This window comes from Triticum aestivum, chromosome 4A, assembly GCF_018294505.1.
Source record: "Triticum aestivum cultivar Chinese Spring chromosome 4A, IWGSC CS RefSeq v2.1, whole genome shotgun sequence".
In the NCBI taxonomy this organism is placed as follows: Eukaryota; Viridiplantae; Streptophyta; class Magnoliopsida; order Poales; family Poaceae; genus Triticum; species Triticum aestivum.
The window spans coordinates 595,300,106-595,372,194 of NC_057803.1; the positions used below are offsets into that span (position 1 = coordinate 595,300,106).

Genomic DNA, 72,089 nt, shown 5'->3' on the forward strand with positions numbered 1-72,089 from the left:
ACATGGCTCAGCTCAAGGCACAAAGCCAGGATTGAAAATCAAAAGGCCAGCAGGTAGGCAGCCTATGCCAAAGGCCAGAGCCTCAACTCAGATTCCTGAAAAGCCTGCAACCATAGAGCCAGTTGCTGCTGAAGGAAAGAAAAGGAAGGAAAGGGTCAAGAAGACCGTAGCCAGAGTGCTTGGAAAGGCTTCCATCATGGAAGAAGAGGAAGAAGAAGAGGTTGCTGCACCAGCACCTAAGGCACCTAAGCTTATGGGTGATGCTATAAGATCAGGGGCTGCTGCATCCAAGCCCAAAGAAGCACCCAAAGCTGCCTCCAAGCCCAAGACAGCACCAAAGAGAAATACGAGGAGCATACCTGCAACTGAGAAGAACAAGGCCCCGGTGCCTGAAGCTGCTGAAGAAGATGATGAAGAGCATGTTCTGAGAAAGCTCAAGCCCAAGATCCCAGACCACAATGATGCTCATCCTGTGGCTGAGGACATGAAGCTCAGAAGAGACTCAGGGCTAAGGAAGTGGAGAGAAGCAGATCCGTATGCTTTAAGGAGAAGAACTGCTGTTGATTACAGGTTTCACACTAAGGAACAGCAGGACTTCTATGAGACAGTTTTGTTGGACAAGAAGCCCATAGTTTGTGACATGAGATGGGTTGATTGGGAGTACATCAAGGACAATGAAGAGCACTATCCTGGAGTGCAAGACAACTTCAATGCTTGTGGAGTAGCAGACTTTGTTGGGCAGAAGCTCACAAAGTGGAACGAGGAACTTATTATGCAATTCTACTCCACGGCACACTTCTATCCAGATGGTAGGATAACTTGGATGTCTGAAGGTACGAGGTACCAATCTACAGTTGCTGAATGGGCTCAGCTGATCAATGCCCCAGAAGATCAGGAAGATGACTTGGATGTCTATGCCAAGAAAAAGATGGATCATAACTCAATGGCAAATATGTACAAGGAGATTCCAGTAGATGATCTTGACACTCACCAGCTTGGGTCCGTAAAATACTTGTTGTCAGGACTGCCTACGATCAACTGGATCCTTAGGCACACACTCTTGCCCAAGTCTGGAGATCACAGAATGATCAGAGGTCACGCCATTAACTTTCTACATATATTTGATGTGCCTCAGAAATTCAAGGTCATGAGCCTCATAGTAGAAACTATCAAGAGGACTGCAGCAGATCAGAAGAGGAGCTGTGGTTATGCCCCTCAGATTCAGGAGTTAATCAACTCAAAAATGGACACAGGCACATACTTGTTGGACAAGGAACACTTGCCTATTCATCCAGATTTCAAGGACAGTCAAGTGGTGATGAATGAGAATGAACCATCATCAGCTCAAGCTCAAGCAAAGAAGGAGAAGGCAAGGAAGGAGAAAGCTGCCAAGATGCCAACTCAAGAGGAGGCATCTAAGTATTTCTTGAAAACCAAATAAGAGCAGCTTGGTTACTTGATTGCATCCACACTGAGGATTGAGCAAGGACTGGCCACCCTCACTGAGAATCAGCAGAGCTTAGAGAGGATCATGAAACAAAAGTTCTATGACTTGGTTGTCAAAGTAACAGAGATTCAGTCTGCAGTGGAACAACTTCAGGATGACATGCAGGAGAGGAGAGGCAAGACTACAACTGATGCATTTGCCAGAGTGCCAAGAGCTCAGAGATCACATGCAGTGCCAGTTGCTGACACCAGAGCCACCACTTCTGCACCAGCTACAGCCTCAGTTCCACCAGCTCCAGCGTCCACTTCAGCCTCGACTCCGACCACGTCTATAGAAGGCTTCGTCCTTGGAGTGCTCCGGACTCCACCACCACCTGAAGATCAAGCCTGAGTGTCGACTTAGCACTATGCATTTTCTAGGAACTTTTTGGTAACTTGTTGCCAAAAGGGGAGAAAATGTATAGATCATAGGCTTCGAGAGAGAGTGTTGCTTTTATTCTCTCTTGTTTTATTTGGTGGTTTTTCGAACTTTGTTTGCTTTTGTGTGAGATACTATGTCATTGCTCGTGAGACATTGATGATCATGTGTTTGATCATAAGCTACACATAATGTTTGCTTAATATTATCATCTTATCTATCTTATGTGATCATTCACTATTCTTGGTGATGAGTGCATGTATTTCATTCTTATCATTTTAAGCGCTCCACCAAGATGTATGTGACATGGAAGAGTAACCCATGACTCTAACTCTTTGTGCATTTGCAGTCCAAAGCAAATTTTAAATATGCACAAATTTAGTGAAAGCTCTTACTTGTCACATACTTCTCAAAGCGACGATATATTTCATGCTTATTATCATTTGTCGAAGCCTTGATCTATATGTTGTCATCAATTACCAAAAAGGGGGAGATTGAAAGTGCAACCATCCCTAGGTGGTTTTGGTAATTCATAACAACATATAGCTCATTGAGCTAATGCTATTCCAAGATGACTATTTCAGGAAAGCTCAATGATTGGCATGGCATGGATGTGAAAGTGGAACCCTCAAAATGCTAAGGACAAAGGATTGGCTCGAGCTCAAAATCTCAAGACTCTTTATTTTATATTTTAGTGATCCAAGATCACATTGAGTCTTTAGGAAAAGCCAATACTATCAAGGAGGGATTAGGTGTTGCTTAATGAGCCTCTTGCTTCATGTGCTTAGTGATATGCTCCAAAATCCTCAACTACTTTCCCACTTCCACATATGACCTAAACCCTAAGCCAAACTCAGTCCTACCGATTCTTTCTATCCGGCGCCACCGAGTTTTACTTGTCATAAGCCACTGCCAAACCCTAGCAATTCGGTTCTACCGATAGGGATCTCGGTCTCACCGAGATGGGATTGCAAACTCTCTGTTTCCTTTTCGTAACTTTTCGGTCTCACCGAAAGAGCGAATCGGTCCCACCGAGATTGCAATGTAAACTCTATGTTTCCCTTTTGTAACTTTTCGGTCTCACCGAAAGAGCAAATCGGTCCCACCGAGTTTACCTGACCAACTCTCTGGTTAGCTTATTACCAAACTCGGTCTCACCGAGTTTGTGTAATCGGTCTCACCGAGATTACGTTATGCCCAAACCCTAACCATATCGGTCCTACCAAGTTGCATGTCAGTCCCACCGAAAATCTCTAACGGTCACTAGGTTTACATTTTCGGTCCGACCGAGTTTGTTGATTCGGTCCCACCGAGATTGGAAAACTGTGTGTAACGGTTGGATTTTGTGTGGAGGCTATATATACCCCTCCACCTCCTCTTCATTCGTGGAGAGAGCCATCAGAACACATACACAATTCCAACTCATATGTTCTGAGAGAGAACCACCTACTCATGTGTTGAGACCAAGATATTCCATTCCTACCATATGAATCTTGATATCTAGCCTTCCCCAAGTTGCTTTCCACTCAAACCTTCTTTCCACCAGATCCAAATCCTATGAGAGAGAGTTGAGTGTTGGGGAGACTATCATTTGAAGCACAAGAGCAAGGAGTTCATTACCTACACACCATTTGTTACTTCTTGGAGAGTGGTGCCTCCTAGATTGGCTAGGTGTCACTTGGGAGCCTCCGACAAGATTGTGGAGTTGAACCAAGGAGTTTGTAAGGGCAAGGAGATCGCCTACTTCGTGAAGATCTACTGCTAGTGAGGCAAGTCCTTCGTGGGCGATGGCCATGGTGGGATAGACAAGGTTGCTTCTTCGTGGACCCTTTGTGGGTGGTTGCTTCTTCGTGGACCCTTCGTGGGTGGAGCCCTCCGTGGACTCGCGCAACCGTTACCCTTCGTGGGTGGAGCCCTCTACCCTTCGTGGGTTGAAGTCTCCATCAACGTGGATGTAGGATAGCACCACCTATCCGAACCACGGGAAATACATCCGTGTCTCCAATTGCGTTTGAATTCTCCAAACCCTTCCCTTTACATTCTTGCAATTTGCATGCTTTACTTTCCGCTGCCAATATACTCTTTGCATGCTTGCTTGAATTGTGTGATGATTGCTTGACTTGTCCTACAATAGCTAAAATCTGCCAAGAACTAAAATTGGGAAAAGGTTAAGTTTTTATTTGGTCAAGTAGTCTAATCACCCCCCTCTAGACATAATTTCGATCCTACAAAAAGGCAGGGAACAAAAATAAAGTTGGGTTGCCTCCCAACAAGCGCTATCGTTTAACGCCCCTAGCTAGGCATGATAATTTCAACGATGCTCACATAAAAGATAAGAATTGTAATATAAAGAGAGCATCATAAATAATATGACTAGCACATTTAAGTCTAACATACTTCCTATGCATAGGGATTTTGTGAGCAAACAACTTGTGGGAACAAGAATCAACTTGCATAGGAAGGTAAAACAAGCATAACTTAAAAACTTTAAGCACATAGAGAGGAAACTTGATATTATTGCAATTCCTACAAGCATATGTTCCTCCCTCATAATAATTTTCAGTAGCATCATGAATGAATTCAACAATATAACCAGCACCTAAAGCATTCTTTTCATGATCTACAAGCATAGAAAATTTATTACTCTCCACATAGGCAAAATTCTTCTCATTCGGAATAGTGGGAGTATCATAGGAAAGTCGAATACTATAAATTGTTTCCATATTAAAAGAGTAATGTTCAGAGAAGGGGTAATCATAATCATGACAAGTTTTATAAATATAATCATCACTACTTTTTATAGCATAAGTTTCATCACAATAATCATCATAAGTAGCAACTTTGTTCTCATCATAATCACTTTGCATATCAAAACATGGGAGGCTAAAAATATCATCATTATTAAACATAGAATCCCCAAGCTTGGGACAGACATTAATTGCAGCAAATATATTCTCAATTATGTCATCCTCATCAAACATAGCTTCCCCAAGCTTGGGCCTTTTCGTATCATAAGCATAATCACTCTCATCATTAATAGCATGGATAGCACCAATAGTATAGCAATTATTATATTCTTCCAAGCATGTGCCAAAAAGATTTTCAAGATCATAAGAAGTATCATTATCTTCCCAATCATAATCATCACAACAAGCAATAGGCATAACGAGATCATCATCAAGTGTATCATCTTCATTTTCATGAGGCACAACAATAATAGGAGCAACTTTATTTGGGAGAGATACCTTTTTACCACTCTTCCTTTTTCTTTTCTTCTTCTTTACCACATCGTGTGTGGGTTCAATCCTCTTTTTGGAGCTCCTTATTAATGAGATTGGTTGAATAGGAGGCTCCTCCTCGTTGCCCGATTCATCATAAGAGATAATAGGAGGATATTAGGAAGTCTCTTCCCTTTCATTAGTATTCTTTTCATCTTCTATTCGTTTCCTTTTCTTTATTTAGTTGGCAATATAAGGATTTTCAATGCAATTCACTGCACAATACATATAAATATTCTCTAGATCAAAATCGAGAACTCTATCAAGATTAAACTTTGGAATACCCTCAGTTATACGTTTCATTTCTTCATAACCCAAAAGAAGGCTAAGCTCTTTATGATGCTCAAGGGTAATCAAATTATCACAATGTTTGGATACGACTTGATCATGAAACAAATAGCATTGGAGCTTTAAATGACCATGTTCATTGCAAAGTTCACAAGGGGCACGAAAAATATTGAATCTTTCAGCACATTTCATCTAGACTTTCTTGCAACAATCTAGTTTCTAAGTACTTATGCCTCTTGCAATATCTATCTTCCCTATTTGGTGTGTACTTGCAAACCCAATGCACTCCACAAAAATTGACATGTTTATAGGAGGTATTTTCATCATAACTAGTGCAATCATCATTAGCATCATGGATATTCAAGGAGTTCATACTAACAACATTGCAATCATGCTCATCATTCAAAGATTTAGTGCCAAACATTTTATAGACTTCTTCTTCTAGCACTTGAGCACGATTTTCCTTTCCATCATTCTCACGAAAAATATTAAAAAGATGAAGCGTATGAGGCAAACTCAATTCTATTTTTTTGTAATTTTCTTTTATAAACTAAATTAGTGCTAAAACAAGAAACTAAAAGGTTCGATTGCAAGATCTAAAGATATACCTTCAAGCGCTAACCACTCCGGCAACGGCGCCAGAAAAGAGCTTGATGTCTACTACACAACCTTCTTCTTGTAGACGTTATTGGGCCTCCAAGTGCGGAGGTTTGTAGGACAGTAGCAAATTTCCCTCAAGTGGATGACCTAAGGTTTATCAATCCGTGGGAGGCGTAGGATGAAGATGGTCTCTCTCAAGCAACCCTGCAACCAAATAACAAAGAGTCTCTTGTGTCCCCAACACACCCAATACAATGGTAAATTGTATAGGTGCACTAGTTCGACGAAGAGATGGTGATACAAGTGCAATATGGATAGTAGATAATGGTTTTGTAATATGAAAATATAAAAATAGCAAGGTAAAGAGTGGTAAAATTGGATACATAAGAAATTTTAAATTTTAAATTTAAATGACCATGTTCATTGCAAAGTTCACAAGTATGGTGAAGAAATTTTAAATTTTCAACACAAACATCTAGCATTTCTTGCAACCATTTAGTTTCCAAATACTTATGCCTCTTACAAAATCTATTTTCCCTATTTGGTGTGTACTTGCAAACTCTAGGCACTCCACAAAAATTGACATGCTTATAAGAGACATTTTCATTATGACTAGTGCAATCATCATTCATACTATGGATATTCAAGGAGTTCATACTAACAACATTGCAATCATGCTCATCATTCAAAGATTTAGTGCCAAATATTTTATAGACTTCTTCTTCTAGCACTTGAGCACGATTTTCCTTTCCATCATTCTCACGAAAAATATTAAAAAGATGAAGCGTATGAGGCAAACTCAATTCTATTTTCTTTGTAATTTTCTTTTATAAACTAAACTAGTGCTAAAACAAGAAACTAAAAGATTCGATTGCAAGATCTAAAGATATACCTTCAAGCGCTAACCACTCCGGCAACGGCGCCAGAAAAGAGCTTGATGTCTACTACAGAACCTTCTTCTTGTAGACGTTATTGGGACTCCAAGTGCAGAGGTTTGTAGGACAGTAGCAAATTTCCCTCAAGTGGATGACCTAAGGTTTATCAATCTGTGGGAGGCGTAGGATGAAGATGGTCTCTCTCAAGCAACCCTGCAACCAAATAACAAAGAGTCTCTTGTGTCCCCAACACACCCAATACAATGATAAATTGTATAGGTGCACTAGTTCGACAAAGAGATGGTGATACAAGTGCAATATGGATAATAGATAATGGTTTTGTAATATGAAAATATAAAAACAGCAAGGTAACAAGTGGTAAAAGTCAGCGTAAACGATATTGTAATGCGTTGAAACAAGGCCTAGGGTTCATACTTTCACTAGTGCAAGTTCTCTCAACAATAATAACATAATTGGATCATATATCTATCCATCAACATGCAACAAAGAGTCACTCCAAAGTCACTAATAGCGGAGAACAAACGAAGAGATTATGGTAGGGTACGAAACCACCTCAAAGTTATCCTTTCTGATCGATCTATTCAAGAGTTTGTAGTAACCTTACTAGAGGGGAAGCGACGTCTACTTCCTTCGAACCAAAGATGAAGAAAGAAGAATGCAAAATCAAGAATCCGCAGATAAACAATGAATGCATGGAGAAGATATTAGTCCAACTAGTGGGAGCAGTTATGAAAGTTGAAAATCTTCTAAAATGCATACTTGTGGTTCTTGTTTTCTTTGGTCTTACTATTCTAGTAAAGATTTGGTGATGTCTTATGTATCCAATGTTGTTGAAAAAGCAAAGAAATGCATTATGTTGGATCAAATTAAGGTGCAAATTTAGGTTTTCCGAGGCGGGAGGAGCTGCGCCGGATCAACCCTGTAAAGCCGACCCGTAAAAGAGCATATTCCGCTAATATCCCTTTTTACGGGTCCGTTATGCGGAGTGTGCAACTGCGGCCATCCGCGCCGCCCGCAAAGCGTTTTTCCGCAAACTGCAAACACGTTTTGCGGACCGGTCGGATGCGGGATCTGCTAGAGTTGCTCTTAGATCACTATTTTAGTTATCAATGATCTTATATTAATTTACAGATGGAGTAGTTAGCACGAGAGTTGGTAAATAGGATGGGGTGTTTCATGCTTGAGAGGCGACTAATGCACAGGCGCTATTATAACTGTGCTACTGATAAATTGTTGCAAGAAAGTTATCTCTTAGGTGTAGTTGAATTAACAACTCAACTGCTAAGGCTTATAAATATTTTTTTAGCTTCCTTTATGTCGAATCAATAAATTTGGATGAAATATTACCCTCGAAAACTGTCATGGCCCCCTTATACTTATGGATCATCAAGACTATATTCCCGCGCTGTTGCCGGGGAGTATAGCTCTATTTATTAAGTTCACTTGGAAGTCAATTATCTGATGTAATTTATCTTTACTATGAAGAAACTCAATTTCGTTTTGAATTCTATTTTTCCTTCAAAAGCAAACTTTCCCTAAATGCCAAATGGAATATTTTTGAATAGGTATACATTTTGTTTGGTCCTTTTGAACAAATATTTTCTGCCACATATTTTGAACGCCTAGATTAAATATTGTATTAAATTTCAATTTGTCTTAAAACCCATATATGCTCTAAATCTAGTATGGAATATTAACAAAAAGTCAAATGTTTTATTGGTAATTTATTTTTCTGCTCAAGTAAATACAAAGTCCTTCTAAATAGTTTCCCTTTTGGATTTTTGAATATATTCCAAGAACCAATCCAATTTAATCTTTTTTGGAAACTTATCATAGGCTTAAATATTGTTTGGGTCTTATTAAAAATACTTTTCAGCCCAAATAAATCTTTTAACTTGTCACCGCATTTTGGGATTCAAAATTGTTTCCTAAACCTTTTAGGGTTCATTCTATTTTCCCAAATTTCAAACTAGGGTTTCAAATATTGTTTGAGGTTTATGGAATTTATTCCAACCCAATGAAGGCATCTTTGTGTGTGCTCAATTTGGATTATATAGTTACTCACTAAACTTCTACTTAGGTTTCTTTATAATCCCAAATTTTAATTGAGTCACTTTTTCAAACAATTCAAGCAATCAATAATCAATTCTAGCTAAAGTAATCATTGTCAAACGACATCAAATGCGTAATATAATGTATGCAATGAAAATCCATACATATCTTTGGTTACTCGTGTTAGCAGTGAGTTGATACGTCCAAAACGTATCTACTTTTCTAACCACTTTTGCTTGCCCCAGTTAAATAATCTTTCTTGGACTAGTTATTATTATTACTAATGGTGTTGTTTACATGTGCACTTGACAACAATTCACCAAAAAAGTAAAATGATATTTTTGGGAGTTTTGGAGCAAAAGAGGAAGACCACCCGAAAGATGTCACAAGGACCGATGAGGGATTCCACCCCCACACGTGGGATTGTGGTATGGCTGCATGGGGCCATATGCATCCATGGCTACCATCTTCCAGCTATAAGACCGAACCTTTAGAGGTACAGAGTCTCTTGGAACCTCTTGCTTCCTCTTATGCTACAATTGTCAGAGGCGAGAAGGCAGCAATTTCTGAGAGCGGATGCTCGTCAGCGCACTAAGTAGCCTAGCATGTCTCCGGTGGTCCTTATGGATCTCGAGGATGTGGCAAGGTTTGCTTTCATGTTGGTAGGTGGGGAGTTGAATCTCAATGTTAGTGGAGTTTAGTGTCCATGTGAAGATGGAGATGTAGTAGCGGCGTTTTCTCGTCGAAGTAATGTTCTTCCCATTCTCTCCCCATTCCAATGGTGTCCTTCTCGATGATAACATGGATGAAACGACGATAATGACGGTGATTTTTAGAAAAGGGGCGTGCGGGAGGAGCATGTACTCAACTTCAAAGGTTCAATGTCGGGACATCAATTCTTAAACCGGCGTCGGCACGGGGGCATGACGCTCTCTATGGGGACTATTTTGGCCCTTGATGCACTATTTCAACTGGTATTTGCAATGTCGATACCGGATGCACCACCCATTGTCCTTGCACATCATGAAAGGTATGAGGGTATATGATGGTTACTTAAAGATGAAGAAGGATACCACTGGCTACATTGTCCATGTTGCCCTTACAAGGCTAATTTAAGCTTGTTGGTGTTGGTTGCCAGCATTGTTGAGAAAATCATTAACTGGTAGCTGCTGAGTTGGCTGGCATGTAGGGGATTAATAGACTAATCGTCCATTTAATCAATTAATCGACCGATTTATGAAATTATCGGCTACTTAGTGACGCTACGAGTAGGTTTAATCGGCAAGTTAACTGGTTATTTGGACGAATTCATGAACATGGGTTACCGGTGCAGCCTACAAACGCCTTATCCTTCTCATATGGTGTGTTAGCTGTGTTTGTTTTTCTTAAACAAGGATGAAATGTATGTGTTTGAAAATTCAGAATGAAATTCCTTGAATCGCGACTTCGTACAAAAAAAAAACAAATGCATGGAATTTGAGAATGAATGGTATCACGTGTTGAAAGGCCCAATATATTTTTCTTTCTTTGCACAACCCTCATTTCGACGTAATCCGTCCTAAAAATTTGCAGACATGTGTATATCTGTATTTTTTTTAGAGCTTTTCGAACTGTAAAAAAATATGAATTTTGAATTTTGCAAATGGAGGCAGGCCTGCACGGAGCTCCTCGGCCAAAAGCAATTTTCGGTTTTCCTACACACTGGTGTAGACAGAGATACTAAGCAGGCCAATAAAGGCTCAAAGCAAAACAGTAATAAACCCAGAGAACAGCATCAGCTCCAGCCAGCCAAGGCTGTGCTGTGCTTTGCTTTGCGTCTTTGGCCCGCATCGGGCTTGGAGCTGAAGAGCAAAGGCTACACAGTGCTCCTCTCCTAGAAGGCAAAGCAAAGCGCAGCAGCCAGCAGTAGCCGAAGAGCAGCAGCAGCGGAGGCCCCCAAACCCAAAGCTCGCCAAAGCTTTCGCTTTATTCCCTTCATATTGGCCTCCGTGCCTCCCTCCCCCCACACTCCTCTGCTACTGCCGCTGCTCCCTCGCCTCGCCTCGCTCTGTCCGTCCCCTCCTCCTGCTCGCCTCCCCCTCCTTGAACCCACAGACCGCGCAGCGCAGCGCAGAGCAGAGCGCCGTCCGTCCTCTCCCGCCTCCCCCTCCACGACCCTCCAGCGCCGCCGGCGCCCGCGAGCTCACTCCTCGCATTGCGCGCGACGTGGGCGGCCGGGTCGCCTCCGTGTCCTCCGCCGAGTTCCTTGGATTCACTTTCTTTCCCCCAGGTGCCGGCCAGCCCCTCCCCCATTTATTTCCGCTGCCCCTGCCGGCCCCCGGGCGTTCCCGCACGGCCGGGCCATTAACTCCCGCCCGCTCGCCCGCCACCGGCATTGATCCGACCGGGCGTCGTGAGCTGGGCGTCTGGTGGGTTGTAATTGCAGGAGCTTTCTCTTTACAGGCTCGTGTCGCCGGCCTCTTTTGGGGCTCTCTTTAATCCTGAATCTTGCCGTCTCTGCTTCCGTTCTTGATCTCGTCCCCCCACCCCCAAATACGCCATTCCTTGGCCCTTCTTTTCCCCACCAATCGCCTCTCGAGGGATTCTCGCCCCTTTTGTCTGAGCCGCCGAGCAATTCTTGGCAATTCCTGCTTCTCCTTCCCAGCGCGGAATCTTCCGAACAAGGGGTGAAAAAAGGGGAGGGAGAGGAAGAATCCGCCCTCCTCCCTTTTGCTTTAGGATATCTATAAACTGTTCGTTCTTAGTGGGGCTACTAGAAAAGGGGGCGAAATTGGGAGGGGATTGGGGGGAGGAGCCATCCCATCCCACCCCTGGACCTGCTGCATGAGGAAGCATTGAGACAATGAGAGATGAGACTCCAACCAAGAACAGGGTAAGTGACCACACATCAATCAACAGCTACTAATAGTATTATCTTCACAATTATCCTGTGTCCAGTCTCTGATCTTGCTTTGGCTCTGATTGGTGTGGGGGAAAAGCTGTCCTGGTCCAAGACCATCGTTAGGAAGTGGTTCAACATCAAATCAAAAGCCAAGGACTTCCATTCGGATTATGGAGTCGAACAAGGTACTAACTACATGCTGTTAACCTCAGGCTTTTTTCCCTCGGTGTTCTGGCTGCTGGATATGAATTTCCTGTTGTTTCCAGGAGCAAGTTTGACCTCCTGCTTCCTACTCCTATGTAGTGTAGTAATTTTTTTTTGGTTATTGTTGCAGAAACAACCAAACACATGCTTGAGACCTCAGTAAAAATGCAGATTGTTTTCACTGTCCTTGTGCTAAAATTTTGCTCTGACTATTTCAGTGGGGATGCAGTGGAGGACCAGCTTCTCAGAGAGGGATGTGTGCAAGACCAAGAAGAGCAGAACAGGTACTACATTTTGCTTGCGTCCTCAGTCCTCACAGTAACTATCACTGCATTTTCAGATTTTTCACCCCTTTCCATGGGTGCAAAATTGACCGGTCAACATGGTGTCCTATGCCCAACTGACCAAATTAACTCTACCTGTCCTCCTTAGAGAGGCTGCCCAGGAAGAACTCGGATCGGGACTGTCGAGCAGGAAACGGAATCGACCGCGCCTACATCACAAACACGCAGGACTACAGGTATATAATGCTTCTGTACAACAAGATCGATTCGCCGATCATTGCGAAAGCGAAGTCAGTCTGATGTGACAATCCATGTAACCGTGTGCTTAGGGTGTTCGCTGGTACATGGAATGTGGGAGGAAGGTCACCATCCAGTCATCTGAATCTGGAGGACTGGCTCCATACTTCTCCTGCTGCTGATATATACGTCATCGGGTATAACTCTAAACTCATGCATTTACTTGAGCAAATATTCGTTTTTTGATATATAGAGCATAAACATCCTGAAAAATGGTCCAAATGAATAATGAGAATGTTGTTGTCCTATCAGGTTTCAGGAAATTGTTCCTTTGAATGCTGGCAACGTCCTCTTGACCGAAGACAATGGTCCAGCGAAAAAATGGGTCTCTCTTGTGAGAAAGACGCTAAATAATCTGGATCTCCAGGGCTCTGCCGGGTACAACTACCACACCCCGTCGCCGGCTCCGGAACCTATCGCGGAGCTTAATGTCGATTTCGAGAGATCGTCAAGAAGACAAAAGAACTCTTCGTTCTTCCACCGGCGTTCGTTTCAGTCCTTGGGTCGAAGCTCAAGAATTGACATGATGGATCCACACTCCCTAGTGGACCGACGGTTCAGTGTTTGTGACCGGATTAGCTTTGGGAGCAGGCCAAGCGATGTTGACACCAGTATGAGGTGTGGTGGGTCCTCTGATGATGAGAATATGGACGAGGAATCACCTGGTGGCACCTTCTTCTCACCAATGCCATTTGGATATGGTGCTCCACTATCAACAGATGACAACAACAGACGGTTGGTAAACTCTAAGTAAGTATTCTTGACAATGAATATATATTCTTTGCGCCTGTAGCATAACTTAGTTGTTGCTGAGACTAAGTTGCTAGATGACACAGTTTCCACTGGAAAGTAGGAACTACTAATATTTCATCGATACATCTTACAAGCTTCATATTCATTCATCACTTGGAATGGCTAAAGTTCTCTGAACTGAAACTCAGATTTTCTATGACACAGCAGGTATTGCTTAGTTGCTAGCAAGCAAATGGTTGGGGTTTTCCTCATGATTTGGGTGCGGAGTGACATAAGGGAGCATGTGAAGAACTTGAAGGTGTCATGTGTTGGTAGAGGCTTGATGGGATATCTTGGAAATAAGGTACTGTTTGCCATTTATTGCTCAGCTTTTCTAGGTGTGCAGTAGTCAATCTTAAGTTCGTTGTGTGCATTTATTTTTTCCTGGCACTTTTCTTGGCTTTACATAGTTTTATATATGACCCATTCCCTCTTTTTTTTCTTAGGGATCGATATCAATCAGCATGTCTCTGCATCAGACAAGCTTCTGCTTTGTTTGCACACACTTAACATCAGGTCAGAAGGATGGCGATGAACTTAGAAGGAATGCGGACGTGGTGGAAATATTGAGAAAAACCAGATTCCCACATGCTCATGGTGCACGCGACGAGAAGTCGCCAGAGGCAATTCTTGACCATGAGTATGTAGTACTTCCAGCTCGGCTGTACCCAAGTAGAATAAAATTGCACAAATGGAAGACCAATATCTTATATAGTGTCTCATATATTTTGTTTCTTTCAGTCGAATAATATGGGTCGGGGATCTGAATTACCGGATAGCTCTTTCCTATCGCTCCGTGAAGGCTTTGGTCGAGATGCACAACTGGAAACAATTGTTGGAAAAGGATCAGGTAAGCCATTCTGGTCAGAGGTTCGGAACTGATAACATATCATATACCTCTTGAAGCAACTTGCGCAGCTCTGGCGATCACATTCTTGGCCTTGTTTCTTACCTGAAAATTTTCTGCAACAGCTTCGTATAGAGCAAAGGTTTGGTCGGGTATTCGCCGGCTGGAAAGAAGGGAGGATTTATTTTCCACCCACGTACAAGTACTCATACAACTCCGACAGATACGCGGGCGACGATATGCATCCAAATGAGAAGCGGAGGACGCCCGCATGGTAAAAATTCACAAAACAAAACTTATCGATGCATTATTACATCCAAGCATACCTTCTTCCCCTTTTACATCATGACTTTCCCCTCAACGAAAACATTTTTCTTTTCCTGAAGGTGCGATCGGATTTTATGGCATGGCAGAGGCCTAAACCAACTATGTTACGTCCGCGGCGAGTCTAGATTCTCAGACCACAGGCCTGTATACAGCATTTTCACGGCAGAGGTTAAACTGCCGAGCCAGGCCCAATTCGGCAGCTTCACCCGGTCCAGCTCCCTAATGGGGGTGGATGAACTGCCATACCCAACTTATCCACGCAGTTACACAGATATCAACTTTTACTGATTGTGCATCCCCATGGAGCCAAGGTTTGTATTCTACTACTAGTACCAGTATATTCACTGCACTGTCTCATTGTTTAAGCTGGCTGCTCTGTCAGCTTCACTGAATTCCATGTGAAGGCATTGTTGTACTCATCATCATCATAGCTTCCCTGCAGACATTCTTTCTTCGGTGCCAGAGTAGGGGCAGTAGCTTCATTCCTCCCAAGATTCCAGCAACTGTAATATTTCCAGGCAACAGGTGATTCTGAACTGCTCTGCCCTTCCCCCACTCCAGTTCTTGTGCCTCCTCATGGTTAGTGCTGTGATAGCATATGCAGAGGGTATGCATTTTTTATTTATTATACCACCATGAGTGCAAAAGTTTGCTTGAGCTAACACCTCAGCTCTCACCGTCGTGCAGATTGCAGATACTCAAGAAGATGCCATCTAATTCTAGATTTTTAGGTATGTGATATACTTGAGTAGATCGTCGTTTTCGAGAGACAGTTTAAAACGGGACCACTAATAAGACCTTCCCACACTTGTCTACAGGAAGATTTGCACCGTCCGTCCGTTCTGCACAGTTTTGATTGATTCTAACCGTCATCCCTGGGCGGGCACACATTTCATTTCCAAACCAGAATCCAGAATGCAGGACTGCTCTGGTCGTGATTTAAGCTAGTAGATAGGGTAGGAGTCACTGACAGCCGAAGCTAATTTTGTGGCGTGCCGTTTGGATTTCCTTTTTCCGGAGTGGTTTGTGATTCGGAAGGGAATGCTTGTTTTTCTTTTTCTTTTCTTTTTTTCTCATATTTGCTTGGTCTCCTGATGTAACAAGAGCCACTTGGCTCGGCTCGGCTCGGCCCAGCCCAGTCATTTTAGTCAAAATAGAAAAAGAAACAGCCACCATTTGTACAGCATTATCATCATCATACCATCTGAAGCTTGAGCGGTTGAGCCGTTGTGCTGTGCCTATGATGGATTTACTATGTTTATAGTGCTTACTACTGGAGTGTCCCTCCCCATGCTTGGCAAGAAATGATCACCGGGCAGCAGAGGCTTGCGCGCAAAGCAATGCTCCCTCCCTCCCAGGACAAAAGAAGAGAAAGTTTCACCCACAAGCCGCCTCTGCCTCTCGCTGCCTGCTGCTGCGCCCTGCAATATTGTTTTGTTTTCTTGTAGCTTTGGCAAGGCCAAGGGAGGGGTGAAAGTGAAACCTAGAGCGAGGGGCAGAGGCTGCTGGCTGCGTGGGCGGCAGGCCGGGGGACACGAAAGCGGTGGGGGCGCGCCAAAAGGGCCGAGGGGCGCTCCCTTCCCTGTCCGTCTACTCAGATGGAGTGCAGGCGCGAGCACTCGGGTGCTACCGGTCAATCGCTCGTAGGAGTGGTACTACGACGCCATTGCCATGGCCATGTCTGCTGTGTCTTTTGCTTTCTCATCAAAAGGATGGAAACAAAAAGAGACCCTCGCTCGCTCCGTCCAAAACTACTGTATATCCAGGGTCCAAAGTGGAAGTGCACTAGAGAAGAGCATCTCGTCTCAGCGGACAGGACGCACCACCTGTGTCGTTTTTACCACGGTATCTCTTTTGCTTTTGTGTTACGCCTCGCCGGGCTGTAAACCCTAGGCTCATCTCCCTTCCGTCCACGGCTGGCCGCGAGAGTTTATACTACTACACTGCTACACTTCAGGCATGCTGCTTGCTTCTTGCAGGGCAATGAGCAGTTGTCAGGGTGAATAAATCAGCGGCTACACGAATCGTATGGAGCCACGGTCGCCATGGACATGGAGCGAAGCCAGGGAGCGCATGGCAAGGACTCAGGCCAAAGATGGCACCCACAGTCACGGGCAGCAACTGGCACCTGGCCGGACCGGCGCCGCACGCCACCGGCGTCCTCCTACACTAGACGGTTCTACTATTTTTTGGACGATGGACATAGGCTTTCGGCGCTCGCTTGGGGTGAGCGGCACAGCAGCGGCGGCCGAGAAAGGAAGGTCCGTGCATGCGTATACAAAATAGCGTGTCCGTCCGTGTGCGTATGACATCCGCATGGGAGGAGGAGACCATGGCACTCCCGCTGTCCCCATTTGTACGTCTCACACGGCCCAACCAGCTCCCTTCCCTGGATCTCGACAAAAATCCCATGCATGTCGACCAAAATATAAGATCGATAACGCTAAACATACAAAAAGTTACACACAATTACACGCTAACTAGGCTTCTTTCGTTCTAACTAACCTCGTGATTTGCAATTACTAGCGCTCACAAGAAAGTGGCGACGGCGACGTATAATCGCCTCGCCTCGCCGGGAAGCTTTCGTTAAGAGGGAGAACAAATGGCGGGATGCCGGCCACTCACGTCTCGTGTAGCCCCATGATCTGTCTGGTGCTGCGTAACATGGACAAGGGATCTGGATCAGACCTCGCGTCCCCATCATGTGTGCACGAGTGGAGTCCCGCGGTCGCATTAAGGGCGCGCGGCTCTGTGTCCAAATCAAGCGCTAATCCATCGATCGTGCTGGAACACAATTAGCATCACGCTCTGTCACGGGCTCATTCCCATCGACGAGGACGACAGAACGGAATCCCCGTCCACGCGTCCGTCCGGCGGAACAAGGAGGGAATAAATCCGTGGATTTTTCAATCAAGCTTAAAAGCGTTCTTGAATCCTTTTTCTTCCGCGTCTCCTCTCTAAATTATATTCTTCCAGGCTCTGATTTACGGAGTTGTGGGTAGGGTCCTCTTCCTCTGTTGCATTGCATTTGCATGCGCTTCTTTTCACGTAGAACGCCGTCGGGTTGAGTTTATCTCCACTTGTTGTTGTGGTTGCAAAATCAATCTCCACTTGTTGTTGTGGCATGCCCGGTTGCCCCCGCCTGCCGAGGGTTCCCGGGACAGGGGCTGCCAGACGGTGGCATCGCTGCCCCAACCCAACCTTACGGATCAGCGGTCCTGCACAATCCATTACCGTGTCTATTACTCCTGCTCCTGTTGTGGGCAGGCCCAGTGATCTTGCCGGCCGGCCGCCGGTTGTATTGTACGTACCGACGGAACCGAGCTCCTGGTCACAGAGTCTAGTGGCCGATCAGTCTGCTGTTGCCACTCTGTGATATGATATCGGTCGGGGATATCTTTTCCTCGTCAGGGAACCTGCACACGTTGGACGACCCCATCGATCCCGAGAGCCGGTGCTGCAAACAAGTTGGGCATCCGTGTCCCTGCGCTGCTTGCTGGAGGTGCCACTTACTTAGAACACTGTACGTCCACAACTTCATGTCGTCTACTCGTTGCTGTCCACTGCCCTGCCATCTCTGCCTCTCTTTTCTTTGTCTTCTCCGCGCACAGACACGGAGAAAAAGGAACAATTCCCAGCTTGCATTGGTCTTATTTCTTCACCGTACGTGTTGATTGAAAAGACTAAACTAATGTGCAAAGTAGCGCAGTATACACGAAATGCATCTTCCTTTAGCGGGACAAGAGGGCGGCCACCCCGGCGATTCATGGGCCTGTCTCCGCCGACGCCGAGCCGTCGAGCCCATCTCGTCTATTATTCCGTGACACGTACGTACACGGCCCTCCTCTCGCCGGCCGCCGGTCAAACCAAGACGCCGCAACCGCCGTCCTCCTAGTGCACCGCGCCCGCCCACTCACCCGCCCGTCGTCGTTCCGTCGCCGCCGGCACACCAGAATATACGCGCATGCGCAGTTCGGTGCACGGCGACCCATCAAAATTTTGTAGAGGCCACGAACGATCGAATGATCAGCTCTTTCTCGAGAGTAGCAGTGGGGGCTCAACAAGCTAGCCACTCAACCCCAAAACAAGGGGACCATAGGGACCCAACGCGCGCACATGCACATATACATATTGTAACAGCGTTTGGTATTGGAAGATTGATAGATCGAGCTGGGGCTACAGCAGCGTTGCAACAGCACGGACACACACGCACGCATCACCTGTATTATGTGTGTTGTAGTGAAGCTCCCACTCACCCCAAGAGGAGGAGGTGGGTGCCTTTTGTGGGGTTCATGAGTGTGTGTGCATTTAGGAACACCTTGGCTTGGACCATGCATGCATGGACAACCATCCTATTGGAGATGTCTTGGCAGTTGGCACCTCCTCAAGTGATTTGTTTCGTCCGTGCATTGCATGCATGATGCGTCAACCGGATCGGCCTCGATCGGTTGCACCAGGTTGTGGAATATACTCTTTGTGACAGGATTTGTGTGTGACATATGCACCGCCCATGCACTAATAGGAAGAAAGGAATTCGATCACTCGAGTGGTAGGAGCATCACTTGGGTGGTTCATATATTTGCAAGTGGGACTTCGTTCAGGTGTCATCTGGTCAAACTGTGGGCTCCTTCTGGTTGGCACTTGCTTTCCGTTTCTGGTGCGGAGTAAGCTTCAACATTGCTCGTCACTTTCTTAAGACTATTTGTTCTTTCATCATTGCTCGTCTGGTTAACCATTAATTGTGCAGCATGAACTCTCTGCTCCTAATTGTCTATATATTCTAGGAGAGCCACGCACTAGCTAGGCTGAGTTGTTTTGAGAAACCTGACCGACTCATCTACGCATGCATCTCCATGCTTGCATAGAGAATCTTGTCCAACACAAGGGTGACAAGTATGGGCAACTTGTTGTGTTGTGCTGCAAACAAGATTGATAGGTGTAGGGCCAGCAACTAAAGGAAAGCTCTGTCGTGCCACCCAGCATCGATCATAAGCAAGATGATTGTGAGGAGTGGAGGAGAGTGTGAGAGAGATTATCTTCCTGATTTGAAGCTTCGAATGTTTGAACAAGGATTATCCGTATTAGTGATGGAACCGAAATGGAACCCCCCTTCAACATGACTACAGCTTAATTTGTTTCCCTTGGAAAACAAATAGTACTGCAATAAAGCAGCACCAATTAATATGGATCGGGCGGAGTAGTTCCTCTTGGCCATTCTTATGTTGTCCCATGTCTTAATTATTTCCTATAAACAATTTGGCTATTTAGCTTGCAAAAGGCGTCATATACTCATGCTTGTGGGGTAAAGCACAGGAAGCTAGGGGCAGAGCGGCGCAAATCTGTTCGTGCTTTAAATAAACTTCTCGTAATCTAATCATTAAAAGTGTAAAAGGCATCAGGTCCATATCCTATTAGTCGCATAGCAGCGCAATTAGCTAGTAGTGTTGGTTTTCTTTTCTAGGCTTCCACTCGATACAGAACACTACTGGCTACTAATCCTCGCGGATGAGCTTGGCAAAGTGAAAACTTTCTTCAAAATCCAGAACAGATATGCTATATCATACGTGGTTTCCATATTGATGATATGGTAAGCATTACTACATTGGGCACCACCAATTGCTTAATAAGAGGTCTCCGCGTCAACAATAGCTTCCTTAAAAAGCATAAATTGTAAAGCATGTGTGATGTAGTATTTCACTTGATTAATCTTATATTGTCCCAGCTAGATAGAGCCTAGCTTACACAATCTGCACTCCATTTTTAGAAGCGACCATACCATTTTCATTTAAGAAAATGAAAGATTGATTGCTTCCTGGCTCTGCATCATACACACGTCCTATTTCTTTTTTGCAACAATGGGTAATATTTTAATATCAAGACAATGACGCACGCAATCAAAATAATAAAATAAAAATAAAGACAACCAACGCGACTAATCTTGTCGTAAACGCTCACGTTCACAACTGGGTAATACACAAAAGCATATAACCTTACATAAAAAAGAATGTATTTTTCTTGTGAAACCCTAGTCATCTTGGCTCAACCAAATAGCCTAAAAAGACCGCATTGGCACCAATCCTCTATTCCTAGCTACAAACCACTACCTATTTGTTCTTGCCATGCAACTATGCCATATTTTTCATAGCCATACAATCATGTCACATAAGCAAGCCTTGCATTTAAGTCATGAATACTTTTTTTTTGCATTAGTCTATACATGCAACACTGCCACATCATCAATTCACACATCTTAGTCGACGTAAGAAATTTCTTTCATTAGCTTTTGTATACTGATGGACAATACATGTGTTAGGCGATTGCAACATACCTATGTAGTTCAACCTTCATATTTTTGTTAGAAATAATATTCTTTTGACTGCAACTGATTTTTTTCCTCTTTTAGATACTTGTATGTTTTTTTAATGTTTTTAAGTTCACATTGGCTTTCCATTAAAATAGTTAATTTTTAACAACTATTTATACATTTTTTAACAAGGTACCCGCGGCAACACGCGGAGCATCATCTAGTATGAATAAATGAGCGGAGCGAGTTATGGACCTCTAAAGACATGTACCCCTAAAAAGTGACATGCTCCACATCAAAGCATTATATTTCAGCATGTCGGCACAAGCTCGGCGCTTTTCTCTGCAAGGTTCGTAGCCTAGTTTAGAGTTGTCTGCTCGCTTGTGTGGGTGGCCGTCTGGTTAGCATGGACCGGCATAGATTTTTGACGTCTGTTGTGGTGAGGGCTTCATTGGTGGTTGTCTACAGTGAAGTCGGAGTCGTTGGCTCATGGAGGAGTTATAACAATGACGCTTGATGACAATCTTGATGGTGCTTTCTTCTTGACGGTGTGTGTGTGTGTGTGTGTACGTGTGGGTAAGCAGGTTGCTCGTGGTTGCCCCGTGTGGCCATTGTGGTGGTTTTTGCCCGCTTTTTCACTATGTAACTACTTCCTAATTAATGGATGAGGTAAAACTTTTACCATAGTTAAAAAAAATACTGCCAAGCAATCATTGCAGTTGCGTATAACAAAACAAACATAAAATTTACCTGTTCGATCATGCATATAGTCATAGTCATCCCAAAACTTAAGAAAAACTCTGGGACCCTCATCTATTATTGAGTTTAGTTTTGATCTCAAAATTCCGAATGATGCAAGTTTGACTATTTTGCGACAATTTTTTTCATCTATTCATCATACATCATGACAGTACAAATTACAGAAAAAGAACCCAAAGTTACATTCATATCCATAGACCACCTAGCAATTACTACAAGCAGTGTAGAGCGGATAACGCGTCACCGTCATCACCCCTCTCTCATTAAGTCGGGCAAACCATAGTATACAATAAGAAAGTTATCGTGCGAAGGCCCAAAAGAACCAGCGCACTGGAATAACAACCATCGGGCGGAAACAACCTTATTTCATTTTAAGAGGTGCCTCCTCTTCGCCTTAGTATACTTAGCCAGTCACAGTGCATTCCATGGCGTTGATGGAACTGGCCCAAGAACATGAGCAGCTAGCACACTGCTTAATTAGCAGACTATTCGCATCAGCTCCAGCACGCACGTCAAGTCAAGCACAATGCATGTTCTTCCATGTCGAGACCATCATCACCCGCATGCACCCCGTGGATGGAGCTCGCCGTGTCGAGGGACAAGCGCGCGTCCCTGCACCACCACCACTACCACATCACACTGTCTGATCGACGGGAAACCGACCGGCCACATCGATCGTCCTGCCCTGCGCACAACGTTGCATTCCATCTTGGGTCCATGTGGATGTGGTCTTCGTTGTTGATCTCTTATCTGATATGCCCCCACGAACTTGCAGAAAAGTTTTTTCTGTAAGCACATGATGGTTCATTACATCCCAGGTACTCCACGACCACGACGGGCAATGATATGTAGACGCATAGTCATCATTAGGATGTGCCAGAATCTCGGCCGTCGAATAGGATCGTCGCGAAAACGGGTGATCAGGGACAGCCATCCGATGACCGATTGATGGCACCGGCCGGTATGACCTTCAAGTTGAAGCCTGGCCAGCACCATGATGTGGATGGATGGCTTGATTTCGATTAGAGTGGACGGGTTAATCCAAGGTGGAAAAGCCTCGACTTGTCAGATTTGGCACTGTGATCGAACAATATAGATCGATGGTGATCGAGCAGTGGCTCTTGATGTAGTACGTGTCTATTTCTTTTCAATCTCTCCTCGTCCTTGCTTGTGCTGTGACTTGTGGTAAAGCTAGGTTGCCTCTACTGGGAGTTGAAAAATATCAGTGTTACTGTCACGTATGGAAATGAATATCCATGCACGTTTCACTTTTGCAAAGGTGGAAATGGAATAATACCGTTGTCACTGTCGCCAACATGTTGGTGCACGGTGAATAGATTGCTCCGAATCTCAACGTAGGCCTAACCTAAACAATGCAAAGGGTTAACCAGGACCGTTTGTGTCAGTTTGCATGCAGAAGGTGAAGCCCCAACTGCTACCGTTAAAATGTGCAGAGCAGCAGCAGGTTCAGACGGGTGCCTCGTCCTCTGGCACTGCTATCGATCGATAAGTCTCTGACAGAGCATGGCTGTATGCACAATAGTTTAAGCCAGTAATCGGACGCAGCCACATGGATTACTAACTGATATTCCTGCGTTTTGACAGGCGAAAGTAACACATGCTACTGTGTATCCAAGGTCAAACCATCCATGGTGTATATGCGCCCGCCCTACCCTACCCTTCTTCTCTCAAGTCCTTTTCTACTAGGAGCAGCAGTTTTAGTTTATCCCTACCAGTGCGTCGGTCGTAGAGACACTGATCGAGCCGAGCGCATGCATGCATCGCTGCCGCCGGTCCCGCCCGTGGCCGGAGTCTCGTCCAGAGTGGAGCTGTTGCTGGTGGTGTAGGCACGGCAGGGGCACGGCCCGTGATGACGACGGGAGAGGAGTGAGGGCTCGCAGAGCCAAAAGCTACCGCCAACTTTTGGGGTGAGGAGCGTTGCCCGAGGCCGGAGCGACATGATTGGCGAGCGAGCCTAGCAGCGGCTGGCGCGCAAAAGGCGCACTGATGATGGCGATCTCGCCGGCCGGTTTTGGTCAGCTCGGCTCCGCGGCGTGCGCCGGGCATGGCATCTGCGCGCCCAGACCGAGGCCGAGGATCATCGATGGAGCTCGAGCAGCTGGCTGGCTTGCTGGCTGGCTTATGAGTGAGGCGAGATCGATGGGACACGCCATGCGGGTACGTACGTACCTACGTAAGGGACGCATGATGGCATGATGGCATGTCATGTGCCGTCCGGTCTTCGCCCGGGGCCGTGTGGATGCGTGCCCTGACTGGCTGGGTTGGCTGCCGGATGACGGGATATTGGGGGAGTCATGATGGTTTGTGGGATGAGTGATGTACTGTGTGTGGTGTGTTCTTCCACCCGACTTCTTGAGATCAGTTGAGTCGCTGGTGCCAGCATGCGCTCAGGGAAATGCACCAATGCCTGTCGATCTGCTGGCCTGGCCTGCTTGCTCGCTTCTTGTTTTTCTTTGTAATCATGTCGTCATGGTGCCTTTGAGCGCTACACTATAGCAGAAGAACCTAGGACTAGTGCCATTTGAAAGGGACACGGTAATGTATCGCTTAGAGCGACCCCGAGCGCAGCTTCCAGCACAGCGCTGCTAAAGGCGCCGGCCCAAGAAGCGACGCAGAGCGTCGATCTTTTATTTTTATTTTTTAAAATCCTTATTTATAATTTCAATGTTTATGCAGTGTTTAAAAAAGTTTACGCAATATAAAAAATGTTTTCCCAATTTTTATAATTTTTTTAGTGGAATTCAGAAAATTTTGATGTGTTTTGGAAAAAATGTTCCTCTCATTTTTCAAAAATCTTTATGCAGTGCGCTAATTTCTAAAATGCTAATGACATTGACAATAAGTACATCAAATAATGTTCAGGCGTTCAAAAAAATCTTTGTGCCATTTTTTTAGTTATACGATAATTTTTTTTAAATTTTACAATTCAACTAAAATGTTTCATACCATTCAAAAAACTGTATTGGACTTTTAAAATAAATTCATGAATTTCAAGGAATATGTTCATAACATTTAAAAAACATTTACACAACGTTGAAAAATGTTCGCCTTGTTTAAATTGTTTTATATCATGCTAAAAATGTTTCAATGTGTATTAACATGTATTAAAAAACTGTCCAAAAAACATTCCGCACAATGCAATTCAAAAATATTCAATGCATGTGCAACCATTTGCTTTATGTCCTATATGTTTCACCGGCGAAATATGTGTCGGTGAAACATATGGGAAGAAGGAAAATAGATGCAACCCGGGGAAATATGTGTACAACAAAATAAATATGCGTTCATCGATGTGGCATATGCCCGTCAACTACGAAGCGTCTGCGTCAACTTCGACAATCTCATGATCTGCATGCTCAGACTATCGGATGTGCTCATAGGGGCTGAATGCGTGCCCTGGGGCTGAGGGGCTGGAACATGACAGGATATGGGGGGACTCATGATGGTTAGAGTGATGAGTGATGTACTTTGTGTGGTGTGTTCTTCCACCCGACTTTTTGAGATCCGTTGAGTCGCTAGTGCCAGCATGCGCTCAGGGAAATGCACCAATGCATGTCGATCTGCTGGCCTGCTTGCTCGCTTCTTGTTTTGGCTTGTAATCATGTCGCCATGGTGCGTTTGGGCCCTACGGTAGAGCAGAAGTACCTAGGATCAGTGCCATTTGCAAAGGGATACGGTTATGTATCACTTAGAGAGACCCCGAGCGCAGCGTCGCCCACAGCGCTCCTAAAGGGGCCGACGCAAGAGACGAAGCAAAGTGTCGCTCTTTTAATTTTATTTTTAAAAATCCTTATTTATAATTTCAATGTTTATGCAGTGTTTCAAAAAGTTTACGAATATTAAAAAATGTTTTCTCAAATTTTATAATTTTTTAGTGGAATTCAGAAAATTTTGATGTGTTTTGGAAAAAATGTTCCTCTCATTTTTCAAAAATCTTCATCCAGTGCGCTAATTTCTAAAATGCTAATGACATTGACAATAAGTACATCAAATAATGTTCAGGCGTTCAAAAAAATCTTTGTGCCATTTTTTTAATTATACGATAATTTTTTTAAATTTTTTACAATTCAACTAAAATGTTTCATACCATTCAAAAAACTGTATTGGACTTTTGAAATAAATTCATGAATTTCAAGGAATATGTTCATAACATTTAAAAAACATTTACACAACGTTGAAAAATGTTCGCCTTGTTTAAATTGTTTTATATCATGCTAAAAAATGTTTCAATGTGTATTTGGCTTAACATGTATTAAAAAATTGTCCAAAAAACATTCCGCACAATGCAATTCAAAAATATTCAACGCATGCGCAACCATTTGCTTTATGTCCTATATGTTTCACCGGCGAAATATGTGTCGGTGAAACATATGGGAAGAAGGAAAATAGATGCAACCCGGGGAAATATGTGTACAACAAAATAAATATGCGTTCATCGATGTGGCATATGCCCGTCAACTACGAAGCGTCTGCGTTAACTTCGACAATCTCATGATCTGCATGCTCAGACTATCGGATGTACTCATAGGGGCTGAATGCGTGCCCTGGGGCTGAGGTGCTGGAACATGACAAGATATGGGGGGACTCATGATGGTTAGAGTGATGAGTGATGTACTTTGTGTGGTGTGTTCTTCCACCCGACTTTTTGAGATCCGTTGAGTCGCTAGTGCCAGCATGCGCTCAGGGAAATGCACCAATGCATGTCGATCTGCTGGCCTGCTTGCTCGCTTCTTGTTTTGGCTTGTAATCATGTCGCCATGGTGCGTTTGGGCCCTACGGTAGAGCAGAAGTACCTAGGATCAGTGCCATTTGCAAAGGGATACGGTTATGTATCGCTTAGAGAGACCCCGAGCGCAGCGTCGCCCACAGCGCTCCTAAAGGGGCCGACGCAAGAGAGGAAGCAAAGTGTCGCTCTTTTAATTTTATTTTTAAAAATCCTTATTTATAATTTCAATGTTTATGCAGTGTTTAAAAAAGTTTAGGCAATATTAAAAAATGGTTTCTCAATTTTTATAATTTTTTTTAGTGGAATTCAGAAAATTTTGATGTGTTTTGGAAAAAATGTTCCTCTCATTTTTCAAAAATCTTAATGCAGTGCGCTAATTTCTAAAATGCTAATGACATTGACAATAAGTACATCAAATAATGTTCAGGCGTTCAAAAAAAATCTTTGTGTCATTTTTTTTAATTATATGATAATTTTTTTAATTTTTTTACAATTCAACTAAAATTTCATACCATTCAAAAAACTGTATTGGACTTTTAAAATAAATTCATGAATTTCAAGGAATATGTTCATAACATTTAAAAAACATTTACACAACGTTGAAAAATATTCGCCTTGTTTAAATTGTTTTATATCATGCTAAAAAATGTTTCAATGTGTATTTGGCTTAACATGTATTAAAAAATTGTCCAAAAAACATTCCGCACAATGCAATTCAAAAATATTCAACGCATGCGCAACCATTTGCTTTATGTCCTATATGTTTCACCGGCGAAATATGTGTCGGTGAAACATATAGGAAGAAGGAAAATAGATGCAACCCGGGGAAATATGTGTACAACAAAATAAATATGCGTTCATCGATGTGGCATATGCCCGTCAACTACGAAGCGTCTGCGTTAACTTCGACAATCTCATGATCTGCATGCTTAGACTATCGGATGTGCTCATAGGGGCTGAATGCGTGCCCTGGGGCTGAGGGGCTGGAACATGACAGGATATGGGGGGACTCATGATGGTTAGAGTGATGAGTGATGTACTTTGTGTGGTGTGTTCTTCCACCCGACTTTTTGAGCTCCGTTGAGTCGCTAGTGCCAGCATGCGCTCAGGGAAATGCACCAATGCATGTCGATCTGCTGGCCTGCTTGCTCGCTTCTTGTTTTGGCTTGTAATCATGTCGCCATGGTGCGTTTGGGCCCTACGGTAGAGCAGAAGTACCTAGGATCAGTGCCATTTGCAAAGGGATACGGTTATGTATCACTTAGAGAGACCCCGAGCGCAGCGTCGCCCACAGCGCTCCTAAAGGGGCCGACGCAAGAGACGAAGCAAAGTGTCGCTCTTTTAATTTTATTTTTAAAAATCCTTATTTATAATTTCAATGTTTATGCAGTGTTTAAAAAAGTTTACGCAATATGAAAAAATGTTTTCTCAATTTTTATAATTTTTTTAGTGGAATTCAGAAAATTTTGATGTGTTTTGGAAAAAATGTTCCTCTCATTTTTCAAAAATCTTTATGCAGTGCGCTAATTTCTAAAATGCTAATGACATTGACAATAAGTACATCAAATAATGTTCAGGCGTTCAAAAAAAATCTTTGTGCCATTTTTTTAATTATACGATAATTTTTTTAAAATTTTTACAATTCAACTAAAATGTTTCATACCATTCAAAAAACTGTATTGGACTTTTAAAATAAATTCATGAATTTCAAGGAATATGTTCATAACATTTAAAAAACATTTACACAACGTTGAAAAATGTTCACCTTGTTTAAATTGTTTTATATCAGGCTAAAAAATGTTTCAATGTGTATTTGGCTTAACATGTATTAAAAAATTGTCCAAAAAACATTCCGCACAATGCAATTCAAAAATATTCAACGCACGCGCAACCATTTGCTTTATGTCCTATATGTTTCACCGGCGAAATATGTGTCGGTGAAACATATGGGAAGAAGGAAAATAGATGCAACCCGGGGAAATATGTGTACAACAAAATAAATATGCGTTCATCGATGTGGCATATGCCCGTCAACTACAAAGTGTCTGCGTCAACTTCGACAATCTCATGATCTGCATGCTTAGACTATCGGATGTGCTCATAGGGGCTGAATGCGTGCCCTGGGGCTGAGGGGCTGGAACATGACAGGATATGGGGGGACTCATGATGGTTAGAGTGATGAGTGATGTACTTTGCGTGGTGTGTTCTTCCACCCGACTTTTTGAGATCCGTTGAGTCGCTAGTGCCAGCATGCGCTCAGGAAAATGCACCAATGCATGTCGATCTGCTGGCCTGCTTGCTCGCTTCTTGTTTTGGCTTGTAATCATGTCGCCATGGTGCATTTGGGCCCTACGGTAGAGCAGAAGTACCTAGGATCAATGCCATTTGCAAAGGGATACGGTTATGTATCGCTTAGAGAGACCCCGAGCGCAGCGTCGCCCACAGCGCTCCTAAAGGGGCCGACGCAAGAGACGAAGCAAAGTGTCGCTCTTTTAATTTTATTTTTAATTTGTATTTTCTAAAATCCTTTTATATTCAAATGTTTATGCAGTATTTGAAATTTTTTACACAATAATAAAATATGTTGGCACAATTTTTATAATTGTCTTAGTGGAATTCAGAAAATGTTGACGTTTTCTGAAAAAAAAATGATCCTGTCATTTTTAAAAATTCTTTATGCAGTGTGCTAATTTCGAATCTGTTAATGACATTGAAAAAAGTACATCAAATAATGTTCACGCGCTAAAAAAATCTTTGTGCCAATTTTCTTATTTATACAATAAAAAAATTTATTTTTGTGAAATTCAAATAAAATGTTTCGTAACATTCAAAAAACTGTATTTGACATTTAAAACAAGAAATATGTTCATAACATTTAAAAAACATTTATACAACGTTGAAAAATGTTCGCCTTATTTAATTTGTTTTATATTATGCTAAAAAATGTTTTAACGTGTATTTGGCTGAACATGTATTCAAAAAGTGTTCAAAAAGATTCTGCACCATGCAATTCAAAAATATTCAACGCATGTGCAACCATTTGCTTTATCTCCTATATGTTTCACCGGGGGAAATATGTGTCGGTCAAATATGCCTGTCAAGTACGAAACGTGTGCGTCAACTTCGTCAATCTCATGATCTGCATGCTCGGATGTGATCATAGGGGTAGGATACGTGCGCATGCATTCATAGTAGTGATTGTGGATGCGTGTATGTGCGTGTCTGTGTGTATACTTGTCAAAACAAAACAAAAGGCAAGCCAGGGAATTCCATGGGACGGGAAAGAATTCCACACAAACACAAAGACTAACCCACTTGTGAACAAGCTATGTCTCCATCAGATCGTGCTGTACTGCCCCCAAATTCAGCAAGCATGCGTAGCGTAGCCCGGTGGTGGCCTGAGTCGATCTCAGCGGCGTGGTCTCTTGTGTGCTGTGGCCTAACCGCTTGCCCGTGAGCTGCCAAAGCAACCCCATCGAGAAGCTGCAAAAAGTTGAATTCAATCCTTCTGACGCTATAAATATCGACCCAATCGATCGAACTCCACCACAAGAACACTTAAGCTCCACTACAACAAGGGAGAGGAGAGAACACGATGGCCACTTCATCAGTCCTCCTCCCTGTGCTCCTCCTGGTGGCCGTCGCCGGCGCGGAGGCGGCGACCTTCACGGTGATCAACAAGTGCCAGTACACGGTGTGGGCGGCGGCGGTGCCGGCCGGCGGGGGCAGGAAGCTGGACGCGGGGCAGACGTGGAGCATAGACGTGCCGGCGGGCACGACGAGCGGGCGGGTGTGGGCGCGCACGGGGTGCAGCTTCGACGGCGCCGGCAACGGGCGGTGCCAGACGGGGGACTGCGGCGGGAAGCTGCAGTGCACGCAGTACGGGCAGGCGCCCAACACGCTGGCGGAGTTCGGGCTGAACAAGTACATGGGCCAGGACTTCTTCGACATCTCCCTCATCGACGGGTTCAACGTGCCCATGTCGTTCGTGCCAGCACCCGGCACCTCCGGGTGCCCCAAGGGCGGGCCGCGGTGCCCGAGGGTGATCACGCCGCAGTGCCCCAGCGAGCTGCGGGCCGCCGGAGGGTGCAACAACGCGTGCACGGTGTTCAAGGAGGACCGGTACTGCTGCACAGGGTCGGCGGCCAACAACTGCGGGCCGACGGACTACTCGAGGTTCTTCAAGGGGCAGTGCTCCGACGCCTACAGCTACCCCAAGGACGACGCCACCAGCATCTTCACCTGCCCCGGCGGCACCAACTACCAGGTCATCTTCTGCCCATGAGTGGCCATGAAAGGGTCTCGAGCACATAGACAAGAATAAGTCTATGTCTATCCGTTCTTATATATCAAAATAAGTGCAACTGGATGCATACATTCGTACGCACATGTAAGCCGGAAATGGATGTATTCGATCGACGTGCGTAATAAAGTCGTGCATGAATAAAATGCTCTTGCGTAATAAATACATGCGTGCATGTTCTTGTAGTAGATATGATTGAGTGTTCTTGTAGTACTACTACTAGATAAGATATCTATAGGTGACTACATTGCCTAAGAGCATGGTTAATAATAAAGCCTGCTGCTGGTTATAAGCCAATGCCACATCATATACAACTTTTATAAAAGGACTGTGATATTTGGCACATGTGTGCCATATAAGCAAAACTGTCACACCTTTATTTTTCTTTACTTTAAATGTATGCATATATTAGCTTGACTATTTCTTCTTTCACGTGCATTTTTTCTTCTAAGTATATGCATACACTAGAGGACAAAAAAGCTGATGTCATTCTAGATTCTTTTTATTCAAATTTTTTTAAATGTTTTGTAGCTTAAACAGTCGGTCCGATGTAAAAAACGTTTCTACATAAAAGATTCGTCGCGCCGAGATCTTCGAAACTAGATCCCATGTTGGCATGTTCCGATGACTTTTTTTAGCCAAAATTTACCACGCTTAGGCTACATAAATTACCATGCCAGTTATATACAAGTTACCGTGCTATTTCCACATAAGTTATCAAACCCATAAAAATGGTTCACCGACCCTGCAGTTCATATATTACCATGTTGTATTCATATAAGTTATCGGGCTTGCGGTTCTTATATTACCATGTTGTTTTTAGGTCTGAGGTTCGTATACTACCATGCTCTTTGGTCAATGTTATATCGGTGCGTGTACATGAGTTATCAGCCGCGGTTCATATATTACCATGATGTTTTCATATAAGTTTCCCGGGGGTATGTTCTTAACAATTTTTCCTCTTAATCAAAGTTATCGTGGTGTTTGTACGTAGGTATGTGATGCGTATGTAATCATGCTATTTATACAGAATTTATGAGGGTATGTTTACAATAATTTCCCCATCGAGTCAAATATTACCATAGTATTTGTACATGATGCGTATGCAATCATGCTATTTACACAAAATTTACGAGGGTATGTTTCAATAATTTCTCCATCGAGTCAAATATTACAATGATGTTTGTATGTAAGTTATCAGGTATTTGTACGTGATGCGTATTACCACTTTTTATTACTCTTTCACAAATCAAGACTATTACCGTGCTATTTACACATAAGTTTCCGGGGTATATTTTCAACAACTTCATCTACCCGAATCAAACTTATCATGGTCTTTGTGAATAACTTATCACGTCTGCGGTGCATATATTACCATGCTATTTGTACAAAATTTACCAACGATATATTTCCGACAACTTTTTCCGTGGGTTAAAGCTAGCATACTGTTTTTGCGTAAGTTATTGTGTCTATAGTAAGTACATTACCGTGCTATTTACGTAGAACTTGTTGGGGTTAATGTTAAAAAATTCAAGGTCAAAAAGTTATCATAGTGTTTGAACGAGAGTTACAGGTCTTCGGCGGGTAAATTATTATGTTATTTACACATAAATTACCGAGGGTATGCTTCTCAACAACTTCATCCGGGTCAAAGTTATCACGGTGTTTGTGCTTAAGTTGTCAAGTTTGTGGTGCGTATATTACCATGATGTTTACATAAAATTTACAGAGGGTATGTTTCCAACAACTTTTTTCCTAGATCAAAGTTAATACGGTGTTTTTGCGTAAGTTATCATGTCTGCAGTGTGTATACTACCGTGCTATTTGCATACAAATTACCGGGGTATGTTTTACAACAACTTTTCTCTCTTGATCAATGTTACCACGATAAGTTATTGCGTATGTACTCCGTATATTACCATGCTATTTACATAGAAGCTACCGTTGACATATTTTTCAGCACATTTTTCTTGCTTGGTCAATATTACCGTGGTGTTTGTAAGTAGTATGTTTTCCCGTTCTCGTCTCCGCTGCATAGCCTCCTCCCACGACCGCCTATATTTCTATCCAAGTTATCAGATCTACAGTTTGTATATTACCCTCCTATTTACATAAGTTATCGAGTGCATGTTTTTAACAACTCCCCACCCCTTTCAAAGTTACCTAGAGTTATCAACTCTGCGGTTCGTATATTATCATGTTATTTACACTGAAGTTATCAGAGTTGTTTTCAACAATTTTTTTCCTCAAGGTCACAATTACCACGGTATTTGTACCTAAATTATCAATTCTTTGGTGCATATATCACCTTGTTATTTAAACAGAAGTTTTTTGGGTGCATGTTTTGAACAATTTTTTCTCTGGTCAATTATCATACTTTCCAAGAAAAGTACCGGGTCAAAAAATACCGGAGAAGAGAAAAATGGAATAGAGGAAGGGTGGACTGCTTGCGGGCCATTCAACGGTGCAGGCTCGCGAACGTGGTTGGGGTCAACGTGCTTGACGGGAGCAAACCCTCACCGGCAAGCTAAGCGGCTGCCGGGGCTGTGTAGGCAGGGTCGTCAGTGGACATCAGGGAGGCGCCGGAGGCCACAACCGTCAGGGCAGAGGGGGTACAGCGAAGGAGCTGCATTTCCAGCGGCGTCGAGCAACAGATCAAGCTAGACGGCCGGTGGAGAGGTGCAGGCGGGGGGCGGCGGCGGACGTCAAAGAGTCGCTGGAGGGCGCGGCCGTCGAGGCGGGTGGAATCCAGTGGAGGAGCTCCCGTCGGATGGGATAACAGAGAGAAGAAGAAGAAGAGACAGAGAGAGGGAGGAAGGAGGATGGAGGGGAAAGAAAGAGCAGGGAGGTGCAGTGCTGTCTGGCTCACTGACGGCGGCTCATCGGATGGGGGGCGCGGCAAGGTGGCGGCGATGCGGCGCGGTTGAAGCTCGGGGATGGGGCGTGCTCGAGTGTTGCGATGCGATATGCAAAACTGCCGAGAGATGTGGTGCTCGAGCGATGCGAGATGCGTGATGTCGCTCACTTGATTTGGATCAAAACGAACGGCATCCAGATGGTGTGGCATTTTTGCAATCTGGCACTGGGTTGCCAAATACATATTTCATTTATAAAAACCCACTAATACAATAGTTTAGCTGTAAACTAGCTGTACTAATTAATGTTTGCATGTAAATGGAGGCAAGAATACACTTTTGATTGGTGGAAGGGCCTGCTCACACCGCTGCATGCTTTGTTTTTTCTTGTTTCTCGCGTTGCAGCCGGCGATAGCTGGAGCGCCCGCTCCCTTGTCTTTCGCTCCATCTCTCTCCTTCAGCAGTGATTTTTCATGACGTGGCACTGCTTATAGCCGGCTGACCAGATCTATTGTACTTGCTCTAATTGTGTAGATAAAGCGTGCGACACGTACTGGATCGATCTCCATCCAAACACTCAATGCCATTCAATTGGGGTGGAAAAAATGGTCACACAAGCCAGAAGACACCGCTAGTGTAGGCGCTGTCCATGTTTGACCAAATAATGACACGGAGGATCCACGGGCGAGTACTTCCACACACGGGATTGAGTTTCTGCATGTTGTTTTGTTTTGTTTCGAGCTCTACACGCTTTCTACATGTTAGTACAGCACATAGCTTGGAATTTTTCTTTGCTTCCGCACCTGCACTATAGGGCAAGAGTGTCGCGAGCAAACATGGAAAACCTAGGCATGCCTTTTTTAGGGGTGGGCGGGAACGCTGGGCATGGGTGAGCGGGAGTACTAGCGCGCCCACTATTTCTCGAATTAAACGAGAGAATATAGAAACTCTCGCTGAAGGATACACCCCTGGTGTATTACACCGTCATGCAGTGATCAATGTCCGCATTTACCTCATACACACCACTCAAGAGAAGGTCAATCATTTTCAACACAAGCTTGACGGAGTCACATTTAAGCGCGAAACGGCACATATAGTGACGAGACACGAAACCAGCGATAAGCAGAAGGATCATGATTTTGAATTGCAGAATCTTTTTGGAATAACCTCGTTCACCTCAAATACTCATTCCTCTAAACAACTCTATCCATCGGAACCATCAAAACAATCAGATTCAGTTTTACGGAGTGCGAGTGCTCTTCAAAAACCTGAGCCCCTACGTTTCTTTTCAATTTTTTTCTTTCTCACTGAATTTTCTTTTTGAAACCAAAACCATGCTTTACATCAAAGTTTCACTAGCAAGATTCGAAAGTGGGAATTATAACCGGCCTTCTTCTGCGGGTTATTTTTCTACTGCCTATTGCCGGACCCTTCCTTCCTCTTATACGGATTAGGAAAGTATTTTTATTATACGTATATTCTTAAACACATGACACCTTAGGTGCACACTTTATTCGGACAGTGGGGCATGATGCTCTAAAAGAACTTATTGAAAAAAAACATAGCAGTAACGGTTGTTTTAAAAAGCACCTCTTCCTTTCCTGAAACTCAAACAACCTACTAGGCTACTAAAAGGCTAATCCAGACGAAGAAGATAGCGAGAAAACGACTCCTCAAGCCGAAGTAAGGGCGGGACCATCTTCTTTTCTGACCGTTTGGAGCTGCTCACAAGGCCTAAACCTTCCTGTAATCCCTGGAGCTTCGTCAGAGCCTTTTCCTTCCCCACAGGCCAGGTCTCAATTTACCTTCGCCACAACTCTAAAATAAGGAGAATCAGCTCAAGATAAAGTTTCAGACCTAGCCATCATCTCAGGTTAATAACCAACTTATTGCTTTGCCGCGTTTTTGATGGAAAAACTAACTTAGGCTCATGTCCCAGAGTGCACAAGGCATGCCAACTCTTAAACTGTCCCAGAGTGCCCAATTCCTCTACAATTCCAACTTATTAGGCTTGTTCCAGGCATTATCTCACTATTTTCGAACCGTGCGCCCTTGCTCGGACTTACATTCCTCTGGTCGAGTTTTGTGCAGCCAAACCTTTTTTCCTTTGACTCCCCCTGTCTTTTTTATTCTTGTTCACATCATTAGCAAAATTATGTAGATTTTTCATATACGTTGCCTCTACCAAATTGGTAAACACACATGGAATCAAACTGTTGCTCGCTGCTTACTATTCCCTGCTGGCCCCTACTTGCACCCTGAAAGGCTTCGAAAGGTCTCCGCTGGTCTCTTCCTTCTCCCATCAAGTCCCTTCATGTACCATGTTCAGAGCACGCACTAGATTGCAATGGTTCTCACCATCAACAGTTTGTTATTGATCCCTACTCGTGTCACAAACACCCTTGGAAGGATTCTGCTGGTTCTCTCCCTCCCCAGCTGAGTCAGATCCCGTGACCACCGCAATATGATCCTCTTTGGGGACCAGAAGATCAATTAATAGGTTAAAATCCTTCCTTCTGGTTAAGATCCCACTGCCTCTTGACCTTCTCCACCCTCTTTTTGGTGTGATCTAGTCCTTGAGTCGTATGACATACTTCATACTTGAATCCTTTCATCATACCTCGGATTCTCATCATTACCCGATGCATTTTTTAGGAACGCACATATATTCCTCCTTACCCCCAGGAATTGCGGAGGCCAACTGTGACGGCCTCGTACTGTGTGTGTGTGTGTGTGTGTTGGCGACTGGTTGTTGCCGCCGAGATGGCGGTGGCAGCCCCGGCCGGCGATCGCCTCCGCGGTGGGAGCGTCAATCACAGGGGTCATCTTGTTCTTGATTTGTAGGATTGTTTACTTTCACTCTCTTTTACCGTGAATGTAAGGTGTATTTTTTTAGAAGTCAAACTTTGACAAATTTTATAGACAAAAATATCAATTTCTATAATAGTGAATCATTATCACTAGCTTTATCATGAAATATATTTTTATATTTAGTTATTTAGTATTGTATATCTTTATTTATGTTGTTGTAAACTTGGTCAAACATAGATGTTGGTTAACTTTTAGAAAAAACTAATACACTTTATATTTAGGAATGCAGGGAGATAAAATATATCCCACCTCATTTTTTTTAGAACACCATGTTACATTAATTAACCATCTCGAAACCTACAATCGTTCGATACAGAATTCACCACACAGGGCGGTACATCGTTAACAAGAATACCATCGAATCTATTGTCAAAACTAAACTTAGCTATTAAATGAGCCACCACATTGGCGGTCCGACTTATCTTAGCCATTTGAAAGCTATTTATCAACTTGGATAAGCTCAAAGCTTCCTTCTTCAAATCAATCAACGTTGATCTATCAAGGTTCTCTGTTGCAAGGGACGCCACAACAAATGCACAATCAGTCTCTAAAATAATAGGATTGTGAAGAGGGATACCTATATATAGACCAGCAATGCACGCCCTTAGCTCTGCTTTCTCCACACTCTAACACGACCCAATGAAGTCCCAAGAAGAGACAATGACTTCCCCAGCCGCATTCCTAACCACCACACCCACACTTGCTTCTCTACTGCTCTCCACAAAGCTCGCATCAACATTAACTTTTAAAAAACCAGTGGGTGGGGGAGTCCAATCTGTCTTAGCTCCCGCAATATTAGGTGCCCATCTTAATCCATCCATTGGACACTTTCCTTTATTTTTTGAGTCCACCGGGGGCATGGAGTGACATGCGGCAAAAGACGCCCAATAATTCCCCACAAAGCTAGCAGAAGCTGAAACTGATTCCTTTCCTTTACCAAAAATCAAGTCATTTCTTAAGTGCCACTCTCCAGAAGATGAAAATGATTTGGTCGCGCATGACCGGCTTCAATTGACTTAGAAACACAATAAACCAATCATACCATGTATATCTGAAGACGTTCTCCGTAGGTAACTCCCAAATGTCCCTCATGGCCATCCGCAACGCAACCGCCTTCGGGCACATGACAAGCGCATGAAATGTATTTTCATCCTCCATTTCACAAATAGTGCACATCCGAACAGTAGTTTGGTGATGCACCACTCTATTAACTTGGACAACCAAGCTATTTGTTGCAACCCTCCATGCAAAAATGCGAATCTTCTGTGGGACATTAGCCTTTCAGATGACATCCCAGATTTTTCTCTCCCCCAACACAGCCTCACTACATTGACCCTCATCCTTATTTTTATCCTTCAAAGTAAGCGCAAACTTGTACGCACTTTTAACCGAGAACATCCCTGTTTTTTCAAAATGCCAAGCAACAAAATCACCCTCCCCATTTGACTGCATACGCAACCTCAAAATCTCCTCCGCGTCATATGGATAAAACAGATGCCTAACCAAATTTTCATCCCACCTCCTAGGGCCACTCAACATCAAGTCTGAAACCCATTTGACTCTTGTCCTATTCTTTCTGGCAGTAATTTTTAGTCCAGAAGATCTTGGGAGCCAGTTATCTCTCCAGATATTAATATTAGCCCCATCACACACTCTCCAAATGACTCCGGATTTAAGCAGATCCAAACATGTAGAATACCTTGCCAAGTAAGAGATGCTGACTGCGGGAAAACCGTATCAAGGATATGTCCATGGGGATAATATTTTGCCTTAATCACTTTGGCACAAAGAGAATCAGGATTAACCACTAACCTCCAGGCCTGTTTAGCTAATAGAGCCTGGTTAAATAATCTGAGGTCCCGGAATCCCATACCACCCTCACCTTTAGGCCTAGTCATCTTATCCCAAGCCAGCCAATGAGTCTTTCTCCTATTCTCCTCATCACCCCACTAGAAATTCCTTATGATCTGAGACAACTCCTCACATAGCGATGCCGGAAATTTAAAAATACCCATTGCATATACCGGAAGAGCCTGCAGGACAGATTTAATCAAAGTTTCTTTCGCCCCACATGAGGCATATTTTTCTATCCAGTCCGATAAAATTTTGAGGGCTTTTTCCTTTGTGGATTGAAATTTACCAGCCTTCATTCTCCCTTGTGGCACTAGGAGCCCAAGGTATTTATCCTCAAAACCCTCCGAAGTGATGCAAAGAATTACCATAACAGCCACCTGGACCTCCATACTGCAATTCTTGCCGAACAATATAGAGCATTTATCTGGGCTCAACAATTGACCCGTCCCCTTCTCATAAGTCGCAATAATATTTTTGATTGCCAAGGCTTGCTCAATGGAACCCTTGAAAAATAAAAGACAATCATCGGCAAACAAGAGATGTGAAATACCCGGGGCCTATCTATTAACCTTGAACTCCAGAAGTGATCCACTAGTACACGCATTCTGTAGCAATAAGGAAAGAGTTTCAGCCACAAATAAGAATAAGTATGGTGAGAGAGGATCCCCTTGCCTAATACCACATGACGGGGAGAACGACTCCAAGAGCTGGCCATTGAAGCGTACTGAAAATTTTACTGAAGTAACACATGCCATAATCCACTTTATCCACTCTGGTGCGAACCCCAATGCGCTCAACATGCACTTCAAAAAATTCCAATCCACTCTATCATAAGCCTTGGCAAGATCCAATTTATAAGCACAGAATTCACGCCGCCCATCCTTCAGAGTTCTTAAGGAATGCATACACTCAAACGCAATAAGAGCATTATCAGAAATAAGTCTCCCTGGAATAAAGGCACTTTGGGTTGGAGAAATCATACCATCAAGATGCAGTCTCAGTCTGTTCACAAGGCACTTTGATATGATTTTATAAACAACATTACACAGACTGATAGGACGGAAGTCTTTGATTGATTGGGGATTTTTCACCTTAGGAATAAGAACAATCACCGTATCGTTTACGCCCTCCGGCATTGTCCCCGTATGAAAAAACTTTTTAACCGCACGAATAATATCCTCCTTCAGCACTCCCCAATTCCTTTGAAAGAACCTTGCTGGAAAACCATCAGGACCCGGAGCTTTAAGTGGGCCAATTTGAAAGAGAGCGTCGCTAATCTCTTGGTCCGTGAACGGTTTACAAATATCAACATTCATATCCTCACTCACAAGCGGCTTGACGAGGGGAATGATCAGAGAAGGATCAACCGTACCATCACATGTGTATAGATCCTTGAAAAATGAGTTAGTGATATTATGGATCTCTGCCACATTCTCTGTAACCGTGCCATCATTCCTTCTCAAGCTCGAAATATTATTTTTCTTAGCTCTCCATGTAGCCTTAGATCTGAAGAATTTTGTGTTCCTATCCCCCCATTTAATTTTATCAATCTGTGATCTTTGCTTCCATAAAATTTCTTCTTTATAAAGGAGCTCATCCATTTCTTTAAGAATCGCCTTCCTTTCAACCAAGGCTGCAGTATCATTTCTATTGTAAAGACTATTTAGTCTTTTCCTCGCCAAATCAAGTTTCCTGGGTAGATATCCAATATAAGTGCTACTCCACTCATGCAATTTTCCAAGCATTCTCTTCAGATTCATGGTCACATCCTTCAAATCCTCATTATGTGTGCCGTCATTCCAACAAGATTTAATTCGCTCCTCTAGAACTACCCCTTCCCTCTCCCAATAAGCCTCGTATCTGAGCTGTTTAACAATTTTGCCAACACGGGGAGACCCCAATAATTGAATCAGCAGAGGACAATGACCAGACCTTGAACTGATAATATGAGACACCTTGCAATCTGGAAACAAAGCAGACCATTGGGGACACGCAACGGCCCGGTCTAGTCTCACTTTGACATTTTTGTTGCCCTCTTGCTTGTTATTATAGGTCCAAGGAACACCATGAAATCCCAAGTCGAAGAGGTTACAATCAGAAAGAACACTCCTAAAATTAGCCATCATGGAAGACGACCTCTTATGCCGAGAAAAATGTTCATTCTGCCACATCGCTTCATTGAAATCCCCAACCAAAAACCACGGTCCCGAACCAAGGGGTTTAATTATACGCAAAAGTTCCCACATTACATACCTTTGACTTGCCTTGGCTTCTTCATAGACAAAAGTGCTTCTCCATTTTGCACCATTGCTAGAACAAATATACATATCAATGAAATGCTCCCCAAACTTATTCAACTCCAAATTATAAGAATCATCCCAGAACACAGCAAGGCCTCCACCTTTCCCTTGAGCTGAAAAGGAGAACACATTTTTCATACCCAACCGATAACGCAAACCTTCAACATATTCTTTATTTTTTCTAGTCTCTGAAAGGAAGATAACATTGGGTTGGTGCGTCTTAGAGAGACACACAAGCTCTTGAACTGTGCGGGGTTGACCCAACCCCCGACAGTTCCAACTCAGGATTTTCATGGCTCCTGACGGGTGCTCACATCCGCGCCCGTCAGTTGACCGACAGCCCCATGGTCGGTAGCTTCCTTAGCAGCCTCACCAATAGCTCTCCCCTCACCTACAGATTCTCTCTTTTTTTCCTGATACACTTCCTCTCCCCCATCCACTTCCTTAGTAACATGAGTGACTACCCCATCTACACCTATCACAGCATCAACTCTCTCAACACAAGCTCTCTTACAAGAAGAAAATTCTACACTCTCAGAACTAGTGCTATTCATGTTGATGATGAAGTCTTGGTCATCCAGGAACCGCCTCTTAGACATCACCGTATTCTCGAGGATGCCGACGAACGTGGGAGAGCTCGCTGCCACTATTCGGTGGGGTAGGCACACCAAACATGGCATGCTTGACACCGGCATACTGCACCACAGCATGCTCCTCGCGCTCTTCTCTGTGGACGCGCTTCCAGCAACCCCAAATGGTCTCCACTCCCTTTGCGTCGACGCAAAGACACTGTCCTCCATGGTCCGCCAGCATTGAACCCACCACCGCCCCCCCGGCAGCAGCCTAGAAGGTGCAGAAAGGTTGGAGTCGCCGGTCTGCACCTCTCCTGGAACCTGGACCTGATCATCCATATAGACGGCGCAGCTGCAACAGAAGTAGCCGGGGCCTTCACACCCGGCAACACCACCTCGGTAGGAGCTTCAACTAGCCCCTCCTTGGACGCCCAGGGTGCACCAGGCATGATGTAGGAATGCACCCCAAGCCCGCTACCAGCGGTAGCCACCGCAGGCGGCGCCCCTGGAGTTCCCGTGTTGATGAAGAGGGATGCGCCTTGGGCAAGCTGGCCGTCCAAAACGGCCCCCCCAGCCAAAGTAGAGGCATCCCCAAAGACAAGTGCCTGCTCGGGCACCACCTGCTGAAGCTGTCCATTGGACCCAGAACCAGCAAGCACCGAACTCCCTTCCTGGGATATGCCAAGCACACGCAGCCCCGGGTCAACGACCGTCGTGGAACCCACCGCCTTCCCGAAAGGAGCCACGGACACCACCGGAGCAGCAGCCACAGACAGGTTCTTGACCGCCGTAGCCACCATAGAGATCATCTTGTCCGGTAGCTTGGCCTTCTCTGTGTCCTCTTCATCTTCCCCGGCACCCGGAAGGCCCCAGAAGTCAATGTGCCGCCGAAACAGCCCACCCCATGACGGTGCTTTGAGCTCGATGGAATAGATCGCCTTGCGAAGCTCGGCCGGAATGCTGCAATTCTTGGCCGTCATGTGACCCACCATACCACAGCACAAGCAAAAATTAGGCAACTTCTCATATTTTACATTGGAGCTTATTTCCTCAGATTTACCAAAGGGAGTGAACTCGACGGTCTTCCTTAGCGGCTCAGCCACCTTATGGAGGATATGAACCCGAAGATGCTCACCAACAATCTGATTGTCTTGGTGTGCCACTGCCTTCACCTCACCCAGCTGGTCCCCAAGAGCCCAGCCCACAGCTTCAGTTTTGAGCGGCACCGGAAGGCCATGGATTTGTACCCAAATCAGGAACGAGTCCAAGCACACATCCACGGGGTCGACCAACCCGTCGAGCGCCGCGATCAGCATGGTGTTGTTCCTGAAGTGCCACGGGCCAGCACGGAGAACATGCTTTAGGTCTCCCTCATCCGAGAAAGTGATGACGAACCGGCCGTCCTTGCAATCGACCCTCTGAGCCACTGCACTGCCACGCAACTTCCATGGGCCACGGAGGTCGCCGACGACTGCCTTGGGGTCGATCGGGTACGGCGACAGCACACGAGCCACCGGAGTTTCCCCGCCACCGCACGCAGGGCAGCTTCCATGTTGATGACGATCGGACGGTGGCCAGTTCTTTGACCCACGAACATCTTGCTCTTGCCTGCCCTCCGAAGCAATGGAGGATCCGCCGCCGCTGATGCAAAGCCAACGGAGGCCGAAGGCATGACGGAGAGGACCAAGCCCCACGGCCCTCCCACCACCGCCGTCCCTTGGAACATAGCAGGAGCCGCCCGCGCTCCCTGAACATCAGGGACTGAAGGAGGCGAGACTGTCACCCCATGGCCAGCATGATCGGAGGCACCCGCAACAGGGAGACCCGCAGCCGGAGACGGCGAGTCTAGACGAGTCTCCTGACCGGCCCCAATGCCGTTCACCTCCATACTTTTCCCTCCTTGGTCACCCATAGGTTCCTGAAACACAGAGACAGAAACAGAGAGCGGGCGAACAGCGGCAAGAACAGGTTTGTGAAAAGTCCCTTTGATCCCTCTCCTGAAATACAGTTTGTCTTCCCCAAATTCCGCATCCAAATCACCAAAATTATCATCCCAATTACTCATACCTTGCTGTCCGTTTCCATTAATCTTCAAATCTGAAGTAATACCAAGGGAAACCGACGGGCAAAACTGACCTTTATTCCCCCGATTTACATCTCTGAAGGCGGGATCAAGGCCGGATTCCCCTCCCAATGAAGTCGTTGGAGCAATCCCCTCCCCTCCTCCTTTGATTTTCTCTTGAGTTGGAGACGAATTGAAGAAAGCATCTGCTTTGGCCTTCATCCGCCGCAAACACAGCTCACGATCTTGCGCCCGTCGAAGGATCTCCCTCCCCCTCCGCTTGAAGATGCTCCAGTCCACGAAGGAATGGCCACCCAACTCACCAGCATCCAACCTCTCTCCATGCCCCCGGCACTTGGCCGGCGGCAGCGCCGCCGCCATGGCCTCTCGCCCTCAGGTCGCCACCGCTCTCGCTAGAGTGTTTCACGAGTTTATGACGACGCCTTCTTTATATTTGAATGAATGAATTTGTTGGATTTATATCCCACCTCATTTAGGGAGATAACGTATATTATCTTCAGTAACATAGTACTAAATTTATGGGGTAATGGAATTAACTAGAAAACAAGTCAGTAAGAGAGGAAATATCATACAATAAAGAAAATATTATATCTTTAGTATTAATAAATCATCTTAGCTAAGAGAAGATAAACCTTTTCTTTTTTTGTTTCTCTCTTTCCAACTCAATTTTTATAGTCCATGGTGGTATTGCTATTGCTAAAATAACATTATTATCATGTGTGTCTTGCTCCAAGAGCAGTTTATTCTTGCACAACTCACCTATTCCCAGGCTTTTACAATGGATCGTGCATGTGAGTGTCATGATCAATGTTCACATGTCGTATCGCCAAGTAACATTACACATATGGTAACTTACTATTTCTCTGTACATATATGATACGGGATTGCTAAATCTCAGTCGACTGAGATTTAACCGGATATATAAGGTTGGTCGTGATCATGGGCAGAAGACGACCTGGTAGTTGGTGCCTCCGGGGCAAGTGAAGGTGCTGGAGGCGTCATCCTTGGGGTAGCTGTACGCGTCCGGGCACTGCCCCTTGAAGAACTTGGAATAGTCGGTCGGCCCGCAGTTGTCTGCTGCCGTGCCAGTGCAGCAGTACTCATCCTTCTTGAACACCGTGCACGCGTTGTTGCCCCCGCCGGGTGCACGGAGCTCGGACAGGCACTGCGACGTGATGTCAGCATCGCACCGCGACCCGCCCTTGGCGCACCCGGCGGTGCCGTCCGCCGGCAAGAAGTCCATGGGCACGTTGAAGCCGTCGATGAGGGAGATGTCGAAGAAGTCGAGGTTGTTGAAGCCGTTCAGCCCGAACTCGGCCAGCGTGTTGGGTGCCTGCCCGTACCCCGTGCACTACAGCACGCCGCCGCAGTCCCCCGTCTGGCATTTCCCGTTGTCGCTCCCGTCGAAGTTGCACCCCGTGCGCGCCCACACGCGCCCGCCGGTCGTGCCCGCCGGCACCTCGATGCTCCATGGCTGCGCCCCGGGGTCCAGCTGCTTGCCACCGCCGGACGGCACGGCGGCCGCCCACGCGGTGAATTGGCACTTGTTGGTGATGGTGAATCGTGGCGGCGTGGGTGCCGGCAACGAGGAGAAAAAGAGGGAGGGTGTGCAGCACGACACGGGAAGCGGCTGCTAGGGATGCCATTGTTGTGTGTTAGTGATGCCACTGTGTGTGCTAGTAGAGTTTGGTCTGAAGTGGGTATTTATAGTTGTTTTACATTGCTCGGTAACGTGGAAATTTGACGTTTTCACACACAAAAGTTCCATGAATCTTCCACGTTACTAATTAAGTTTGGCAAGCCACTGTGGACGTAAATAGTAGTACTCCGGTGCGAAATTTTGGACGTGTATGGAAGATTTCCACCACACAATCGGTTCAATTTTTTCTTCTTCTTTGCATTTGCCTCAAGTTTGATTCATCTGTATATTTTCTAAATGCGTCCGGGAAAAAGAATATCTGCACAAGAGTCCTAGAAATATTTATTCACAAAAAAAAGTTCTAGAAATATTGACGAATCCGCTTGTTGTGGGTGCATGACTTCCACGGCAACTTAATTGCACCCGATGACTTGACCTTGTATGTATCTATCATAAACAGCGTGTACAGGACGTTAAAAGTCCATCAGTCTGCTGTTATGTTGATAGCTTCATTTCCCGCCTAACATATTCAGAAGAAAAAACTTCGGTCCATCATAATAAGTGTCATGGTTTCAGTTAAGTTGAACTAAAACCACAACACTTATTATAGATCGGAGGGAGTACTGCTCTTGTGGAATTCATAACCAATTTGTGTTCCCGAATTTGCTCCTCTCTAGTAAGCTCCAAACCTCCCTCATAACCTACGAAGTGTTATACCCTTTGTGCACTCAATGACAGCGTGATGTTCATCCTCGACGGTGTTGCCGCACACTTCGCAAACATCATCCGTAACAATTGTTCTTTTGCATCAGTTTTGCTTTGTAATAGGAGACTTTTTTTAATAGTTTGGATTGCTTAACCCATGTGTCACGTGGTTTGTAGCAAGAGACTTTGTAGAGACTATTCACCCGAAGATTCTTATCTTTTCTGACACCTCAACCCCCCAAATAGAATCCCATAGGGCCCGATCTGAAGCCACCTGGAGATCTCCACCCTTGATGCTTGTTGCTAGCTTGTAGGCGCTACGGACCTTAAATTTCCCGGTCTTTTCAAAGCGCCATGCCATACAGTCCAGTCCACGGCATCCGAAGTAGGCAGTTTGATGTTACATATTACATCCATGTCAAAAGGTTGGAAGATTTGCTTAATAAGCTATACATCCCATGCATTAGTGCCCGGTGTCATAAGTTGGTTTACCCACCGAAGTCTTGATCGTCTCTTAAACATGGCCGATTTCGGTCCATCTTTTCTCGGAATCCAGTTTTTTTTTTTACCATGGAAACAGTAGAAAGGCTCCTGCATATATATTAAAGGAACAAAAATATTACATATGTACAATGGGGTACACTACTGAATGATCAATCACACTAAAAGTACTAGTCATGTAATGGAGGCAACAAAGGCAGTACTAGTTATGTAATGGATCCAGTTTTTCCCTCGATCCAATTTTCTTTTTGTTTCCCACTCTCCTGATCAATCCTTTCTCTGGGAGTTCAAGTCCAAACTCAATGCCTCGCCATGCTTGAGAAGTATTTGATGTGAAGATAGTATCCAACAAGTCTCCATTAGTGCGCCACCCGTGAGGCATCAATGGGGCTGACCGGTGTGGCAGCGCAGCAGCCTTGGCCAGCATTGGCATTGATTTTCGCGGGAACTGAGGCGGGATAAGGACGACGATGCGGCGTCTCGCTGACACGGCGGGCCCATCCTCGTTCGCGCCAAAATCGCGTTCCCCCAGCGCCCCCCAACGCGCCGGGTCCGGCCTGGGTCCGCCAGCGCCAATTTCAGCCCAAACCGGCGAAAAACGGGCTCCTAGGGACGTGACTGGGCCGTTTTTTGGGCGTCGGTGCGGAAAAAACGTCTTGGGAGGGCCTGTTGGGGACGCGGCTAGAGATGCTCTTAGATTTAAGTACCCTCGCACATAAGCTGTCTGAATTCTGCAACCTAGTTGATAGGATGTGTGAACATTTGGAAGTTGGAGGGAGAAAGAGCTATCTTTGGGGTCAAAGGTAAATTTAATAAAGGCAACGGCACTAGAAGTTGATGTCGACGTGATCCTATTAATGTCAACACGATCCAGTACTACTACCTCTCTCTCAGTTTACAGGGCGTGCGTGTGCCCCTAGGTCGTTAATTTGACCAACTTAATACAAGTCGTATATTATAAAAAATATACTACCTCCGTTTCAGTTTACAAGTCCTGCGCGTATACCTAGGTTGCCAATTTTATCACCCTAATATAAACTATATAACACAAAAATTATACCTTCTGAAAGTAGAAACTCCGAAGTTTATGTTGGTATATTTTTTGTAATATATGACTTGTATTAGGTTGGTCAAATTAACGACCTAGGAATACGTGCACGCCCTGTAAACTGAGAGGGAGGTAGTACCAATATAAACTTCAGATGCTCTATTTTCAAACCGTATAATTTTTGTGTTATATAGTTTATATTAAGGTGATAAAATTGACAACCTAGGTATACGCGTAGGACTTATAAACTGAAAGAGGGAGGTAGTAGGAGAGAACAACTATGGGAATTAAGGTCAAGGGCTCAAGGCGACAAATTATATCCGAGCTGCATATTCAAAATTGCCACGAAAAAAGTAGATCACGTGTGGCATAAACCAGTATACATGGATATGCCTATGTCAAAGTGAATGTTGATGTAGTACGTTTCAGGAAGACCCCCGACCCACTACTGAAAAAAGATGGATCTCACGACTGGGTTGGTGCCGGGCGCCTCGGCTCTCCTCGCAGGGGGTGCACTGGCTGGGAGCTCTAGTTCAGGAGTTGTACGGCAGCCAAATAAGTCACAGGCTGGTGCATCGTCCACAGGACTTGTCACCAGCCGGAGCAAGCCATCATAATTATCATGATGTATTTATCTTACTGCTTGGTTTCGCATTGGATTTACCCAAATTTTTTTTAAGAAACTGGTGTCACGACTGTGGGGATCAAATGGATGGTTCAAGAAAGTCTAGTGAAGCGGCACGAACGGACACCTATTGGGATGAAAGGTCAGTCAAATGATTAGTTACGGAATATTGTTCATCTCCTTTCATCCTAGGAGGTGAGGTAGAGAGGGAGGCCAGTCCTCATGACTTATTTGGCCTTTCCGCTAGTCTTTTATATACTCAAAAGTCGTTTGCACGAGAAAAAGAACAGATATAATCTGCTTATTGCTTGGCAATTTGGAACCTGCAGCTCAGATATAATTTTTCACCTAGAGCTTAGTTGCCATAGTTTTTCACTCCTAGGATTGGATCACATAAAACATTAATATTGTTTCTATGCTAACATTGTCTTTAAGATCACGTCGACATTAACTTCTAATGACATTGCCTTTATTAAAATCTCCTTTGACCCCAAAGGTAGCGCTTTCTCCTTTCAACCTTTCAAATGTTGACACACCCTATCAACTAGGTTGTTGAATCCAGACAGCATATGTGCAAGGGTATTTAAATCTAGATATTACCCTGATGGAGACTTGTTGGATACTGTCTTCTCGTTGGATGCTTCTCAAGCATGGTGAGGCATTGAGTTTGGACTTGAACTCCCCAAGGAATGATTGGTCAGGACAGTAGGAAACAGAAGGAATTCGGATTCAAAGAGATAACTAGATCCCGAGAAAAGATGGGCCCAAATCGGACGCGGCATCCTCTCCGCCACCCCGTCACAGCGATTTTCTCCGTGACGGCTGGTTTGCAGTGCGAGGAAGTAGTGAAATCCATGGGCCCTCTCCGTTTATTTACTTAACCTAGCTTCTTGTTCTAGTGAAGTGGTGAACTCCATTGGCTCTTTTGGATCAAATCGTGCAAAACTTTAATTCCCTACACTATAGTTTTATGCTGGGGGCAGACATTTGAGGACCACGGTTACGAACGGGGAGAAATGGGGTACCCGGTCTACGTATAAGATCCTAATGTAGGAAATTTTGGTTCTAGATGCTCTAAATCATCACAATTGTCGACAGCAAAATAAATACCATAATACTGTCCGCGCACAACCACGTGCGTGCATGTTCTTGTATATCTAGATGACGACATTGCCCAATTGTAGATATGTAAGCCGTGCGACGCGGCCTAAGACGTACTCCCTCCGTTCCATATTACTTGTCGCGAGAAGTAATATGGAACGAAGGAAGTACGTAGGTAGGTGTAGCCTGTAGGAGGCTAGCAGTACTGAATCGATCTACATCCAATACTCAATCGGCGTAGAATAAATGGTCGATCGCACGAGCCAGAAGACACCGCTAGTGTCGACCTGCCGATATTGAACGTAGGAGGTGTCCCCTGGTGTGACCAATTAATACGGATGTATCCACTGGCGAGTACTTCCACACGCACGACTGAGTTTCTACATGTTGTTTTGTTTTGTTTCGATCTCTACACGCTTTCTACGTGTTGGTACAGCACAAGGCTTGGAATTCTTCTTCGCCTCCCACCAGGGGACGTGGACGTGCCGCGAACAAACGTGGAAAACCATGGGATCACAAATGCTATACGTCGCTTTTTTTTTTCTTTTGAGGGAACTAGTCAATGTGTATGTGGAATACACGTTAATTTAAAAGTATATTAAGTGCATGCGGATATTAAGTAGGATATTATTTGTGTGTTATTATGTGATTAGCACTATTTTTGGCATGAAATTAACTGCACGCTAAACATGTTGAGCGCTCGACATTGAAGCGGTCTAGGTCGTTGGATTGACATGATTTGACGGCCGAGATTAATTGGATCTGCCTCTTTTGGTCTTTTTATATTGGTATAGATGCTATACGTCGCCTGTTGCGAGCAATGTAGATTTTGTTTTGAAACAATTCCACGAAGCTTTATTAATTCGTCGCAGTGTTCACAGGGATGAAAGAAAGATTTCCCGGATGACCTAATCAAACATGACGGCCACCTCCCATGGTAAGTACATGCTTCACTAAATTATGAGATTCAAAAGTTGAGCTCCTACATTCATGAACGATCTTATAGAAAGTAAAAAATAAACAGGGTGGTTTATAGTCTCCTGAACTGTCGCACCATAACTTGCCAGATTTCTCTTCTAAATGTCGTCAACCACTATCTTGCAATCCGATGCCACATGAATTCTCTGGATATAAAGATCATCCGCTAGAGCCATAGCTTCTCTCACAGCAAGCACTTCTAGTGTTGTTGGGTCCGAGATGAATCTGAAAACAATGGCAAAAGCGCCTAGGTAGGCTCCTCCTTGGTCCCTACAGATCACACTAATCGCCCCAAAACCATGACGTGATACCGCCGCATCCGCATTCAGCTTTGAACAGCCAACCCCAGGTGGTATCCAGTGTAATATCTGTTGCGGTATTGTGCTCGTAGGCGTAGCTCGAGCTCTCGCATTGATCACATGTAACTGATAATTAAGAATTGATAAAGCTGTGTACTGCATGTGGCGACTGAAAAATATCTTCATGAATGGCCTTTCTCCTTGCTTCCCATATAGCCCATAAGGTCACCACTACTCGAACAAATTCATCACTTGCTATTATCTCATGTAGGGCAAACAGCCAATCCTTTGCACTTTCCAACGCTCCTCGCACACATTAACTTGACAATATGTTCAGGAGCCAGTGCCCATACGCTCCTCGCAATCGGATATAAAAGTAGAGTGTGTCTCCAAGTATCCCAAGCCCCACACAAAGTACAAGTCTCGGTCGTCGCCATGTTCCGATGGTTTAGCAAAACTCCACATGGTATAGATTGTCTTGCCAGCCTCCATACAAGCAGTCGCAGCTTAGAGGGAACCTTGATGTGCCATATAGAACTACATTGATTGTTCTTTGACTGGGCGAGCAATATGGATGGGTAGCCCCAGTACACGCTATTACCATGTCGGCTCATTTAGCAAGAGGAAACGAGAGGCCATCGCTGGTTGTAGGAACCTTCTAGAACATTCCATCTGGTTTGAAAGCTTCCAGTAAGGTTATATTTTGTCTCTTTAAACATCTTATCAGTTTTCTTTCAGAATTTTTTACTTTCTGTTTTCCTTTTGTTCTTTCTTGGTATTCTGTTTTCCTTTTCTTTTTTTGAATTGACAACCATTTTCGGAGTTCATGAACATTTTGCAATTTTTTGGACATGTTGTGAATTCATGAACATTTTTTTAACTCATGAACTTTTTAAAATTCACAAACATTTCACAAATTTTGGCATGTTTTCAACTTGAGAAAAATATATTTGCAAATAATTTTTCAAATCCTTGAATGCTTTTTATATTCATTACTCATTTAAATAAACGATTTTTTATAATTACTGATCATTTGTACTTTTGTAGATTCATGAATTTTTAATTCGTGAAAATTTCGCAAGTCCACGAACATATTTTTAATTCATGAACATTTTCTAATTTAAACATTTTCAAACTTCACAAATATTTCCGAAATTCAGGATCAAATTTTCAAAATCATGGGCTATCCCTATTTGACGCCTGTGCGCGTCCAGGAGACGCGGCTTCGCTGAAGCGCGCGACGGGCCAGCCCACTTCACGAGTTAAAGCAATGCCGGGGAAACCGGTTTTGGGAACCTTCTAGAAGGTTACCTAAACCGGTTTCTTTTTTTCTCTTTTGCCGGTTTTTTTATTTTCCTGTTTTGTTATTATTTTTGTTTTTTATTCTGTTTCTGTTTCTTTTTTTCTTCTCTTTTATTTTATCCTTTTTCGTTTTTATTTTCATCCCTTTTTTCAAAAAAGTTTGAAATCCCATATTTTCTTCATGATTTCCAAAAAAATCATGGTTTTGAAAGTTTGTTCACAATTCAAATTTTGTTCAGCGTACAGTATGGAAATGTTCAATGTATTCAAAATTATTCAAACCCCAATTTTTTGAAAAAGAAGAAAATTGAAAAGGAAAAAAATGAAAAAAATAAACATAAAAAACAGATGGTTTCCCGGCCCGCACATGGCTCGGCCATGAAGGGCGTGTGGGGCAGCGGTGTGTGTGTGATGCCTGCTTTCCCAGGGCGCACCACGCCAAATAGAAGCTCCCAACATTTGGGCGTCCTACAAGAAAATTCACCCATAAGCTCAACAGGTCCACACACGCCGAAGCGGGCCAGTTGGGCGGATTCTTTTGTTCCGAAAGCGAACGAATCCTGTTTGACGCGCACTGCAGGAAATGGTTGGGAACTCTTATTCTTTGCTCTGGGTAAAGAAAGAGTTCCCATGGAACAACCACCTGGGCCGGCCCAAATAGAACTTCCACGCTCGACGGAGAAAAACTAGTCCCTAGTAAACCGGCAAAAATTATCAACACGAGAATATTTATTCTTGCGCCCACTCCTGGGGAAAAACTAGCTCTAAAATAGAGAATTTGGGAATGTATTACCACAAAAAGAAAGCTTTATGACTTTTAGAAATGGTAACAGATTTTTAAAAATAAAATATTTTAAAAAAATAAGCACTAGCTTAATAAATCTTAAAGAACTTTAAAAAATTGCATATGAAGAAACATTCATGTATACAAAAAATTCAGTTATTTCTAGAAATTATCATTTATTGAAATAAATTCATGAATTTTAGAAAAAAAGGAAATGAAAATATAAAAGATAAGATAAAATGAAACATGAATGAAAAAATAAAAGAGGAAAAGAAAAACGATGGAAAAGGCAACAGAAAACGACAAGAATACGCAAAACCATCAACGAAAAAATTGTCCTAAATGGGCAGGCCCATGTCAGGTCGTGTGATTTTTTAGCAGCAAAACCATGGTGTTAGGGGGAGGGAGAGGGAGAGAGAGAGAGAGAGAGAGAGAGAGAGGCCTGGTTGCCCCCCTCGCTTCACCACTGAATTATGCGAAAGTGATACCTTGTTCATAAGTGCCTTTGAGAATGTTAGTTTTATACATGAATTTCATTATTAGTAATCAAACTTTGAAGATCATGCTTTTTTTTGGCGTCGGTTATGGCGATTGGTCGCCACACTTGGCCCGAGCCAAGTGTCTAAAAATTTAATACAATTATTGTTTAAAAATACAACTTTGAAGCTCATACTATTATTTCTAAAAAAAACTTGGCCAATGGAGCTGTCAGGCTTGACTTGTAGTTCGTGTAGTATAAATAACCAATAAAGCATGTATGTTCTCTAGGAAATATATCTAAAATAGACTCTAAAAATACAATCTTTTTTCATATTTTGCAGGTAATACAACTTTTTTGCAAAGCTAAATGAAATAGAAACAACAATATTAATGTTGTAAATCAGCTCGTAAAAATCAAGTGTTTATGGGTTGTTTGGTTCCCAGTCACACCTTGCCACACTTTGCCACGGCTAACTTTAGGCAACTTTGACTAAGTTAGATAGGTGTTTGGTTCTAGCCACATCTAAGACAAGGATTTTTTTTAGGGTAGGGTCACGGACCAGTCCTAACTGCCCTACCTAAGGACACCTCTAGAATAAATCACCTTTCAATCGACTTGGAGGTGTTCCACTCGACAGACTCGAACACATTCGACCAAGAAGCAATTACTCGACCAAAGTCCAACCACTCGACGGCCAGGAGACTTAAAGTCACTCCGCACGCTAACGGTCGGTCATTAAGTAGCTTTTATGATCATCATAGCACTTTATTACTAGCGTTATCAGTAACGCCCTACCTTAATGTACATTGAACCCATCGTAATGTGGGCTGGCCGGGGTCCTGGCGCACTCTATATAAGCCACACCCCTCCTCCGAGACAAGGGTTCGCACCTCTGTAACTCATACACACATAATCCAGTCGACCGCCTCCGGGCTCCGAGACGTAGGGCTTTTACTTCTTCCGAGAAGGGCCTGAACTCGTAAACCTTGCGTCCTTACAACCTCTCCATAGCTAAGACCTCGCCTCTCCATACTTACCCCCCTACATCACTGTCAGAGTTAGAACCACGACAGTTGGCGCCCACCGTGGGGCAGGAGTCTTAGCGCCTAGTTGGAGAAGTTGCGATTTTTTCCGATCTCCTTGATCATGGTTTCGGGCGGAGCTTTGGTGGAGGGCCGCGAGATCCGTCTCGGCGCGCTCACGTTCATCGCCGGCGACTCCGCTTGGCTTCAGGAGGCTCCACTCGACATCGACGCGCTCCCCGTCCGCGGGGCGACGCACTTTTGCGCATGCGTCCGTGGTGTCCTCCTGCGGCAGCCGTCGACCCAGTATCGGTCGGCTCCCGTGGCATCTTCCCGCCCTGTTTCTCGCCGGTGCAAGCGCTCCGGTCGGTCGAGGCTTCAGAGGTGGGTGAGGCATGCGGTGGCCCGCCAGTCGGCCACCCCACAAGTCGCGGCAATCGAACCCGACGAATCTCTCTACGGCCTGTTCGACCTGTCGACTGGCTCCGCAGAGACCGCATCCGAATGCGACAGCAGTGACCCAGCTGCAGAGGTTCTGGTGATCGATGGGCCACACAGTCCTCCCGGTTTCCCCCGCGCTGACGGAGGCGTGGATGGGGGCGACCCGTCACGTCCTCACGAAGAGTATCTCCCCGAGCCTCTCACGTCGTTGCAGCGGGAGGAACTTCGCCGCCGGAACATGGATGCACTCCACACTCCTATCGTTGGAGAAACCCCCGAGGCCCGAGCCTTGGAGGACGCGCGCTTGGCTAACTTGGCTGAGCGCAGTCGACTGGAGAATCTTTAGCGAATACTCGACGAGTGAGCGCGTCAACGGGCTCCAGAATCCAGTCGACGCCAAATCTTTCCGCCCTCGCAGGTATATCGTACTCCGATTCAGAATTTGGCGGCTGCAGCCCGTATAGCAGAGTCGATTCAGCCCTCCCAGTCAGAGGCTGGCAGAGGCTTGTTGCAAATCAGAGCGTTGCTCCGGGCAGCAGGAGACCAGAATTCCGCTGTTTCTCAGTCGCGGAACAGGATCCACAGTCGATCCGTTGCAGCAGATACAGTCCAGTCGGCTCATCGCCCAAGATCGCCTCTGAGGCATGAGGGACGTGGAGACCGGCGTGATCAGTACAGAAGGAATGAGCAGTATGATCACCGATTCGATCGTGATGATCGACGTCGAGTGCCAACCCCTCCCCGGAGGAGTGGATCATATGTGCCTCGACAGCAGGTGGACAGACACCCTCATAGTGTTGGACGGAGAATTCCAGTCGACCCCAGGGAACCAGGCTTTGATGCGAGATCCATTCTCGTTCATAGTTTGGTCGACAGGAATAGAGCTCACCGAGAAGGCCACGACAGAGATGCGCCTACCAGTAGCAGAGTACATGTTTCAGGGCCGGAGTGTTTCAGTCGAGCCATCAGAGCCGCTGTAATTCCTTCCAACTTCAGGTTGGCGACTGGAGTTAGTAAGTTCACCGGTGAGTCCAAGCCCGATACTTGGCTCGAAGATTACGGAGTGGCTGTCCAGATTCGCGGTGGGAACGACAAGGTAGCCATGAAACACCTACCTCTTATGTTAGAAGGCTCGGCTAGAGCGTGGCTGAATCAGTTAGAACCCAGCAGCATTTACACTTGGGAGGATCTCTTCCGAGTGTTTGTCACCACATTTGAAGGAACATGCAAGCGACCTGCAGGCCTTACGGAATTGCGGTCTTGCGTGCAGAAACCGAATGAAACTCTGAGGGATTACATCCAGAGGTGGATCACATTGCATCACACAGTTGAAAATGTATCAGATCATGAAGCAGTTTGTGCCTTTAAAGAAGGCGTTAAGTACAGAGAATTGAATCCGAAGTTCGGTCGAACCGGAGAGATGTCTCTGAATCGGATGATGGAGATTTCCACCAAATACGCTAATGGTGAAGATGAGGATCGACTCCGGAGTGGCAAGCATAAAGCAGTCGCCCAGGAAACCGGAGGAAATTCTAGTCGGAAACAGAAGCGGAAAGCCGAGCCAGCCGCTCCTGGGGAGGCCCTGGCCGTAACCCAGGGAAAATTTAAGGGAAAACCCAAAGGACCTTGGAACCCCAAGAAAGTTAAAGACCAAGATGGAAATGATGTTTTGGATCTACCGTGTCACATCCACACCAAGAAATATGAAGAGGGTAAACTCATTTACCCAAAGCATACCACTCGACAGTGTCGGCTTCTGATCCAGTAGTTTCAGGGCAAGCAGTCCAAAGATAAGGAAAAGGAGTCAGACAAAGTTGAGGACAAGGAAGATAGTGATGATGGGTACCCCCAGGTCAATTCCACCCTGATGATTTTTGCTGATGTTGAGAGCAAAATTCGATTGAAGGTTATTAACCGTGAGGTAAATATAGTTGCTCCGGCAACACCCAATTATCTGAAGTGGTCCCAGACTGCCATCACATTCGACCAGTCTGATCACCCTACGCACATTGCCACCCCTGGGAGGCAAGCTCTATTGGTCGACCCAGTTGTCGAAGGCACTCGACTGACCAAAGTCCTGATAGATGGAGGCAGCGGTTTGAACATACTGTATGCAGAAACATTGAAAGGGATGGGCATTCCGATGTCCAGGCTCAGCACCAGTAACATGAGTTTCCATGGAGTCATTCCTGGTAAGAAAGCCGAGTCACTCGGCCAAATTGCTCTTGATGTGGTTTTCGATGATTCCAAGAATTACCGCAAGGAAAAGTTGACATTCGAAGTTGTGGATTTCCAAAGTGCTTATCACGCTACTTTGGGCAGGCCAGCTTATGCACGCTTCATGGCTCGACCATGTTATGTGTATCTCAAATTGAAGATGCCTAGTCCCAAAGGTGTGATCGCTGTTACAGGCAATTGGAAGAAAGCAGAAGAGTGTTTTCAGAAAGGCTCAAAGATTGTTGACGCTCAGATGGCGGTGGTCGAGCTGCAAGAGTATCAGAAGACTGCAGATCCAAGTGAGTTGCTACGAGCTAAGAAGCCTTCTTTAGTATCAGCTTTTCAGTCGTCCGGTGAAATGAAGGCAGTTCACATTCACCCGACCGATCCAAACGTTGCTCCGACTCACATCTCAACGACGGTCGACTCCAAATAGGAAGAAGCGCTCATCCAGTTCCTCCGTGAGAACTGGGACATCTTCGCATGGAAGCCTGTTGACATGCGTGGAGTTCCCAGGGGGCTGGCTGAGCACCGTCTACGAGTCGACCCAAAATTTAAACCTGTGAAAGAACATCTTCGACGGTCCGCCGTCCAAAAGAGGAAGGCCATTGGTGAGGAGGTGGCTCGGCTCTTAGCAGCGGAGTTCATCCGAGAAATTTACCACTCCAAGTGGCTCGCCAATGTTGTCATGGTCCCCAAGAAGGACAAGTCACTTCGCATGTGCATTGATTTCAAGCATGTCAATCGGGCCTGCCCGAAAGATCATTTTCCTCTCCCCCGCATCGACCAGATAATCGACTCGACTGCGGGATGTGAGCGTTTGTCTTTCCTAGACGCCTATTCCGGGTACCATCAGATCCGTCTGTACGGGCCGGACGAGATCAAAACAACTTTCATCACTCCATTCGGGTGCTTCTGTTATGTCACCATGCCGTTCGTCCTCAAGAATGCCGGAGCCACGTTCATGAGGATGATTCAGAAGTGTTTGCTCACTCAAATCAATCGGAATGTGGAGGCATACATGGATGATATTGTGGTCAAGTCACGGAAGGGTTACGACCTGCTAACTGACCTTGCTGAAACCTTTGCCAACCTCAGGAGGTATGATATCAAGCTCAATCCGTCAAAGTGCACGTTCGAAGTTCCAGGTGGGAAGTTACTCGGTTTTCTCGTTTCCGAACGGGGAATCGACGCCAATCCTGAAAAAATTGGTACTATACTCCGGATGAAACGTTCTGTGCGTGTGCATGACGTCCAGAAGCTTACAGGATACTTGGCCGCTTTAAGTCGATTCATCTCTCGCCTCGGTGAAAAGGCATTGCCTCTTTACCGACTGATGAAGAAGTCCGACAAGTTCGAGTGGACTCCAGAAGCTGATGCAGCGTTTACAGAGCTCAAAGCTCTGCTCTCCACCTAGCCGGTGCTTGCTGCCCCAATCAGCAAGGAGCCTTTGCTGATTACATTGCAGCCACAGGACAAGTTGTCAGTACAGTACTTACGGTCGAGCGGGAAGAAGAAGGAAAAGCCTTCAAAGTTCAGCGCCCAGTATATTATGTTTTTGAAGTTTTGACTCCTTCAAAGCCAAGATATCCTCATTACCAGAAGCTTGTATATGGGATTTATATGACCACGAAGAAGGTTGCACATTACTTCTCTGATCATTCCATTACAGTCGTCAGCGACGCTCCACTATCAGAGATTTTGCACAATAGAGATGCAACTGGTCGAGTGGCCAAATGGGCGATTGAACTTCTTCCCCTAGATATCAAGTTTGAGGCAAAGAAAGCTATCAAGTCCCAAGCAATTGCAGATTTCGTCGTCGAATGGATCGAACAACAACTTCCGACTCAAGTTCACTCGGAGCACTGGACCATGTTCTTCGATGGATCTAAGATGCTGAATGGTTCCGGTGCTAGGTTTGTATCGGTTTCCCCCCGAGGAGATAAGCTCAGATATGTTCTCCAGATTCACTTCGATTTCTCCAATAACGAAGCAGAATATGAAGCACTTTTGTATGGGTTGCGCATGGCCATTTCACTCGGCGTCCGTCGCCTCATGGTCTATGGCGACTCAGATTTGGTGGTTAATCAGGTGATGAAAGAATGGGACGTCAGAAGTCCAGCTATGACTAGTTATTGCAATGTAGTGAGAAAGTTAGAGAAGAAATTCGAGGGGTTAGAGCTTCATCACATCCCCCGACTGAAAAATCAAGCGGCTGATGATTTGGCAAAGATAGGCTCCAAGAGAGAAGCCATCCCCAGCAATGTGTTTTTGGAACACATCCACTCGCGATCAGTCCAAGAAGATCCTTTTACAGATGAAGCCCCGCAGCCAAAGAGTGCCACAGATCCGACTGAAGTTGAAATTCCGGCAGTGGTCGACCTAATCATGGAAGTTTTGGCAATCACCCCTGACTGGACGATAGCGTACATCGCGTATATCCTGAGAAAGGAACTCCCGGAGGACGAAGAAGAGGCTCGACAGATCGTCCGCCGATCCAAGGCCTTTACAGTCATAAAGGGACAGTTGTATAGAGAAAGCGCGACTGGAGTCAGTCAGAAGTGTATAACACCAGAAGAAGGTCAGATAATCCTTGATGATATCCACTCGGGGACCTCTGGTCATCATGCATCCTCTCGGACCATTGTGGCCCATTGAGAACGGGCAGGAGCGGTTTCACACATGTGCTTGTGGCAGTCGACAAGTTTACCAAATGGATTGAAGCTAAGCCTATCAAGAATCTTGATGCTTGCACTGCTATCAGTTTCGTTAGAGAGTTAACATTCAGATATGGAGTCCCGCATAGCATTATCACCGACAATGGGTCAAACTTTGATTCAGACAAGTTCAGGGCTTTTTGTGCCTCTCAAGGCACACGAGTCGACTACGCATCGGTCGCCCACCCCCAGTTGAATGGACAAGCAGAAAGGGCAAATGGTCTGATTCTCAAAGGACTAAAGCCTCGGCTGATGCGTGATCTCAAGCACGCAGCAGGCGCTTGGGTCGACGAGCTTCTATCGGTTTTGTGGGGATTGAGGACTACCTCGAATCGATCGACTGGAAGAACTCCATTCTTTCTGGTTTACGGAGCAGAAGCAGTCCTGCCGAGTGATCTACTTCACAATGTGCCCCGAGTCAAGCTTTATACCGAAGATGAAGCAGAACAAGCCCGGCAAGATGCAGTCGACCTCCTGGAAGAAGAAAGAGAAATGGCTATGATCCGATCGACCATTTATCAGCAAGACTTGCGTCGATTTCATGCCAGAAATGTGAAGAGTCGATCCTTCCAAGAAGGAGATTTGGTCCTCCGAGTGGATCAACAGAAACCACACAAGCTCGCTCCTACTTGGGAAGGTCCCTTCATCGTCACTAGAGTCCTCCACAATGGAGTGTATCACCTTTACAATGTTGATCGCCAGATCGATGAGCCACGAGCTTGGAATGCAGAACTGCTCCGCCCCTTTCACACTTGAATTCTCACTTGGATGAGATGTAATAAGAAAAACTTCTGTAGTCTATTTATCAAAGACAAGAGTGTTACAAATTTTCCTATAATTGTTGTTGCTTTTGTTTGCGTGTGAAATCCCCTAGTGGGTGGCTTAGCTGGGAATCCGTTTCGCCTAAGTTTGTAAAAAAAATCCTACCGAGTGGCGAGCCAGACTCTCACTCGGAGGCTTAGCTGCAGCTCAGTGCTCGCCTAAGTGTTTAAAAATCCTGCCGAGTGATGAGCCAGACTCCCACTCAGAGGCTTAGCTGCAGCCCAGTGCTCGCCTAAGTGTTTAAAAATCCTACCGAGTGGCGAGCCAGACTCCCACTCGGAGGCTTATCTGCAGCCCAGTGCTCGCCTAAGTGTTTAAAAATCCTACCGAGTGGCGAGCCAGACTCCCACTCGGAGGCTTAGCTGCAGCCCAGTGCTCGCCTAAGTGTTTAAAAATCCTACCGAGTGGTGAGCCAGACTCCCACTCGGAGGCTTAGCTGCAGTCCAGTACTCGCCTAAGTTTGAAAAAATCCTACCGAGTGGTGAGCAGACCTCCCACTCGGGGGCTTAGCTGCAGTCCAGTACTCGCCTAAGTTTGAAAAAATCCTACCGAGTGGAGAGCAGACCTCCCACTCGGGGGCTTAGCTGCAGTCCAGTACTCGCCTAAGTTTGAAAAAATCCTACCGAGTGGTGAGCAGACCTCCCACTCGGGGGCTTAGCTGCAGTCCAATACTCGCCTAAGTTTGAAAAAAATCCTCCCGAGTGGAGAGCAGACCTCCCACTCGGGGGCTTAGCTACAGTCCAGTACTCGCCTAAGTTTGAAAAAATCCTACCGAGTGGAGAGCAGACCCCCCACTCGGGGGCTTAGCTGTAGTCCAGTACTTGCCTAAGTTTGAAAAAATCCTACCGAGTGGAGAGCAGACCTCCCACTCAGGGGCTTAGCTGCAGTCCAGTACTCGCCTAAGTTTTTAAAATCCTACCGAGTGGAGAGCAGACCTTCCACTCGGAGGCTTAGCTGCAGCCCAGTGCTCGCCTAAGTACGGAACACATCCCAATCCGCAAGGACGACGAGGTGCAAATCGACTGCTACCTTCTCCTTCTGAGCTACACCACAAATACAAAGTTATTTCGAGTGAAGAACAAGTTCCACTCAATAGATAATTCATGAAGATATTCAACGATAAATCAAGTTCAGATAAGATCCAAAGGTTCTAGACCGCAGATCAAAGTACTCGAGCCTCCAGCTCGACAGAGTTTAACGGTTACAAAATCCACTCGGCATTCCGAGGCAAATTTAAAGTGAAGCATAAAAGTTTTTATTCCTCATGCGGAGGACTGGAAGGGGCGACGAACTCGTCCAAGTCGATCCCGTCTGCAATGCGAGTGGCAGCAGCAATGAAAGTCTCCATGAAGTCTTGAAAGTTGTGCTTCCTGGTATTGGCAACTTGGATGGCGGCCAACTTTTCTTCTCGCGCCTCCTTGCAGTGGACGCGGACCAGAGACAGAGCGACGTCAGTGCCACATCTAGCGGAAGATTTCTTCCATTCCGCCACTCGACCTGGGACTTCATTCAGTCGAGTCATCAGGGACTCGAGGTCATTCTGAAGCGTTGTCCTAGGCCAGAGCAACGTGTCCATCCGTGACATCGCAACCTTCAACCGAGCAAGATAGTCAACAACGCCGGCAACATGAGATTCCAGTCGGAGCACGTTCATAGCAGCCTCGTCCTTCACTGGAGAATTGATGGGGTCCAAGTCTGTCTCCACTCGACTGGTCTCCTCTTCGAAGTTTTGGCAGAATTCTGTAAACACAATTCAAGGATAAGTCAGTGGCTCTACGCAGATTTGGTAACTGCAAGTCAGTCGGGCCGGAGTAATTACCCTCGAGCATGACGAACAGCTTCTTGGCGAGTCCACCGAGATAAGCCTCCAGATCGTTCCTCTTCCCCGCCAGTTCACTTGCCTTGTCATTCAGAGCTATATTGGCATTCTTCAGACGGTTGGCCTCTCGATTAGCCGCGTCGAGAGCAGTTTTCAGCCTGGAGTTTTCCTTTCCAAGAGTACCGACTGAAGCCAATTTTTCTTCAGCAAGCTTCGTTTTGTTCAGGGCCTCCTTCTGCGCTTCGGCAAGGTCTTGATCCTTCTTCTTCAGAGCCTCCTCCATTTTTTCTGCGAAACAGCAAGTGAAATCAACATCGAGGATGGCCAGAAAGAAAGGACAGTCGACAAAAGCTCACCAGCCATACCTTTTGCTTCGTCCCTCGCCTTCTGCAAGTTCTCCTGAGCAAGCTTCAAGGCAAGGTTCAGCTGGATCTGTTTGTTCTCCAACTCAGTGTAGCGAGCCACAAGTTTGCAGGATTTCTGCAAAAAATCAGTCGACAAACATCCAAGATAAGTTGCTTCTGAGTAACCAAGAGACAATGATGGCGTTTCTAAGACTACAACCGAATCAAAAACATTCGACAGTAGTCTCGGGGACTACACCCAGTGGGTGCACTCAGCGTGTCCCCACTGGTTCGACCAAAAAAAAATCGACTGCCCGCAGCCGACCGTGTATAGTTCCATTCGACATGGCCTGACCAGACCGAGTGAAGAAGTTCAGCTAAAGCAACACAATATAAAGACTACAGTCGACTGCCAGCAGTCCACCGTAGTCTCGGGGACTACACCCAGTGGGTGCACTTAGCGTGCCCCCACTCGTCAAAAAGATTAATAGACACACCCAGTGGGCGTACAGATATAAAGATCTTCGGAAAAGAGATTCTTCAGATAGCATATCCTAACAGAACAAGCGGTGAATCGACTGACCTGGACGTTGCTCTGAAGAGCTGAGCTCGCGTCATAAGCTGCTTGGCTGGCTTCCCGAACCACCTTCACTTGCTCCATCATGATCCCCGCCTGGCGTATAGCCTCTTTAGCGGCACCCACTTGGTCCTCAGGGACGTGGTGTGTGGCAAAAAGCGAAAGCGGATTTGCAGTCGACGTCGAAGGCCGGACACTCGTCAGAGGTTCAGCGAAGGTCACAGAAACCCGAGTGGTATCACCACCCTCCCGGACTGCGGCCTCAGGCGCCGGAGTAGTTTGTAGGGTCTTGCCAGCCAGCGCCCTCCTGTTCCTTCGCGCCATCAGCGGCACTTCGTCGTCATCATCAGGGAGGTCAAGGACATGAGGAGGAGCTACAAGAAAAATCCAATCGACCGGAATTATAAGAAATTGTCAGTCGACTAAAAGCAGAGCATCAGTAATCGTACCAGGGTTGGAGGTAACAGCGTCTTCCATCTCTTGATCATCGTCCTTGGCGGAGAACTCCGAGGTGGCAGCACTGCAAATTTCGAAAGTCAGTCAGCTTATTCAATGAGTCGACCAAGAGTCCGTCACGCTGGACAAAGGAAAACAAATTCTACTATTACCCAAAAATGGTGGGGACAGTCATCTTCATCTTGGGCAGAGCCTTGGGCGGCTTGGACGGCGTCGCGCGTGGGTGCATGGGAGATTTTTCTGTCGGCGCTGGAGATGATGTCGGAGGGCACTTCGACGACTGCCCAACAGGGACAGTCGCCTTACCACGTTCCCGCGCAGGGTCGTGTGTAAGCTTGGATCGCCGTTCCGAGCGGGGAGGTTCGACTTCTTCCTCCTCCTCTTCACTGGAGTCGTCGTCTTCATCCCCCTCTCCTTTGCCGTCAGATTCCCACTCTTCTCCCTCGTCTCCACTTTCGCCTCCACTCGCCTCTCCTTCCTCGGCCTACTCCTGTGCTCCATTGGGTGTCGAGTACATCTCAGTAGTGGCCTAGAGGACAACAAACAAGACAAAAGTCAATCGACTGATCCAAAAAGAGCAAATAAAGAAAGCAAAATCACAGTCGGAAACGCAAGGTCAGACCTTATCCACTTCGAATGTTTGGTCGAGTGGAGGAATCCTCCTGGCTCCTCGGGGGTTGTCCTTGTTCCCTGTGATACTCGACAGCCACCCTTCCAACATCTTGTCAGTGACCTCCTCTGGGTGAATCCGAGTGGTGTCTTCGAGACCCGAGTACAGCCACATCGGGTGGTCACGAGCCTGAAGCGGTTGGATGCGCCTCCGAAGGAAGACTTCCAAAAAGTCCATGCCAGTCACACCCTCGCGGACAACCTGAACCACTCGACCGACCAGCACCTTGCCTTGCGCCTTTTCCTCCGGCGTCACTTTCAGAGAGGCGGGTTTTTGTGCTCGATTCAGAGAAAAAGGGGGAAGCCCAGTCGACTGTCCTGGGGTCACCTGGTCTTTACAGTAAAACCAAGTCGACTGCCACCCACGGACTGACTCGGGAAAAGTGATAGACGGAAAGGAACTTTTTCTCCTCATCTGGATCGCCAGACCCCCGCACAGCTGGATCACCTGCGTCCTTTCGTCACTCGACTTGGCCTTCTTGACCGACTGAGAGCGGCAAGTGAAGATGTGCTTGAAGAGTCCCCAATGGGGGCGGCAACCCAAGAAGTTTTCACACAAGGAAACGAAAGCAGCAAGATACACAATAGAATTGGGAGTAAAGTGATGGAGCTGCGCTCCGAAGAAGTTCAAGAAGCTCCGGAAAAAAGGATGAGGAGGCAGAGAGAATCCACGATCGATATGGGTGGCCAGGAGGATGCACTCACCATCAAGAGGCTGGGGTTCGACTTCTTTCCCCGGGAGGCGCGCAGATTCGTGAGGAATGAATCCCCCCTCCACCAGATCATCGAGATCATCCTGCCGAATCACCGACGGCATCCAGTCGCCCTGGATCCAATCCTTGGGCAGAGCAGTCCTCGAGGAAGATCCGCCCCGAGCGAACTTCTTCCCCTTCCCCTGCACCGCCGCCTTCTTCGCGCGCTCCAGAGCCGACGTCTTCTCCTTCACCATCGTCGTCGGCGAAGCTCGAACAGACCTACGACACCAAGGTGGGAGCAGAGGTGGCGGAGGATCTTGTGAAGGAAAGGGGAAAAGTGAAGGCGCACTGTTCGGGGATCCCGAGCGGGCAGCTTATAAGAGGTCGCTTCCGAGTGGCTAACTGGTAGGCCCAGGCAATCCCGTCAAATCCCGCAACGGGCGCGCGCGGGGTACATGGTGAAAAAGGTGGCGCGGGGATCGAGGAGCTTCCGTCCTATCCCATTCGATTACTGCGGCCGCCCCCGTCCCGCGCGCTTCCCGAAATTCAAATCCCGCAAAATCCGCGGGCCACATAACAACTCGTCAAACAGAAGATCCCTTTCACACCGTCACTCGGAACTTCACAAGTAAAGAAATTCACTCGACAAGAGGACAAGAATGGATCAAGGCGACTGAAAGAAGTTGACGATGTCATCCGTGACAATTGGTCCGAAACATGTTGGAAATATGCCCTAGAGGCAATAATAAAAGCATTATTATTATATTTCCTTGTTCATGATAATTGTCTTTATTCATGCTATAATTGTGTTATCCGGAAATCGTAATACATGTGTGAATAACAGACACCGACATGTCCCTAGTGAGCCTCTAGTTGACTAGCTCGTTGATCAACAGATAGTCATGGTTTCCTGACTATGGACACTGGATGTCATTGATAACGAGATCACATCATTGGGAGAATGATGTGATGGACAAGACCCAATCCTAAACATAGCACAAGATCGTATAGTTCGTTTGCTAGAGTTTTCCAATGTCAAGTATCTTTTCCTTAGACCATGAGATCGTGTAACTCCCGGATACCGTAGGAGTGCTTTGGGTATGCCAAACGTCACAACGTAACTGGGTGACTATAAAGGTAGACTACGGGTATCTCCGAAAGTGTCTGTTGGGTGACATGGATCAAGACTGGGATTTGTCACTCCGTATGACGGAGAGGTATCACTGGGCCCACTCGGTAATGCATCATCATAATGAGCTCAGAGTGACCAAGTGTCTGGTCACGGGATCATGCATTACGGTATGAGTAAAGTGACTTGCCGGTAACGAGATTGAACGAGGTATTGGGATACCGACGATCGAATCTCGGGCAAGTAACATATCGATAGACAAAGGGAATAGCGTACGGGATTGATTAAATCCTCGACATCGTGGTTCATCCGATGAGATCATCATGGAGCATGTGGGAGCCAACATGGGTATCCAGATCCCGCTGTTGGTTATTGACCGGAGAGTCGTCTCGGTCATGTCTGCTTGTCTCCCGAACCCGTAGGGTCTACACACTTAAGGTTCGGTGACGCTAGGGTTATGAAGATATGTATATGCAGAAACCCGAATGTTGTTCGGAGTCCCGGATGAGATCCCGGACGTCACGAGGAGTTCCAGAATGGTCCGGAGGTAAAGAATTATATATAGGAAGTGCTATTTCGGGCATCGGGACAAGTTTCGGGGTTATCGGTATTGTACCGGGACCACCGGAAGGGTCCCGGGGGTCCACCGGGTGGGGCCACCTGTCCCGGGGGGCCACATGGGCTGTAGGGGGTGCGCCTTGGCCTAGATGGGCCAAGGGCACCAGCCCCTATAGGCCCATGCGCCTAGGGTTTCCACCATGGAAGAGTCCATGTGGTGGAAGGCACCCCTAGGTGCCTTGGGGGGGAGGGAAACCTCCCCTTGGCCGCCACCCCCCCCTAGTAGATGCCATCTACTAGGGCCGGCGCCCCCCCTGGCACCCCTATATATAGTGGGGGGAGAGGAGGGATTTTATACCAGCCCCTGGCGCCTCCACCTCCCCCCGTTACGTCTCTCCCTCGTAGTCTCGGCGAAGCCCTGCAGCTGTGACGCCCTGCATCCACCACCACGCCGTCGTGCTGCTGGATCTTCATCAACCTCTCCTTCCCCCTTGCTGGATCAAGAAGGAGGAGACGTCTCCCGTGCCGTACGTGTGTTGAACGCGGAGGTGCCGTCCGTTCGGCGCTGGTCATCGGTGATTTGGATCACGTCGAGTACGACTACATCATCACCGTTCTTTTGAACGCTTCTGCTCGCGATCTACAAAGGTATGTAGATGCATCCAATGACTCGTTGCTAGATGAACTCCTAGATGATCTTGGTGAAACGAGTAGGAAAATTTTTGTTTTCTGCAACGTTCCCCAACAGTGGCATCATGAGCTAGGTCTATGCGTAGTTCTTCTTGCGCGAGTAGAACACAATTTGTTGTGGGCGTAGATTTGTCAACTTTCTTGCCGTTACTAGTCCTTTCTTGCTTCAGCGGTATTGTGGGATGAAGCGGCCCGGACCAACCTTACACGTACGCTTACGTGAGACCGGTTCCACCGACTAACATGCACTAGTTGCATAAGGTGGCTGGCGGGTGTCTGTCTCTCCTACTTTAGTTGGAGCGGAATCGATGAACAGGGTCCTTATGAAGGGTAAATAGAAGTTGACAAATCACGTTGTGGCTTTAACGTAGGTAAGAAAACGTTCTTGCTAGAACCCTAATTCAGCCACGTAAAACTTGCAACAACAATTAGAGGACGTCTAACTTGTTTTTGCAGCAAGTGGTTTGTGATATGATATGGCCAAAGTTGTGATGAATGATGAATGATCTATATGTGATGTATGAGATGTTCATGCTATTGTAATAGGATTCACGACTTGCATGTCGATGAGTATGACAACCGGCAGGAGCCATAGGAGTTGTCTTTATTCTTTTATATGACCTGCGTGTCATCGAGAAACGCCATGTAAATTACTTTACTTTATTGCTAAACGCGTTAGCCATAGTAGTAGAAGTAATAGTTGGCGAGCAACTTCATGGAGACACGATGATGGAGATCATGATGATGGAGATCATGGTGTCAAGCCGGTGACAAGATGATCATGGAGCCCCAAGATGGAGATCAAAGGAGCTATGTGATATTGGCCATATCATGTCACGTTTATTATTTGATTGCATGTGATGTTTATCATGTTTTGCATCTTGTTTACTTAGAACGACGGTAGTAAATAAGGTGATCCCTCATACTAATTTCAAGAAGTGTTCCCCCTAACTGTGCACCGTTGCGACAGTTCGCTGTTTCAAAACACCACGTGATGATCGGGTGTTTTATTCAGACGTTCACATACAACGGGTCTAAGACAGATTTACACATGCAAACACTTAGGTTGACTTGACGAGCCTAGCATGTACAGACATGGCCTCGGAACACGGAAGACCGAAAGGTCGAGCATGAGTCGTATAGAAGATACGATCAACATGAAGATGTTCACCGATGTTGACTAGTCCGTCTCACGTGATGATCGGACACGGTCTAGTTTAACTCGGATCATGTAATACTTAGATGACTAGAGGGATGTCTAATCTAAGTGGGAGTTCATTAATAATTTGATTAGTTGAACTTAATTATCATGAACTTAGTCTAAATATTTTACAATATGTCTTGTAGATTAAATGGCCAACGTAGTCCTCAACTTCAACGCGTTCCTAGAGAAAACCAAGCTGAAAGACGATGGCAGCAACTATACGGACTGGGTCCGGAACCTGAGGATCATCCTCATAGCTGCCAAGAAAGATTATGTCCTACAAGCACCGCTTGGTGACGCACCCGTTCTCCCTGCAGAACAAGATGTTATGAACGCTTGGCAGGCACGTTTCGATGACTACTCCCTCGTTCAGTGCGGCATGCTTTACAGCCTAGAGCCGGGGCTCCAAAAGCGTTTTGAGAGACATGGAGCATATGAGATGTTCGAAGAGCTGAAAATGGTTTTCCAAGCTCATGCCCGGGTCGAGAGATATGAAGTCTCCGACAAATTCTTCAGCTGTAAGATGGAGGAAAACAGTTCTGTCAGTGAGCACATACTCACTATGTCTGGGTTGCATAACCGCTTGACTCAGCTGGGAGTTAATCTCCCGGATGATGCGGTCATTGACAGAATCCTCCAGTCGCTTCCACCAAGCTACAGGAGCTTTGTGATGAACTTCAATATGCAGGGGATGGAAAAGACCATTCCTGAAGTATTTGCTATGCTGAAATCAGCAAAGGTAGAAGTCAGAAAGGAACATCAAGTGTTGATGGTCAATAAAACCACTAAGTTCAAGAAAGGCAAGGGTAAAAAGAACTTCAAGAAGGACGGCAAGGAGGTTGCCGCGCCCGGCAAGCAAGCTGCCGGGAAGAAGCCAAAGAATGGACCCAAGCCCGAGACTGAGTGCTTTTATTGCAAGGGAAGCGGTCACTGGAAGCGGAACTGCCCTAAGTACTTAGCGGATAAGAAGGCCGGCAAAACAAAAGGTATATGTGATGTACATGTAATTGATGTGTACCTTACTAGTGCCCGTAGTAGCTCCTGGGTATTTGATACCGGTGCAGTTGCTCACATTTGTAACTCAAAGCAGGGGCTGCGGAATAAGCGGAAACTGGCAAAGGACGAGGTGACGATGCGCGTCGGGAATGGTTCCAAGGTCAATGTGATCGCCGTCGGCACGCTACCTCTGCATCTCCCTTCGGGATTAGTTTTAAACCTTAATAATTGTTATTTAGTGCCAGCTTTGAGCATGAACATTGTATCAGGATCTCGTTTAATTCGAGATGGCTACTCTTTTAAATCTGAGAATAATGGTTGTTCCATTTTTATGAGAGATATGTTTTATGGTCATGCTCCTATGGTGAATGGTTTATTCTTTATGAATCTCGAACGTGATGCTACACATGTTCATAATGTGAGTGCCAAAAGAAGTAAGGTTGATAATGATAGTCCCACATACCTGTGGCACTGCCGCCTTGGTCACATAGGTGTCAAACGCATGAAGAAGCTCCATGCTGATGGACTTTTAGAGTCTCTTGATTATGAATCATTTGACACATGCGAACCATGCCTTATGGGTAAAATGACCAAGACTCCGTTCTCAGGAACAATGGAGCGAGCAACCGACTTATTGGAAATCATACATACTGATGTGTGCGGTCCAATGAGTGTTGAGGCTCGCGGTGGCTATCGTTATGTTCTCACCCTCACTGATGATTTAAGTAGGTATGGGTATATCTACTTAATGAAACACAAGTCTGAAACCTTTGAAAAGTTCAATGAATTTCAGAGTGAGGTTGAAAATCAACGTGACAGGAAAATCAAGTTTCTACGATCAGATCATGGAGGAGAATACTTGAGTCACGAGTTTGGCACACACTTAAGAAAATGTGGAATAGTTTCACAACTCATGCCGCCTGGAACACCTCAGCGTAATGGTGTGTCCAAACGTCGTAATCGCACTCTGTTAGATATGGTGCGATCTATGATGTCTCTTACCGATTTACCGCTTTCTTTTTGGGGCTATGCTTTAGAGTCTGCCGCATTCACTTTAAATAGGGCTCCGTTGAAATCCGTTGAGACGACACCGTATGAATTATGGTTTGGGAAGAAACCTAAGCTGTCGTTTCTAAAAGTTTGGGGATGCGATGCTTATGTCAAGAAACTTCAACCTGAAAAGCTCGAACCCAAATCGGAAAAATGCGTCTTCATAGGATACCCAAAAGAAACTATTGGGTACACCTTCTACCTCAGATCCGAAGGCAAGATCTTTGTTGCCAAGAATGGGTCCTTTCTGGAGAAAGAGTTTCTCTCGAAAGAAGTAAGTGGGAGGAAAGTAGAGCTTGATGAAGTATTACCTCTTGAACCGGAAAAAGGCGCAACTCAAGAAAATGTTCCTGAGGTGCCTGCACCGACTAGAGAGGAAGTTAATGACAATGATCAAGATACTTCTGATCAAGCCCCTACTGAAATTCGAAGGTCCACAAGGACACGTTCCGCACCAGAGTGGTACGGCAACCCTGTCTTGGAAATCATGCTGTTAGACAACGGTGAACCTTCGAACTATGAAGAAGCGATGGCGGGCCCAGATTCCGACAAATGGCTAGAAGCCATGAAATCCGAGATAGGATCCATGTATGAAAACAAAGTATGGACTTTGACTGACTTTCCCATTGAGCGGCGAGCCATAGAAAATAAATGGATCTTTAAGAGGAAGACAGACGCGGATGGTAATGTGACCATCTATAAAGCTCGGCTTGTCGCTAAGGGTTATCGACAAGTTCAAGGGGTTGACTACGATGAGACTTTCTCACCGGTAGCGAAGCTGAAGTCCGTCCGAATCATGTTAGCAATTGCCGCATTCTATGATTACGAAATATGGCAAATGGACGTCAAAACGGCATTCCTTAATGGTTTCCTTAAGGAAGAATTGTATATGATACAGCCGAAAGGTTTTGTCGATCCTAAGAATGCTGACAAAGTGTGCAAGCTCCAACGCTCGATTTATGGGCTGGTGCAAGCATCTCGGAGTTGGAACATTCGCTTTGATGAGATGATCAAAGCGTTTGGGTTTACACAGACTTATGGAGAAGCCTGCGTTTACAAGAAAGTGAGTGGGAGCTCTGTAGCATTTCTCATATTATATGTAGATGACATACTTTTGATGGGAAATGATATAGAACTCTTGGACAGCATCAAGGCCTACTTGAATAAAAGTTTTTCAATGAAGGACCTTGGAGAAGCTGCTTATATATTAGGCATCAAAATCTATAGAGATAGATCAAGACGCCTCATAGGTCTTTCACAAAGCACATACCTTGATAAGATATTGAAGAAGTTCAATATGGATCAATCCAAGAAGGGGTTCTTGCCTGTGTTACAAGGTGTGAAATTGAGCTCAGCTCAATGTCCGACCACGACAGAAGATATAGAAGAGATGAGCGTCATCCCCTATGCCTCAGCCATAGGTTCTATTATGTATGCCATGCTGTGTACCAGACCTGATGTTAACCTTGCCGTAAGTTTGGTAGGAAGGTACCAAAGTAATCCCGGCAAGGAACACTGGACAGCGGTCAAGAATATCCTGAAGTACCTGAAAAGGACTAAGGAAATGTTTCTCGTTTATGGAGGTGACGAAGAGCTCGTCGTAAAGGGTTACGTCGACGCTAGCTTCGACACAGATCTGGATGACTCTAAGTCACAAACCGGATACGTGTATATTTTAAATGGTGGGGCAGTAAGCTGGTGCAGTTGCAAGCAAAGCGTCGTGGCGGGATCTACATGTGAAGCGGAGTACATGGCAGCCTCGGAGGCAGCACATGAAGCAATATGGGTGAAGGAGTTCATCACCGACCTAGGAGTCATACCCAATGCGTCGGGGCCGATCAAGCTCTTCTGTGACAACACTGGAGCTATTGCACTTGCCAAGGAGCCCAGGTTTCACAAGAAGACAAGGCACATCAAGCGTCGCTTCAACTCCATTCGTGAAAATGTTCAAGATGGAGACAT

General features: G+C 45.5%; 1 protein-coding gene and 2 pseudogenes across 1 annotated transcript; 2 read left to right on the forward strand and 1 right to left on the reverse strand.

Annotated features, from left to right (window-relative positions):
- Positions 1-10,914: 10,914 nt before the first annotated feature.
- LOC123087335 (type I inositol polyphosphate 5-phosphatase 4-like) lies at positions 10,915-15,858 on the forward strand (annotated as a pseudogene).
- Positions 15,859-29,959: 14,101 nt separating this feature from the next.
- LOC123087337 (alpha-amylase/trypsin inhibitor) lies at positions 29,960-30,886 on the forward strand. Its single transcript, XM_044509330.1, has one exon. The coding sequence runs from the start codon at positions 30,016-30,018 to the stop codon at positions 30,703-30,705; it is 690 nt and encodes a 229-aa protein (XP_044365265.1). The 5' UTR covers positions 29,960-30,015; the 3' UTR covers positions 30,706-30,886.
- Positions 30,887-40,751: 9,865 nt separating this feature from the next.
- LOC123087338 (alpha-amylase/trypsin inhibitor-like) lies at positions 40,752-44,904 on the reverse strand (annotated as a pseudogene).
- Positions 44,905-72,089: the final 27,185 nt, after the last annotated feature.

Excerpts from the sequence above, each read along its gene's own strand:
- LOC123087337 (XM_044509330.1), top strand. The coding sequence starts at position 30,016 with ATGGCCACTTCATCAGTCCTCCTCCCTGTGCTCCTCCTGGTGGCCGTC.